The 72,089-nt window shown below is 44.4% G+C and overlaps 2 protein-coding genes across 2 annotated transcripts in view; both read right to left on the bottom strand.

Moving 5' to 3' along the window:
* Positions 1 to 12,567: 12,567 nt before the first annotated feature.
* On the bottom strand, positions 12,568 to 36,866 carry LOC143768684 (sialic acid-binding Ig-like lectin 9). The gene is made up of 8 exons (XM_077257330.1): positions 36,737 to 36,866; positions 33,290 to 33,380; positions 31,457 to 31,825; positions 29,558 to 29,857; positions 28,485 to 28,514; positions 24,875 to 24,997; positions 24,569 to 24,615; positions 12,568 to 13,429 (listed from the first exon to the last, which is right to left on the bottom strand). Exons 2-8 carry the CDS (start codon positions 33,348 to 33,350, stop codon positions 13,379 to 13,381), a joined length of 981 nt encoding a protein of 326 aa, XP_077113445.1. The 5' UTR covers positions 33,351 to 33,380; positions 36,737 to 36,866; the 3' UTR covers positions 12,568 to 13,378.
* A 25,530-nt stretch (positions 36,867 to 62,396) lies between these two features.
* The window catches only part of LOC143768683 (myelin-associated glycoprotein-like), a 15,583-nt gene continuing 5,890 nt past the window's right edge, over positions 62,397 to 72,089 (bottom strand). The window contains exons 5-10 of the mRNA XM_077257329.1: positions 70,153 to 70,422; positions 68,107 to 68,376; positions 66,200 to 66,293; positions 64,652 to 64,790; positions 63,551 to 63,586; positions 62,397 to 62,754 (exon numbers count right to left, since the gene is read on the bottom strand). Of these exons, the coding sequence (XP_077113444.1) occupies positions 62,653 to 62,754; positions 63,551 to 63,586; positions 64,652 to 64,790; positions 66,200 to 66,293; positions 68,107 to 68,376; positions 70,153 to 70,422 (911 nt within the window). The 3' untranslated portion in view covers positions 62,397 to 62,652. The remainder of the gene's footprint in view (positions 62,755 to 63,550; positions 63,587 to 64,651; positions 64,791 to 66,199; positions 66,294 to 68,106; positions 68,377 to 70,152; positions 70,423 to 72,089) is intronic.

Raw genomic sequence — 72,089 nt, 5'->3', positions numbered from 1 at the left:
CCTACATTATTCTTAGTTGTTTTCCTTCATGTAGAATTAACCTACAAGGAAAGAAAGGGTTTATTTTAATTCCGATATTTTCGTCCCATTGACTTGCATTGGGATCGGGTATCGGTATCGGATTGGATTCCGATACTGTGACGGTATCGGCCGATACTTTCCGATACCGATACTTTCCGATATCGGAAAGTATCGCTCAACACTAGTGTCCACCTTTAACTTTTCACAGATCATGTAAGGACTTAATTTTCTTATACTGCACAGTTAAAGCATTACAATAACATACTTGACAAACAAAGCACAGGAAATGTGAAATTTGATTAAAATCAGAGAAAAGACCAAACTTATACAGTGACAGACTAAAAAATAGTTCCCAACAGAATACAAAAATTCACAATGTGTTATGTCTCACCTGGTGAAGTAGATTCTGGAAGGCGTTGGTCCAGATAATCGGTTATTGTGTAGCACGGAAATATGATGTTGGTGCAGTAGACAGGAGGGATCAATGGATGCTAAATACACTAAACAGCAACCATAGGAAAAAGAGTAGTAGTCCAGTAGTAAGCCTATGACTCAACGAAGGAAGATTGATGAAACTGGCCAAGATAATGGCATGGCAGAGTAGACTTGGCAATCTAGTAGAGCAGAAAATATCAGCCCTAAGAAGCACTGAACAGCAATGTTTGAGATCTCATTGATGTAGTAGACCCAAATAGATCTGAAGATTCAGTGCAGTGGTGTAGTTGAGCTGGGTTGGTCGGGAAGCTCAATGCAAAGATGTGGCAGACTATTTGTATAGTAAAGCTGGATTTCTCAGGAAACTCAATGTATAACAGACAAGCAGAATGATCCAAAGTAGTGGCAAACATAAAAGACTGGAATAAAGATGGGTTAAAATTGTGCTACCATTGGAAAAATTAGGAGGAAACAGGAGTCCAAGATTGTTGAAAGATTGTTGTTTATTGGTTAACGGGTTTCAAAGTGTTAAGGTTCTTTATTAAAGCAAATAGCTGTGGTTTGAACTATGAATGGGGATCTGCCTCTGTTCCCAGAGACTCTACAGAAGAGCAACCAGGGAACCAAGGCACCAACTGGAGGAATACAGATCTGCTCCATTGACCATCACTGAACCCTCTAAGACATTTGTAAAATACAGGTTAGGACAATCAATGTGGTTTTTCGAAAGACAGCCAGGCAAGCAGACAAAAACACCAACTATCCCAATTGCGACCACACTGACCATGACAGAATTGAGATGATTTCACCTTCTAGGAACATGATGTCATTTTGAATGCACCGAGATACCGTGACGAGATCCTGAGTCCCATTGTTGTGCCATTCATCAATGACCATCACCTCCTGTTACATCATGATAATGCATGGCCCCATGTTGTGAGGATCTGTACTCAATTTCTGGAAGCTGAATGGTTATGGCAAATGGAGGTCACACCAGATACTTACTGGCTTTCTGACTCCCCCCCCCCTGTAAAACTACACATCCTAGAGTGACCATTTATTGTGGCTAGCCTAAGGCACACCTGTGAAATAATCATTCTGTCTTATAAGGGTCCTAATATACCACACCTATGAAGTGGATAGATTATATCTACAAAGGAGAAGATCTCACTAACACAGATTTAGACAAATAAGTGAACAATATTTGAGAGAAAATGGCCTTTGGTGTCCATACAAAAAGTCTTAGACCTTTCAGTTCAGCTGATGAAAAATGGGAGCAAAGCCAAGTGTTACCCTTATAATTTTGTTCAGTGTATTTCCTTGCTTCTGACACTATAACAATATTTTTTATTGTAATTGCTTTTGCACATTCTGTTAGGGCTAGCGGAACGCACCATATAATATAAAGGGAGATAAGAGGTGCTTTCGCACCGTGCAGAGATGGAACCTGCTGCTGAGTAATGGCGGATGGGCGCTTGCTCACACGTGGGTTTAGACCTCACCCAGTGTGAATGGAAGTGAACTCTGTTGCTTCACAGAGTCGCCATAAATACGCTGGGCCCTGTTAGCAGTCACAGGGTGCAGCTGAAAGACACTAGTGGGATCCTTATGAATCTCCCCCACTAAACTGGTGGTTGGACTCACTCTGACCCTCGGTGGCTTTTGAGCCCGCACCAGAGGACGCCTTGAGTCAGATGCTGAGTCCAAGCGGGAATTCCCACCCTACACTGACAGGCTGTCAGGACAGGACTAACAAAAACATTTACCTCACTGAGTGCATACAGCGCCGCTCTGGCGGACACCACTATCCACCCTAACTAGGGCCAGGAAAGTGCATTGATTGTGCATGGCGCCGCATTGGTGGTCGCTACTAATAGATGCTGTAGCTTGTGCCTAGTGCTGGATGGCACAGTCTGGCACTAGGTAGCTCAATTACCCAAGTACTTTCAACAACACTAGGGATGGAAATGATTAAGGAGCTTTCACCAGATTCAGTCATACATACACACACACACAATTTCAGTTTTATACTAGTGCATGGCTGTGTGGCCATGCAAACCTTTTATAGCTGTAGCCTTCCGGGACCCTCCTAGTGATCCAATCGGAGACACTACAGGACCTGAGCATGTGACCCCCGACCTCCAATGAGAGGTCATACTGTGGGCATGCTCAGTAGAAGAAAAGCAGGACTTAGTCCCTGGAATGTCTGCTCGCAGCTGATCAATTCTGGTTACAAAGGCTGAGCCTGGAAAGGCAGCAGTAACCAAATGCGCAGTATAGGCTTGAGCCAGATGCTGTGATCGACGTCTCTGCTGTGCAGGCTCCACTGTGGCTGGAGGAGAATGGGAGGCTGCACCAGACATGGTTCGAGATTCCCCCTGTTCAGCGGTGGGAACTCGACACTTAACACATTCATTTTTAAGCAATGTCACGATATGGTATGAAATATCATAAGTTAGTTTTCTTGCTAGCATGCGGGGGCTAAACCCCCCCCCCTCTCTCTGGTTCTCTTTCCTTTCCTGTGTTTCTATCTGTCTGTGTAGAAGAGCTTGCCTTGTGGGGGGAGTTTTATTGACGAAAGGTATTTACGACTAGCATAGCTGCAAGAGAAATTTGTGTTAGCAGGAACTGTTAGAGAAACTTCTAGAACGCATAGAAGGTCTTTGTTCTGTTTTTGGAAGATATTATGCAAACCGTTTAAGTTACGAACACCAAAATATATCGTCATAATCACACTCGGAGGATCTACGCATCACTCTAATCACAGGCTTGTAGCTCCATCTGGTACAGAGGTAGGGATTTCTCTGTCAGTGTGCGTGACAAATAGGACATATTTGATCTCATCGGAATGCCCACGATACTATGAGATGAACGATGGGTATGGTGCGATTATTTTATGTTCGGTGGCGAAGTTACGGGCATCAGATATATTTAATGCCCAGTTAGTGAAACCGAAGAGGTAGGAGGAGTTGGAAAACCAAGCCCTTTCTGTGAGGTCACAGACTGTAGGTTTTAAGTGCTGGCAGGCATCCAAGAGAGAGAGTTGGGAGTTTTTACCTGAAGCGACCAGACTGCGAGTGCCAATGCACTGGGATAGATGGAAAGCTCTCCTAGCCTAGCCTGCAATGCAATGATCTGAGAATATGTGAGTGTTACCGTTTCTTCCTTTAATCCTTTTATTTTCATAATTACCTTGTACATATTTGCAATTGTCTCATTTGTAACATCTTTGTAAAATATTTTATAAACACTGCCTAAAAATCATTTATGGGGTATCATAGTTATTACTAGTTCGTTCTCCATGCTCTAAAAACGTACCCTGTCTTTGAAGGGAATTTATGCTACTGTTTTGGGTTAGCAGCCAAACCCGTTTAATCAGCGCTGGTGGCAGCTTACCGTGTGCCGGCTTTTTGGGGGGGTCACTGTAGCGACTGCGGCTTGATAATTATTGTTCCTGCCTGAGTGGGAGTAGTTATCGCGTTGCTGCAGTGCGCCCAATAGCCAGTACATAGCAGGCAGCCTTTCTGGCGACTAATTACCCCAGGTGCAGTACCTAATCTGACCTGAGAGTAAGGGGGGCGCCAGAGAGCTGCAAGTGTTAAGTGGAACTGTAAGCGGGATAGACACAAATCCCTGCAGTTCATGGTATACTGAAGAGCAGTGGGATACCTAAAATAAGCCCCTGCTGTAAACTAAGAGGTCAATAGCCTCGTGGGTGTTTTTTCATCACATTGTGGCAGTGGAGGGATAACTAGGATAAGCCCCTGCACATGTGATAGCCGTCTGCTGGTCTAAAGTCACCCCAATCCGTGACATATTGTGGGCAGCGGCTAAGGGACCTTGACAATTGGTGACAGTCACGGTGTGAATCGTGACATATTGGTGGCAAGGCGGTGGGATATTAGAGCATTAGTGATTTGGTTTGAGCAATCATTCCTCTCACTAAAAACTTGCAGAAAGTTCTTGCGAGAACTCTGCGCAAATAAGTTTGGAGAACGAACTCAGTGTTTATTAGTTGTGAGACAATTGTGTACTGGTAATTATCCCTTCCCTTTCTCTTCGTTTTTCTATTCTATCTTTTATTTGGCAACCATGGCTGCGAAAGGAGAAGCCTGGTACACCCAGCAGAAGAAAGACACTCTTGCTGGGATATGCATGTACCATGGCCTGAAACCCCAGGACAAGTCCAAGGCTCAAATGGTCGCTGAACTGGTGCAATTTGAAGCAGACCAAGCCAGGCCACAGAGCCCAGAGGCCGCAGAAGCTGGCACAAGCGAGCATGGTGCTGCCGCAGAGGTCCAACCACTGAATACGGGCCCTACTGGCAACCAAGGGGGCGCAGACCTCCTCCTGCAGCTGGCTCTGCAACAATGCCCCGCAGATGATCTAGAGAGACGTCTGCAGCTGATTCAGCAATACCGGCAGGAGGCCGAGGCCCGAGCCGAGCGAGAGGCCCAGGCCCAGCGAGCCGAGCGAGAGGCCCAAGCGCAGCGGGAGTACCAGCTGCAGATGGCCCAACTGCAAATGCAGGGGTCGTCCCAGTCCAGCCGTGAGCCCAGCAGCGCTCAGACACCAAAACCCCGACCCGACCACTTTCCTGTTATGGAAAAGGATGGGGACTTGGACACTTTTCTGCGGGCCTTTGAGAAAGCCTGCAGACAGTACCAGCTGCCTACACAAGAATGGGCACGGTACCTGACACCAGGGCTGAGAGGAAAAGCTCTGGAGGCGTTTGCTGCACTCCCTCAAGAACAAGATGGTGACTATGAGGCCATCAAGCAGGCTCTGATAGCCAAGTACCAGCTTACACCCGAGGTGTACCGTAAAAAGTTTCGGACCCTCCAACGTGGCCCACACGACAGTTACAGTGATGTGGTGCATGGACTGGGGACCCACTTTGACCAGTGGACCCAAGGACTGTCAGTGACCACCTTTGTACAGCTGCGAGACCTGATGATCAAAGACCAGTTCTTCCGTCTTTGCCCAACTGAGGTGCGACAGTTTGTGATGGACAGAGAACCCAAAGACGTGACGAAAGCAGCGCAGATTGCCGATGCCTATGAGGCCAACCGTAGATCGGAAGTGCGGAAGCCAGTCACCACCAGCTGGAGAGGGGGTAAGCCTGCAGCCAACGCCAGTACCCCTGCCAGCCAACACACCAGAGGTCCTGTCCCCGTGGCCAACAGCACCAGACCTACCACCGAACTTCGCCAGTGTTACCACTGCAGGCAGACTGGACACCTCAGTCACCAATGTCCAGCCAGGCAGAAGAACCCCTCATCCCAGGCCCCAGGGCCTAATGCAGCCGTTCTTTTGGTGGGTGGTGTGGTTGGGAGGGGGTGTGATAACGTACAGCATGTCACTGTGGGAGGTCGTGTTGCTACAGGCCTCAAGGACACCGGGGCTGAACGAACCCTCATCCGACCCGAACTGGCGGCCCCTGAAGAAATCATTCCGGGGAAAACCCTAACTGTCACTGGGATTGGGGGCATCAGCTGTCCCTTACCGATGGCCCGGGTTTTTATTGATTGGGGTGCTGGGAGCGGGGTGAAGGAAGTGGGGCTGTCTGATTTGCCCACTGATGTTTTGTTGGGGACTGATTTGGGGAGGTTGGTTGCATACTTCGTGGATGACCCTCCTCCCCAATCTACTAATGAGGGTAAAGTTAACCCTGGGGATGATGATGATGATGATGATGATGGGAAATCGCATGTGTTACCTGACCATGCTTTATCTTGTAGTGATGCATCTGCTAACCATTTTTTCCCTAGGATTGATGGTGAAAATGTTGTACCTGTGCCAACTGTATCTGATAATGATGTTTCTGTAAAAGTTGATGTGTCCATAGGTACAGGAGTGCTCAGCCACGTTGCTCTGCGGAGTGAGACGGCTGAGGAACCCCTAGCAGGGGCAAGTGTCGGTGCTACAAGAAATGGGGAGATACATGGGAACCGTGAGACAGGTGACGCCATGAAATTGACCAGTGCCACCGAGGAAGGTAACTGGCCCATAAGTAGCAATGCTCCTGAGGTAACGGGGGTGGATGGGGAGGTAGAGCCCATAGCAGCGTCGGCTGTTGGGTCTGTAGAAATCCCCGGGGAGACAGCCTACGTAGCTGCTGTCACCCGCAGTCAGAGTGCCCGGAACACAGATACCTGTCTGCCTTCCGGACCCTCCTCAGTCATCAGTATGACTGAATCAGAGGTGGACCCAGTGCAGGTCCCAGAGGGCTCCCTGTTGTGAATTTACTTTTTGCTCCCTCTAGTGGTTACTAGTTTTTTGACTCTGGTTTTTCTGTCATTCCTTTTATCCGCACCTGGGTCGTTAGTTAAGGGTGTTGCTATTTAAGCTCCCTGGACCTTCAGTTCAATGCCTGGCAACGTAGTTATCAGAGCTAGTCTGCTGTGCTCTTGTCTACTGATCCTGGTTCCAGTTATATCAGCTAAGTCCGCTTTTTGCTTTTTGCTATTTTGTTTTGGTTTTGTATTTTTGTCCAGCTTGTTCCAAATATATATCCTGACCTTTGCTGGAAGCTCTAGGGGGCTGGTGTTCTCCCCCCGGACCGTTAGACGGTTCGGGGGTTCTTGAATTTCCAGTGTGGATTTTGATAGGGTTTTTGTTGACCATATAAGTTACCTTTCTTTATTCTGCTATCAGTAAGCGGGCCTCTCTGTGCTAAACCTGGTTCATTTCTGTGTTTGTCATTTCCTCTTACCTCACCGTTATTATTTGTGGGGGGCTTCTATCCAGCTTTGGGGTCCCCTTCTCTGGAGGCAAGAAAGGTCTTTTGTTTTCCTCTACTAGGGGTAGCTAGATTCTCCGGCTGGAGCGTGTCATCTAGAATCAACGTAGGAATGATCCCCGGCTACTGCTAGTGTTGGCGTTAGGAGTAGATATATGGTCAACCCAGCTACCACTGCCCTATGAGCTGGATTTTTGTATTCTGCAGACTTCCACGTTCCTCTGAGACCCTCGCCATTGGGGTCATAACAGCTCCCGTGGGGAAGGGACCCTGACGTCGCTTCTGGCTTCCCCTAGCCAGGAGTTTCAGGCCGCTCTGCACACAGATGCGAGCCTAGAGAGTTTGAGACAACTCGCCGAGACGCGCTTCTCCGAGACTGATAAGGAGAAGGTGTTCTGGGAAGGAGGAAGGTTGTACCGGGAGACAGTACCCGGAGAATCACAAAAGGAGTGGTTGAGGGAAAGACAGCTTGTCGTCCCGCAGCAATTCCGGGGTGAGTTGTTGCGGATTGCCCATGAGATCCCGCTAGCTGGACACTTGGGGATCAGCAAAACTAAGGCCCGGCTGTCTCAACACTTCTATTGGCCTAAGATGGGGACAGATGTGTCAAACTACTGCCGCTCTTGTGTCACCTGCCAAAGAGTGGGGAAGGCGGGGCCTGCTCTTAAGGCTCCCCTGATCCCTTTGCCAGTGATAGAGGAGCCTTTCCAGAGGATTGCGGTGGACATTGTGGGCCCGCTGGCCGTCACCAGCAGCTCTGGAAAGCAATATATTCTTACTGTGGTAGACTACGCTACCCGGTACCCAGAGGCAGTAGCTCTGTCGTCAATTAGGGCAGATAAGGTGGCGGATGCCCTGTTGGCCATCTTTTCACGTGTAGGATTTCCCAGGGAAATGCTTACTGATCGAGGGACCCAATTTATGTCTCACCTAATGGAGGCTCTCTGTAAGAAAATGCAGGTGAAGCACCTGGTATCGAGTGCGTATCACCCACAGACCAATGGCTTGTGTGAACGCTTCAATGGTACCCTCAAACAGATGCTACGCATGCTGGTTGAGACACAAGGGCGCGACTGGGAGCGGTACCTCCCACACCTGCTATTCGCTTACAGAGAGGTTCCGCAGGCCTCGACGGGGTTCTCACCCTTCGAGCTCCTGTACGGCAGGCGAGTCCGGGGACCCCTTGGGTTGGTAAGAGAATCCTGGGAAGAGGAGCCGAACCCTTCCGAAGTGTCCATAGTGGAGTATGTCATGCGCTTCCGTGACAAGATGCAGACCTTGACGCAGTTGGTGCATGACAACATGACGCAGGCTCAGGCTGATCAGAAGCACTGGTACGACCAGAACGCCCGGGAGCGGACCTACCACGTGGGTCAAAAGGTGTGGGTGCTGGTTCCGGTACCAACGGATAAGCTTCAGGCAGCCTGGGACGGCCCGTACGTTGTCCACCAACAGCTCAACCCGGTCACCTACGTGGTCACCCTTGACCACACTCGGGGTAGGCGAAAGGCCTTTCACGTCAACATGATGAAGGCTCATCACGAACGTGAACCTTTCGTCCTACCGGTCTGCAGCTTACCCGAAGACGGGGAGGAAGACACCCTCCTGGACATGCTGGCCCAAGCCAAGGCCCGTGGGTCCATTGAGGACGTGGAGGTAAGCGCCTCGCTAGATGAACCACAGCGGTTGCAGTTGCAAACCATGCTGGAACCCTTCCGGGTCGTGTTCTCCAACCGGCCTGGACGGACTGAGTTAGCCGTCCACGAGGTGGACACCGGGAATCACGCCCCACTACGGCGAACACCCTATCGAATCTCTGACCAGGTGCAGCAGATTATGCGCCAGGAGATCGATGAGATGTTACAGCTGGGGGTGATTCGACGGTCAAAGAGCGCGTGGGCCTCACCTGTAGTTCTCGTGCCAAAGAAGGATCTGCATGGACTACAGGGGGCTCAACGCCATTACAGCCTCTGACGCGCACCCAATGCCGCGCATCGAGGAACTGCTTGGGAAGTTAGCTGGCGCAGAATACCTGACAATAATGGATCTGAGTCGCGGATACTGGCAGATTCCCCTGAGCCCCGAGGCGCAGGAGAAGTCCGCCTTTATCACACCCTTTGGACTGTACGAGTCCACGGTCATGCCCTTCGGCATGAAGAATGCCCCTGCCACTTTCCAGCGGATGGTCAATCTCCTGCTTCAGGGACTGGAGAAGTACGCTGTGGCGTACTTAGATGACATTGCCATCTTCAGTCCCTCCTGGGATGAACACCTGCAGCATCTCGAAGAGGTGCTCGGGCGAATTCACCGAGCAGGACTGACTATCAAGCCGGGAAAGTGCCAGATGGGCATGAGGGAGGTTCACTACCTGGGGCACCGGGTAGGTGGAAACACCCTAAAGCCAGAGCCTGACAAAGTGGGCGTGATCGTGAACTGGCCCACTCCCAGGAACAAGAAACAGGTGATGTCCTTCCTGGGCACTGCAGGGTACTATAGGCGCTTCGTGCAGCACTATAGTAGCCTGGCAAAACCTTTGACGGACCTCACCAGGAAGAAGCTACCCCACATCGTCAACTGGACAGATGGCTGTGAGGGGGCCTTCCAGGCGTTGAAAACAGCACTGTGCAACGCCCCTGTGTTGAAAGCCGTCGACAGCAGTCGACCGTTCTTGGTACAGACCGACGCCAGTGAGTTTGGCCTTGGTGCTGTGCTCAGCCAGGTTGACTCGGAGGACCAAGAGCACCCCGTGCTGTACCTGAGCCGGAAACTTTTGCCGAGGGAAGTGGCCTACTCCACCATCGAGAAGGAGTGCCTGGCCATAGTCTGGGCCCTGCAGTGCTTGCAGCCCTACTTGTACGGTCGCACCTTCACCGTGGTGACCGACCACAACCCTCTGCGCTGGCTAAGCACCATGTGTGGAACCAATGGCAGGTTGCTACGCTGGAGCCTTGCCCTTCAGCAATTTGACTTCACCGTTAAACACAAAGTGGGCAAAGAGCATGGTAATGCAGATGGACTCTCCCGCCAGGGTGAACCCACGGAGGTGCGCATGGAGGCATACCGAGAGGTCCTGCCGCCGTAGCGCACGCCAAAAGGGGGAGGTGTCACGATATGGTATGAAATATCATAAGTTAGTTTTCTTGCTAGCATGCGGGGGCTAAACCCCCCCCCCTCTCTCTGGTTCTCTTTCCTTTCCTGTGTTTCTATCTGTCTGTGTAGAAGAGCTTGCCTTGTGGGGGGAGTTTTATTGACGAAAGGTATTTACGACTAGCATAGCTGCAAGAGAAATTTGTGTTAGCAGGAACTGTTAGAGAAACTTCTAGAACGCATAGAAGGTCTTTGTTCTGTTTTTGGAAGATATTATGCAAACCGTTTAAGTTACGAACACCAAAATATATCGTCATAATCACACTCGGAGGATCTACGCATCACTCTAATCACAGGCTTGTAGCTCCATCTGGTACAGAGGTAGGGATTTCTCTGTCAGTGTGCGTGACAAATAGGACATATTTGATCTCATCGGAATGCCCACGATACTATGAGATGAACGATGGGTATGGTGCGATTATTTTATGTTCGGTGGCGAAGTTACGGGCATCAGATATATTTAATGCCCAGTTAGTGAAACCGAAGAGGTAGGAGGAGTTGGAAAACCAAGCCCTTTCTGTGAGGTCACAGACTGTAGGTTTTAAGTGCTGGCAGGCATCCAAGAGAGAGAGTTGGGAGTTTTTACCTGAAGCGACCAGACTGCGAGTGCCAATGCACTGGGATAGATGGAAAGCTCTCCTAGCCTAGCCTGCAATGCAATGATCTGAGAATATGTGAGTGTTACCGTTTCTTCCTTTAATCCTTTTATTTTCATAATTACCTTGTACATATTTGCAATTGTCTCATTTGTAACATCTTTGTAAAATATTTTATAAACACTGCCTAAAAATCATTTATGGGGTATCATAGTTATTACTAGTTCGTTCTCCATGCTCTAAAAACGTACCCTGTCTTTGAAGGGAATTTACGCTACTGTTTTGGGTTAGCAGCCGAACCCGTTTAATCGGCGCTGGTGGCAGCTTACCGTGTGCCGGCTTTTTGGGGGGGTCACTGTAGCGACTGCGGCTTGATAATTATTGTTCCTGCCTGAGTGGGAGTAGTTATCGCGTTGCTGCAGTGCGCCCAATAGCCAGTACATAGCAGGCAGCCTTTCTGGCGACTAATTACCCCAGGTGCAGTACCTAATCTGACCTGAGAGTAAGGGGGGCGCCAGAGAGCTGCAAGTGTTAAGTGGAACTGTAAGCGGGATAGACACAAATCCCTGCAGTTCATGGTATACTGAAGAGCAGTGGGATACCTAAAATAAGCCCCTGCTGTAAACTAAGAGGTCAATAGCCTCGTGGGTGTTTTTTCATCACATTGTGGCAGTGGAGGGATAACTAGGATAAGCCCCTGCACATGTGATAGCCGTCTGCTGGTCTAAAGTCACCCCAATCCGTGACATATTGTGGGCAGCGGCTAAGGGACCTTGACAATTGGTGACAGTCACGGTGTGAATCGTGACAAGCAACCTAATGGAGAAACAAATCAGAATTTTACTTTCAGCTTTGTGTTTGTATACAAATAATGTATTAGTGTATAGAGGAAGGTCTGTACATTACAGAACATTATTTTAGTGAAGAAAAATGCTGTGAGGTTTTAAGGCAGAAAAAAATCTTTTGTACACACACAATACAGCATATGGATCACTGTTAGTGTTTCTGCCTTCCATACTAAAACTCATGAGATTGAGCCTTGTAAGGGGTTGTCTCACTCAGTTACTTGCAGAGGTAAACTCAGGAATGCTTCTTGTGGTAAAACACCTGTCGATATATTAAAGTACAGTATAAACCATAGCAGGGTTGGATAAAGTAAACGCGGCCTTTCTGGCTTAGTGGCAAAACAAAACAAAGATAAAGTCCAATAGAGTCCTTTTTCCTGCAGGATTCACCCGCAGGTAACACACAAGGTCCTCAGCTTCTCCAGGAGACATATTTGGAGTCTTTCCTCTCCAAACACACAACACTGAGAAAAAAACAGTGGCTGTACATTTAATGTCCCTGTCACACCCATGAGGTGGAGATATGGTGAGTAAGCATCCCGCCCATCTCTTACCTACTCACCTACAATCCAGTCCCATAACATGGCTCATTAACTTCTTCAGCACATAGCATGCTGAAGAGAAACTTATGGGTTTCTACATTATGGAAGAAAGCAATCTTCGTGACACATATCTTTCCTCATATACCATGCTAGTTACCATGCCAGAATAATCTTAAAAGTTTTCCGTTACATATTTAGCTTGTACATCATGGTGCAACCAAGATCTGCAGAAATTCATTGGAAGGTTCATGACAACATTTATTTTTTCCTTCAGTTATCTAAAAGTTTTCAACATAAAGGAATAAGCAGGGAAGTTCTTGAATGTGCCACAACATCAGCAGTGACATGTAACATCGGTACCTGGAAAATCCGTCATTGATCTCGAAGTGGAGGAAATATTTATTTATTTTACTCACTTGTATAGCACCATTAATTATATAGTATTTTACAGACTTCATCATAGCTGTCCCCATTGGGGCTTACAATCTGTATTCCCTATCAGTATGTCCATGGAGTGTGGGAGCAAACTGATACAAATACGGTAAGAAAGTATAAACTTCTTACAGATGTTGAGCCCAGGAACTCAGAACTACAAGGCTACAGTGCTAACCAATGAGCCTCCGATATGTGGAGTCTAAGGATGAGCGGACCCATGCAAGTTTGGGTTCTGGTACACAACCAAACATTAGTCCAAAGTACCCCAGCACACTAAAAGTTCCAGAGCTTCACACATTGTATAGTAGCCATGAAAGAGACTAAGCTTTCTGCCATGCATGGGAATGCTATAGGAGACCTTTTGCAGTAGCAAAAGCATGAAGCATGAAGCAAAAGAAAGCAATGGTGACTACTGCATTTTAGACTTGAATCCCACCTCTTACATATTGAATTTGATTGTTACCTGGGGCTGGTACATATATAGGACCATATAGGTAACATACAAAAAAACCCCATAAATAATGAATTTGATATCAAGAAAATAGTTGATCCTGAAATCACTGCCATTTCCAATCTTTGGTCTCTCTTCTACAATGTGGGGTCCTTCTGATGTCTTCAGTGCATCCTTAGGCTGTAGTAGACATCGTTCTCCTGCCCATTTAAGTTCTTCAGAAAGAAAGATAAGAAAAATAGACATAATTAGACTGGTGATATTCCACAGCTCACCTAGAAGTATGAGAGATACTCAAATGTAAACCTCCATCGAAGCTTACAGCAAATGGTTACCCTGTTGGTTAATTTCCAAATTAAAGTGGTCTTCAACTAATTGGATACCGAAAGTCGATTGGTGGGAAACAGACAACCGGAAACACCATCTATCAAATGTTTGCCGCACCAGAAATGCCTGGATGTAAACTATAGTGAACAATCTGAGGTACTGCAGCTCAGATCACATCCACGTTACTAGGAGCTAGGCTGTAGGACTCAAAAATGACCACTAAACAGTCTACAAATCGGTTCTGGCACAGATCCATATACAGTTTATATAGGTACTGGAAACAGCTGATTAATGGGGGTGTTCGATGCATGTTTCCCCCAATCTGATATTGATGACCCTTTCTCTAAATAGGAAAGCAATACCTTAATAGTGAACATTCCCTTTTAATAATTAAATTGTACCCAAAATGGTTGTCTGTTCTAGATCTCCTGTGCAAACAAAGGACCATTGGTTTTCTTGCGTATGACTGCTTGAAATTTTGCAACTTTTTGAATTTTTGCACCAACTTTGCCCAACTTCCAAAAATGTTTTGAAAGTTTTTACACAGATACCAAACATGTATAGCTTATTTTTTTATTTCAGTGGTGAAAAGAAAATATGAAATTTGTATGAAAAAGTTTTTGCATTTGTTGCCATATCTGAGATCCACAGCGTTCTTATTTTTCATAATCTGGGGCTGGGTAAGGTCTTATTTTTTGCAACCTGAGATGATGATTTGAGTGGTACAATTTTGGGATAGATAAAATGTTTTTATCGCCTGTTATTGCATTTTATTACAATGTTGCGGAAAGCATAACAACGTAATTCTGGCTTTTTGATTGCTTTTTTATGCCGTTTACAGATCAGATGAATTTACTTTATATGTTGATAGAGTGGACATTTATGAACTCAGCGATACCAAATATGTGTACTTTTTTATCACTAATTTATTTTTCATGGGGCAAAATGTTTGTTTTAGTATTTTTTTATATTTTTAAAAACTTTTTTGTTCACTTTTTACTTTAATAGTCCCTTTTGGAAATTTGAAGCAGCAATCAAATGATAATTTTTTCTGTACATAGCAGGGCTTCAGCTATGTAAAGCGAAATTCACGATCTCCTATGAATGTCGGCCACAAGCCGGCCTTCACAGAAGTATCGGAATGACAGGCACGAGGGTGTTTTGCAGACCTTAGACTGTCATGACAATCTATCGGTGCCCCATTTTTATTTTTATTTTTTAAATTGCAACAGCAGCATTATACAGGGCATATTTTAATATGGAGCATCTTATGGGGCCATCATTATCCTTTGAGCAGCATTATATGTGGCATATTTTAATATGGAGCATCTTATGGGGCTATCATTATCCTTTGTGCAGCATTATGGCTTCTGATCACATCACTCAACTGAAACTGCCCTTACTAAAGTGACCAACGACCTACTAACCACCAAGAGCAAGCAACACTACTCTGTCCTCCTCCTCCTGGACCTGTCTTCTGCCTTCGACACTGTGGACCACTCCCTCCTGTTACTGATTGTCTCATCTCTTAGCATCACAGACTTGGCCCTATCCTGGATCTCATCATATCTAACAGACCGGGCATTCAGTGTCTCCCTCTCCCATACCACCTCCTCATCTCTCCCTCTGTTTGTCGGTGTTCCCCAATGCTCAGTTCTAGGACCCCCTACTCTTCTCCATCTACACCTTCGGCCTGGGACAGCTCATAGAATCCCACGGTCTACAATATCATCTCTATGCTGATTACACGCAGATCTACCTATCTGGACCTGACCTCACTACCTTACTGACCAAAATCCCACAATGTCTGTCTGCTAGTTCATCTTTCTTTTCTGCTCGCTTTCTAAAACTGAACATGGACAAAACAGAATTCATCATCTTTCCCCACCCCACTCTACCCCTCCACCTGACCTATCCATTAATGTCAATGGCAGCTCACTTTCCCTAGTCCCGCACGCTCGCTGCCTCGGGGTGATCCTTGACTCTACCCTTTCTTTCAAGCCACATATCCAAGCCCTTGCCTCCTCTTGCCGATTCCAACTCAAAAACATTTCCCGGATCCGTGCATTCCTTGACCATGAAACCACAAAAACACTAGTACATGCCCTTATCATCTCCCGCCTCAACTACTGCAATCTCCTACTCTCTGGCCTCCCCCATTGCACTCTGGCACCACTCCAATCTATCCTTAACTCAGCTGCTCGACTAATCCACCTGTCTCCCCATTATTCCCCAGCCTCTCCTCTCTGCCAGGCCCTTCATTGGCTTCCTATTGCCCAGAGGCTACAGTTCAAAACACTAACAATGACATACAAAGCCATTCACAACCTGACTCCTCCATACATCTGTGACATGGTCTCCTGGTACCAACCTAAACGCCCCCCTGGAACTTTTCCACCTTTTCCCACATATCATGCTTCAAACATAAAGATACCAAATGTAAATTTTTGGTGAAGAATCAACAACAAGTGGAACACAATTGTGAAGTCGAATGAAATTTATTGGCTATTTTAAATTTTTGTGGAAATTCAAAAACTGAAAAGTGGGGCGTGCAATATTATTCGGCTCCTTTAGCTTAATACTTTGTTGCGCCACTTTGCTGTGATTTCAGCTGCAGTCGCTTGGGGTCTGTCTCTTTCAGTTTTGTACATCGAGAGACTGAAATTCTTGCCCATTCTTCCTTGGCAAACAGCTCGAGCTCAGTGAGGTTTGATGGAGATTGTTTGTGAACAGGAGTTTTCAGCTCTTTCCACAAATTCTTGATTGGATTGAGGTCTGGACTCTGACTTGGCCATTCTAACACCTGGATACGTTTATTTGGGAATCATTCCATTGTAGATTTTGCTTTATGTTTGGGATCATTGTCTTGTTGGAAGACAAATCTCCATCCCAGTCTCAGTCTTTAACAGGTTTCCTTCAAGAATGGTCCTGTATTTGGCTCCATCCATCTTCCCATCAATTTTAACCATCTTCCCTGTCCCTGCTGAAGAATAGCAGGCCCAAACCATGATGCTGCCACCACCATGTTTGACAGTGGGGATGTTGTGCTCAGGGCGATGAGCTGTGTTGCCTTTACGCCAAACATATCGTTTGGCATTGTTGCCAAAAAGTGCGATTTTGGTTTCATCTGACCAGAGCACCTTCTTCCACATGTTTGGTGTCTCCCAGGTGGCTTGATGCAAACTTTAAACAACACTTTTTATGGATATCTTTGAGAAATGGATTTCTTCTTGTCATTCTTCCATAAAGGCCAGATTTGTGCAGTGTACGACTGATTGTTGTCCTATGGACAGACTGTCCCACCTCAGCTGTAGATCTCTGCAGTTCATCCAGAGTAATCATGAGCCTCTTGGCTGCATCTTTGATCAGTCTTCTACTTGTTTGAGATGAAAGTTTAGAGGGACGGCCGGGTCTTGGTAGATAAGCAGTGGTATGATACTCCTTCCATTTCAAGGGATGTTTAAAGTTTTGGAAATCATTTTGTATCCAAATCCAGCTTTAAACTTCTCCACAACAGTATCACGGACCTGCCTGTTGTGTTCCTTGGTCTTCATGATGCTTTCTGTGCTTCAAACAGAACCCTGAGACTATCACAGAGCAGGTGCATTTATACGGAGACTTGATGACACACAGGTGGATTATATTTATCATAATTAGGCATTTAGGACAACATTGGATCATTCAGAGATCCATAATGAACTTCTGGAGTAAGTTTGCTGCACTGAAAGTAAAGGGGCCGAATAATATTGCATGCCCCACATTTCAGTTTTTGAATTTCCCCAAAAATTTGAAATAACCAATAAATTTCGTTCAACTTCACAATTGTGTTCCACTTGTGTTAGGAGTTGAGTTTCCTCTGCTGCACAGGGGGGATCTCGATCCGTGTCTGCTGGGGTCTCCCATTCTCCATCGGCCGCAGTGGAGCCTGCTCAGCGGAGATGTCGGTCCCAGCGTCTCACTGAGTCTGAATCTGTGCAAAGGGTTACTGCGGCCTCTCCAGGCTCTGCTATTGTACCCTGCACTGATCTGCGGCGAGCAGGCTTTTCTGGGACTAAAGGTACCTTCACACGAAACGACATCGCTAGCGATCCGTGACGTTGCAGCGTCCTCGCTAGCGATATCGTTTTGTTTGACACGCAGCAGCGATCAGGATCCTGCTGTGATGTCGCTGGTCGCTGAATAAAGTCCAGAACTTTATTTGGTCGTCCGATCGCCGTGTATCGTTGTGTTTGAAAGCAAAAGCAACGATACCAGCGATGTTTTACACTGGTAACCAGGGTAAACATCGGGTTACCAAGCGCAGGGCCGCGCTTAGTAACCCGATGTTTACCCTGGTTACCAGCGTAAAAGTAAAAAAAACAAACAGTACATACTCACCTGCGCGTCCCCCATCGTCTGCTTCCTGACACTGACTGAGCTCCGGCCCGAAAGTGAAAGCACAGCGGTGACGTCACCGCTGTGCTGTTAGGGCCGGAGCTCAGTCAGTGTCAGGAAGCAGAGGCTGGGGGACGCGCAGGTGAGCATGTACTGTTTGTTTTTTTTACTTTTACGCTGGTAACCAGGGTAAACATCGGGTTACTAAGCGCGGCCCTGCGCTTAGCAACCCGATGTTTACCCTGGTTACCCGGGGGCCTCGGCATCGTTGGTCGCTGGAGAGCGGTCTGTGTGACAGCTCTCCAGCGATCAAACAGCGACGCTGCAGCGATCGGCATCGTTGTCGCTATCGCTGCAGCGTCGCTTCGTGTGAAGGTACCTTAAGTCCTGCTTTGCACACACTGAGCATGCCCAGGGTAAGATCTCTCAGTGGAGATCAAGGGTCACATGCTCAGGTACTGCAGCCAAATCTATTGGTCCTTCTAGGAAAGTCTCTCATTCCCCTCTCCAGTCTATCCTTAATGCAGCAGCCAGGGTTGTCCATCTGGCTAATCGTTACTCGGACGTGTCTGCTCTTTGCCAGTCATTACACTGGCTGCCTATTCATCACAGGATACAATTCAAAGTACTTGTTCTCACCCACAAAGCTCTCCACATTGCGGCACCCCCTTACATCTCCTCCCTCATTTCTGTCTATCGGCCTAGACGACAGCTGCGCTCTGCAAACGACTTTCGACTAACCTCTGCACTAATCCGTACCTCCCACTCCCGACTCCAAGACTTCTCCCGTGCTGCGCCAATCCTCTGTAATGCTCTACCCCAAGAAATTAGGACCATCCACAACTTGCATAGTTTTAGGCGCTCCCTCAAAACTCATTTGTTCAGAGCGGCCTATCACGTTCCCTAATCAGTCATTTTGTGTTTGTGTGTGTGTAGCCCATTCACTATCTCCATCTACCCCCCACTCCCTGAAGATGGCTGGACCATCATTGTAAATACATCATTGTAAATACACACCTGTACTTTGCATCTCCCCCACCTCATTGTAGATTGTAAGCTCTCACGAGCAGGGTCGTCTTATTTTTGCTTTATTACTGTATTGTTAACGTTGTTACCTATGACTGTTGTGTTTGAAACTGTTAAACTGTAAAGCGCTGCGCCGGCAGGGCCGGCGTCAGCACCCGGCGCACCTGGGCAGGTGCCGGGGCCCTGGTGAGACGGGGGGGCCCACTCACGCTGTCTGGGATACAGCGCACACACACTGGTGTAAGGGGCGGTCAGAATTTTCACAAACCAGACGCTGTGTGTGCGGAGGGAGCAGGAGTCATTGTGACAGACAGCTGGGAGAGGCAGCCAGTGCTGAGCAACAGGAGGGCGGGACTTTCCAGCATCCAATCCCGGCTGAGCGCGGGCTTAGTGCAGTTCCAGTATTCTCCCGTCACACAGTACAGTCAGGAGTGAGTCATGGAGCAGCGCAGCCCCCAGCCCCCCTCCCCCGGTGAGTGATGTCTGAGCCTGTGTGGTTTAAGTTTATGGATGGTGTCCTGACAGGCTCTAGTCCAGTCCCTGCAGCCGACCATCCCTCAGTGAGTTTGTCTACTGTGCTCATTGACAGCATCAATCAGCACAGCAGCAGCTATGTCCTGAGTCTGACCTGTCTGTATCATGAAAATAGCAGAGCTGAGTGCCCCTTCCCTCTTCACCTCCCCCCTGACAGGACACAGCAGCCCCCTCTCAAGATTCAATGCATTTACATCTGAGAACTTCAGTCTTCAGAATGGAGCTGTGGTGTCCTGTCATAGGGCAGATGGGCACAGAAGCCTTATCCTTCTCTGTTCTCTGGTGGGGGCTCATCAGGAGTTATAGCTGCTGAACAGGCTCACCTTCTAGAGATCTTATGTAACATGACCACACACTGTGTGTGTATATATATATATATATATATATATATATATATATATATATATATATATATATATATATATATATATATATATATATATACACATACACTCACTGGCCACTTTATTAGGTACACCTGTCCAACTTCTTGTTAACACTTAATTTCTAATCAGCCAATCACATGGCGGCAACTCAGTGCATTTAGGCATGTAGACATGGTCAAGACAATCTCCTGCAGTTCAAACCGAGCATCAGTATGGGGAAGAAAGGTGATTTGAGTGCCTTTGAACGTGGCATGGTTGTTGGTGCCAGAAGGGCTGGTCTGAGTATTTCAGAAACTGCTGATCTACTGGGATTTTCACGCACAACCATCTCTAGGGTTTACAGAGAATGGTCCGAAAAAGAAAAAAAATCCAGTGAGCGGCAGTTCTGTGGGCGGAAATGCCTTGTTGATGCCAGAGGTCAGAGGAGAATGGGCAGACTGGTTCGAGCTGATAGAAAGGCAACAGTGACTCAAATCGCCACCCGTTACAACCAAGGTAGGCCTAAGAGCATCTCTGAACGCACAGTGCGTCGAACTTTGAGGCAGATGGGCTACAGCAGCAGAAGACCACACCGGGTACCACTCCTTTCAGCTAAGAACAGGAAACTGAGGCTACAATTTGTACAAGCTCATCGAAATTGGACAGTAGAAGATTGGAAAAACGTTGCTTGGTCTGATGAGTCTCGATTTCTGCTGCGACATTCGGATGGTAGGGTCAGAATTTGGCGTAAACAACATGAAAGCATGGATCCATCCTGCCTTGTATGGAGCATCTTTGGGATGTGCAGCCGACAAATCTGCGGCAACTGTGTGATGCCATCATGTCAATATGGACCAAAATCTCTGAGGAATGCTTCCAGCACCTTGTTGAATCTATGCCACGAAGAATTGAGGCAGTTCTGAAGGCAAAAGGGGGTCCAACCCGTTACTAGCATGGTGTACCTAATAAAGTGGCCGGTGAGTGTATATATATATATATATATATATATATATAATCAAACACAGTAAATGGTAAAAGTATGCAAAAAATTCCACAGTACTACAGAAAAGTAATTGAGGCCAGACTTAGCATGAGAAGCTAATGAGAGAAGATCTGCGGGGGGAATAAAGGGTCTTAGTCCTCGCTCACACGAGCATATAACCCATCCGAGTGTTATGTGATGTTTATCGGATAACGCTCGGCATAATGTTATACTATAGGGCAGAGCAGATCTGTGATTTTTTTCTACAGACCAAATTAATCTGTGGAAAAATTATCTGCAACACACTGCGAGTGGCTCTGGAATTTGGATTACACGGACCCATTGAAATCTATGGATGCATGCGAAATGTCATGCTGCACTCAGCTGCCATCTGAGTGCAGTCCGACAAACATGGCCTCAGACAGTGGAGAAGATGGAGAAATTAAGTGTCCTTGTCTTCTCAATATGCTCCGATTATCTCATGCAAGAGAATCAGATGATTCCGGCTGTAGCAGAGCTTTGTTTGAAGCATTAATACACACCATGTGGGCATGCGCAATCATGGTCCTGGGTAGCGCTGACCACTTCCGGTCATGCGCTCTATGGAAGGCGCGGCTATATGCGCTCCAGCTGGAACGTACGCCAGTAAATACATACCATCGGGCATGCGCAATCACGGTCCTGGGCAGCGCTGACCATTTCCGGTCATGCGCCCTAATGAAGGCGCGGTCATATGCGCTCCAGCTGAGACGCACGCCAAGCACAGCGAGGCCCAACTGGCGCACAAGAGATAACAGGAATCGGTATGGAGTACATTGTATGTATATACCAGAGGGGCCACAACAACATGGCGGCTAGTATATGCACAACATATACCTTTTAATAGACTCCCGTGTTACAAAAGGTTCGATACAGCAGACATGTTAAAGATAGGGGTAGTCATGCCTCTAGTAGCTACTATTATCTATTAACTTCAGAATCTATATAAGTATGAGTGAGCTGGTTATTCCATGACACATCCATACATCAAAGCCTCCTGATGATCCGTAAGGTGAAACGCGTAGAGGCGCACCATGACATCTTCTGAACTACGATGAGTACCCTTTCTAGTCTACTGCTCCATTGCACTGTTATTCATATATATGTGCCAAAATAATCTTGATAAGAACTATAAATGAGGCAGATAGTCCCATATAAGAGTGTTATATGATTGGTCTCTTGGGATAACAGCCTCTTTGAGAGAACTGCCTCTCTAAAATAATTCATATGGAATTATATATATGAGTGTTATGATATCTTTGATTTGGTTATACACTCTATAGGTGCATTGTCAGCCTGTGGCATGTGGTACTGATTTTTTAATCAGTGTGTTCATCTATTTCTGCCTTTCCTGATATAAATTTATCAAATATACTGATATTAGTCTGTGGTACTGCTTCGAGCTACCCATAGGGTATCCAAGGGACAGCCGTCGCAGAGTGGGGGCGCCAATTCCGCTGTACAGTAGGGTGCCAACCTCCACAGCAAGGCAGGTACTGAGGCTAGGGAGCAGTTTAGCTAGGAATATTTGTTCACTTTTTCAGCACTTTATTCTGCACTAATTTTGCACTTTGTATGTCTGTGTCTCTCACCCTATCAAAAAAACATATATATTTTTTGCCCTACTTACCAGTGGGTAATTCTGATTATTGATATCTAGTTACCCTAATCTTATTTCCTGTTGGATATTTGGTTGCCCGGCTGTTACACATCTATATATAGGGCAGCAATAGGAGATTTAGGGTAAGTCATCGTTGAGTGGGGGCGCCAATCTCGTTTACATGTAGGGTGCCAACCTCCACTGCTAGGCAGTAGGCATCCAGTGTCCCCAGGATAGGATATTAGCTAGAGAGCACGGTTGTTAGTGTTGGTATGTCTGTGGTTGTGTTTTATGGTTTTAATTAATAAAGTATTGTTTTATATAGCTTATTGAGAGTTATAGGTTATTTGGTTATACTAAGAGAATCAGATGACACTAGGATGAGAGTTTGAGCCGAGTGTAAGTGGCATAATTGAGCCGATTCTCTCACATGAGAGAATCATCACTCGTGGGACCCCACTTACACTTTTTTCAGCTGGACAATTCTTTTATATATCTTAATTATTCCTAATATTCCCGAAAACTTTATTAGTATCCTTTTTCCCAAACCCACTGACCTAAGCAGGGCCGCCATCGGGGCATTACTGCCCTTACAGGATAGGGACCGATGAGTAGAGGGGGCCCGCAGTAGCTCTGCTCAGCGGGCCCCAGCTAAAGACTTCGGCCAGCTCAGCAACTGATCGTGTGTCCTCAGACGCACAGGCAGTTAAAATTTGTTCCTGTGTGGGAGATTGCTACCCCACAGCAACAGTTAACATCCGCCAGCCAATCACAGGCCGGCAGCTGACATCAGCGTGCACTTGTCCGGCATATGACATCACTGTCATACGCTGGAACGAAGGTCCGGGCCTCAGATGCATCGAGTGGAGGGCACTGTTGGATCTCAGCCAGGTAAAGAGAAACTTTCTTTCTAAAGCCGCAGTATGGGGCATATTATACACTATGGGGGTGCATTATACCACTATGGAGCAGAATTATACTACTATATATAGTAGTATATATACTTGCGAGAACCTCGCATCACTTCACCCTGCACAGCTGCCCGTTCTTTGGACAGGAGTGTGTAGCTGCAGAGAAATACAGACGTTTCGGGTGAGGCAATGCCAGGCTAGCGCATCGCTCTCGCATAATTGGCATATAAGGGGATGACTTATATAAAGCCCCTCTGCTGTGTGGTATTGTAGAATTTACAATAGCTATCGCTCATGTAAGAAGTGAAATCTGCGATTGTACTATACCTATATTTCGCTGCTGTATCTGTGCATCATGAATCGTGGTACGTGTTAAATAAAGGGGGGCCCACTGAGACTCTTTCGCCCGGGGCCCTCAAAAACCTGGAGCCGGCCCTGCGCTGCGGAATATGTTGGCGCTATATAAATAAAGATTATTATTATTATTTTTTTGGTAGGTCCTGTACGTGCTGCAGCTATTTAAGGCTCGCATGGCCGCACGGCCATGTGCTAGTATCTTCTAAAGTTACATGCTTTGCGCCACTGTGGTCATGTGTTTGAATGTGTTCAGGGACCCGGCTGAAATAAGCCCCTAGAATGCTGGCACCTCCGGCGAGGAGATTGTGTATGAGGGTATTCAGGGACCCGGCTGAAATAAGCCTCTAGAATGCTGGCACCTCCGGCGAGGAGATTGTGTATGAGAGTATTCAGGGACCCGGCTGAAATAAGCCCCTAGAATGCTGGCACCTCCGGCGAGGAGTGTTGTGTGCATGCATGACCACTGACTGCTCTCTTCTGGGTAGTTAGCCTGTGTCTCTGCGAGAGTTAACAGGGCACAGAGCTTTGCTTTCTCGGCCGCTCTGTGAAGCTAACAGAGCTGGTTCATACCGCCATATTGTGCCGCCATTCACTTAGCAGCAGGTTCTTTCCTGCACGGTGGATCCCGGGTTGCGAAAGCACCAATCACATCAATAAATATATTCGGTGCATTCCGCAAACCCTAACAACTTGTTGTTGATTCTTCACCAAAAATTTACATTTGGTATCTTTATGTTTGAAGCATGATGTGTGGGAAAAGGTTGAAAAGTTCCAGGGGGCCGAATACTTTCTCAAGGCACTGTATGTAATGTCTTCTACTACAATTACCTCAACCATACCTGGTAATTGCTTTCTCTTCGTTGTGTTTGACTTTGAGACTCCTTTCCTAGAGAACATAATATATAAAATATCAACTTAGCTGTATACTCTAATAAAAAAAAACTCTGGGGCCATTGTGGCTAGTACTTTTTGGGGAAATTGTGACTAGCACTGTGGCAGATACTCAAAGTGACAGCACCATTGGTGCCACTTATTGGCATTATAAAGAGGGACTGAAAGTGGTCTAGTCTCCCATGAAATGTTGGTCATCAACCCCTTACCACCAGTAATGGTATTTTCAAGATGGCTGGAGAATGTGTAATTACCTAATGATCGTTTCGCCATGTTTCTCTTCAAAAAGTAGTAGGTGCCAACAAAAATCAAAATCAGGATCACAACGTTACCAACGGCCATTGCAGCAATTATGCCAGAATCTATAGACCTACAAACTGAAGGGAAACTTGTGAGTTACAGCAGCAGTAGATCTATAGGTTACAAAGAAAATATTACTTCTACTCCTAGATCAACTTATTACAGTTCCGTGTAAAAGTAAGTAAAATCTCGACAATTTTTGTACAAGTGAAAACTTCACAGTTAGTTTTGATACAATATCCTGAGCTACTTGTACAGTGATATTGTATATGGATCTGTCTCCAGGTCAAAAATGGTCAGGTTTTGCTCTTATATTAATCTTTCTGCTCCCTTGAATTTTCTGGTTTTTTTTTGGACCTTTTAAAGCCACCATACAGTTCCAGAGATATGGGCGTCTTTATTTAGTGCTATTTTTTATGTTCTTTATCAATGGGCGGAGCTCACAGGGTAAAAATGTAGACCATGTACCCCAAGAAAATATTTACTGACAACTCAATAAATAATTTTTGATCAAATTCATTTTATTTATATTAAGGACATTACACAACAATTGTCAATATTTATTTATAAAAAGTTTTTACCGTTAAAATAACTAAAAATATATAAAAGTATATAAAAATTTAATTATTAAGACTGTATGTGGGGGGCTGTGGTACACAGAAACTGACTGGCAAAGTCAATAACAATAAATGAAATAAAGTGCTAATGCAATCAAATCAAAGTTAGTCTATACATTGAATATACAAAACACAGTCATGAACCGGCCATAATGTGCAAAATATGCAAAAGAATTGGAGGAAAAGTTTTTATATATATGTGCCAGATACAAATATGAGAACCTATCTGATATACAATTGGAAAAATCAAATAAATATATGAATATATATAAATATAAAATAAAAAATAAAATATAAAAAAATATATTTTATATAAAAAGAGATAAGTGGTATATATTGACCCAAATAATTTATACTGGATATATATAAAAAAATATATATAAATTTAATATATTAAAGTGAATACTGTGCAATGAAACAATATCTATATATGTGTATATACTAATAATTAAATCGTGAAAATTGCAAATAACACACAATTTACAAAATAATATGTGAAAAAACTACAAAATAAATAAATATCTCTAAATCTTATATGAATGAACACATCAAAAAAAAAAATATATATATATATAATACCAGTGTATGTGAATAAAAAATATATATAATATATATAATATATACCCATGTGCCAAAATGTGAACATGTAGTAATAATGTAGTAGATTACACTCTAGTCAATTGTACATCATAAATGCTACCATAGTATGTTGCTGACCCTCCAAATCCTAAAGTGCAATGATAATATGATTTGTTAGAATACAATCTTCAATCTTCCCTGACGAAGCAGGTGCGAAACGTGCGTTGGAGTGGTGTGTGTGGGGCTGCGGTGCACTTCTCTGGTTGGTAAGGTCCGGCTTCCATCTATGTATGCTTATGCATACTATGTGCATATTTTGAAGATTGTATTCTAACAAATCATATTATCATTGCACTTTAGGATTTGGAGGGTCAGCAACATACTATGGTAGCATTTATGATGTACAATTGACTAGAGTGTAATCTACTACATTATTACTACATGTTCACATTTTGGCACATGGGTATATATTATATATATTATATATATTTTTTATTCACATACACTGGTATTATATATATATATATTTTTTTTTTTTTGATGTGTTCATTCATATAAGATTTAGAGATATTTATTTATTTTGTAGTTTTTTCACATATTATTTTGTAAATTGTGTGTTATTTGCAATTTTCACGATTTAATTATTAGTATATACACATATATAGATATTGTTTCATTGCACAGTATTCACTTTAATATATTAAATTTATATATATTTTTTTATATATATCCAGTATAAATTATTTGGGTCAATATATACCACTTATCTCTTTTTATATAAAATATATTTTTTTATATTTTATTTTTTATTTTATATTTATATATATTCATATATTTATTTGATTTTTCCAATTGTATATCAGATAGGTTCTCATATTTGTATCTGGCACATATATATAAAAACTTTTCCTCCAATTCTTTTGCATATTTTGCACATTATGGCCGGTTCATGACTGTGTTTTGTATATTCAATGTATAGACTAACTTTGATTTGATTGCATTAGCACTTTATTTCATTTATTGTTATTGACTTTGCCAGTCAGTTTCTGTGTACCACAGCCCCCCACATACAGTCTTAATAATTAAATTTTTATATACTTTTATATATTTTTAGTTATTTTAACGGTAAAAACTTTTTATAAATAAATATTGACAATTGTTGTGTAATGTCCTTAATATAAATAAAATGAATTTGATCAAAAATTATTTATTGAGTTGTCAGTAAATATTTTCTTGGGGTACATGTTTGCTTTGCAATATTTACTGGATAGATTATATTTTGAAAATTATTTGGTATTTCTTTTCTATATAGGATTTTTTTTTTTTTTTAAATGTAGACCAGCCTAAAGACACGCCCCAGAGGATCCTTTGAGACATGCCCCCTTTTAAAGACTTGAAAAATTAGCACTAAAGTAAAAGACCCATATCTCGGGAACCTTATAGAGGATTTAAAAAAACCCCCATAAAACAGCGATACTCAGGGGAGCAGTGAAAATAAAATATGAGTACACACTATACACCTTTGACCTGGTGACAAGTTAAAGGACTATAATTATCATGTTTTTCCTCCATTGCTTACAGGGTTCACATTGCTTTACATAATTTGGGGATTCTGTCATTTCCTTTAACGTCCTCAAATCATGGAGTATTTATTAATGCATGGAATAATGATATCATGTCAAAAGGGCAATAAAACCCCCACAAAACTGTTATGTGATTACTATTAGTACTATTACTGCTACTACTGCTTCTACTAGACTACTACTAATATACTACTATTACTATTTATATTAGGTTATTACTACTTCTACTATTACCACTACTATTACATTTTGTCATGATTCCACCTCTCAGTGTGTCTTAGATACACTGACTGACAGCTCAGTTGTCCAATCTTCTGCAGGGGCATGCCGAGCTGTCAGTATTTTGAATGACAGCTCAGCTGTCCAATCTTTGACTTGGGAGGTTCTGAGCTTCCTTCAGGTGTTCCCTGTTCCAAATAATTACCCAACTACTTAACCAAGCTGTCTGTCTCAGATAGCTGCCAGTCGTAGCTCTCATATCTGTGTGGCTTGTTCTCTTTGCCTTGTGTTGTGAATTCTGACATTCTGATCTTTGGTTGCCGGACCCTGGATTTGCCTATTAACTACCCGTTTGTATTACCTCTTTTGTTTTGACTTTTGGACTGTGACCTGACTACTCCTTTTGCCTTACCCCTTTGTATATGATGAACTCTGTAGGTTTTTTTTACCCCAGACCTCTTGACTACTCAACCCCACGGCTTGTCCGTGAGTAGTGACTAGCATCATACAATTCTTATTTATGACAATAAAATTAGTGCATCAACCACTGTTAGCTGTAAACTCACCAGGCATAGGAATATCCTTCTGGAGAGCACCTGTGGAACAAACACACATTAATTATTATCTAAATAGAACTAAGATATGAAAATGACTACACTATTACTACATTATTACCACTACTAGATTATTAGTAAAGATTATGGTGTCTGCAGACATTTGATTTTGCCAGTTCTTCACATTTTGCCAGGAAATTATGCCATCAAATTCACATTATTATGCTCTCTAGACCACATAGCATGATTTATTCAATGTGAAAAAAAATACTCACTCCACCTCACCTCTCTTGCCGCCTCAGGACCGGTCCTCCTTGCAGCTCTCTCCAGGCTTTTCTTTGCTTCTTCACATCATGCAACATCCTCTTCCTGCATCTCTGCTCTGTGTCTCTGGCCACTCAAGTCATGATATTAGTGGCCTTGGAGCTGACTAGACGACGCAATGAGATGGCGGCAGCTGAAAGCCCTGGTGCAAAGTGCAGATGAAGAAAGAGGATGCTGCACACTGTAATAAAAAAAGATAAGGCTGGAGGCAGCCGCTGCAGCAGGATAGGTGAGTGGTAAAGAATTTTGTTTGTTTTTCATCCTTTTTCCAGCCCATTGCAATTCAACATCTGGTATATTACAATAAATTCAGATCCCGGAGAATCCAAATTTTAAAGTTCAAGGCAAATTTAATTCACCTTGAACCAATTCACTCACCTAACTATTACAGTTTAGCACTATAGCTACTTATTTTATTATTCTAACTCTCAAGAAGTGCTGAGTCTTTTAACAGAAGAAGGTATCACTCAAGTGCCGCCTATACATAATGTCACAGTAAGTCAATTTCCAATTTAAAAAAAGGAGCAAAAAATGAAAGAAATCATCCAAGCTAGAGACTTAGCTCTTTACAGGAGGGGTCTTACAGGTCATGCTTTTTTGGGGAATGTTTTCTAATTTGTTCTCCTTCATAAAACAATTTTCTGTACACAGCTCCTGTGTACACCAATATTTTCATCAATCAGGGTATGTAGATACCCCCTAGTTTCAGAAGGAAATGCTGTACTTCAAAAGAAGCATCATTCTTCTCCAGGAAAACTCACCTTCTACGTTCAGAGAGATGCTTCTACTTGTGGCCACATTATTTTCGAAGGTGACTTTACAGATGAGGGAAAGTTGATCGTCTTCAGCCGATGGAACAAAGGTAATATTAGAACGATGTATGATGGTGCCATCTTCATTATTTATTGCATAGATTTTCTCTCTTTTCATTTTAACTTTTCCTTCCCATGTGATGGATGGAGAATTTCCAGAACATATTCCAGGACTTGTACAACTGAGGGTTATCTCCTGGCCAACAATAATCCCTCCTGCCGGAGATATCTCTGGTTTATCTGATAATTCTACCAAATGAGAGAAAGATGGTACATGGATTTAGTAGTCTGTTCTAGGATGTGAATTTAAATAGGAGTCTGGTCTGGATGTCAGAGTTAATTGAAGGGTCTGGTCTGCTGTCTAAAATAATTGAGAAGTTTATGCTAAAGTTTGAATTCATTGAAGGGTCTAGTCTGTCATCTAAAATCATTGAGTGGTCTGAGATTGAGTCTGAATTTATTTATAAGTCTGGTTTGGGCACTGAGCTAATAGGGTGGTCTGTGGTCTGAATTTATTCTTGGGTGTAGTCTGACTTCATTGAGCGGTCTGGTCTAGAGTCTTATTTGATTGAGTAGTTTGGTCTTGGGCCTGAATATATTTATGGGTATGGGCTCGAATTTGAGTTGATTGAGTGGTCTAGTTTGGTGTCTGAGTTGATTCAGTGGTCTGGAGTCCAAGTTGATTAAGTCGTCTGGAGTCTGAGTTGACTGAATGGTCTTGTATGGGGTCTCAGTTGATTGAGTGGTCTGTTCTGGGGTTTGATTTAATTGAGTGGTTATGTCTGAAGATGTAGTTGATTCAGTGGTGTGGTCTGGTGTCTGAATTCATTGAGTGGTTATTTCTGGGGATGGCGTTGATTGACCGTTCTGGTCTGGGGTCTGTATAAATTGAGAATGTCTGCTCTGGGGTATAAATTACAGTAGGGGTTTAGACTTGGGTCTGAATCAAATTTTTTGAGGTCAGGTGTCTGGATATATATTTAGTGCTGAGTTTTGTAGTCTAAATTTAATGATATTGCTATGTAGGCTTGACATGGCCATGAAAGTAAAGGGCAACAAAATTGTGGTCATCAAGAAAAACCAATCTGATAGTGTTGGTCAAATTGAGAAGAAAGGGAATTTCTCCAATCATATAAGACTTCACATGGGAGTTACTTGACATATACAGAAGAAGTCGATTATCCTGATTTCTGTTTTAGTAATTATTTGTTTTTCACATAAAATGAGCAAAAAGGCTTAGTCCAGACTTAATCGACAACTCTTCCAACCATTGGTGGAAGCAGACAGATGAGGGCCCTTGTGCAAGAACAATATGGGCCCTTTGGAGTCAAATACCTTATCACATGGCATGACCCAACCTACTTTGGCCATAGAAGCAGACAGATGAGGGCCCTTGTGCAAGAACAACATGGGCCCTTTGGAGTCCAATACCTTACCACATGGCATGACCCAACCTACTTTGGCCATAGAAGCAGACAGATGAGGGCCCTTGTGCAAGAAAAATATGGGCCCTTTGGAGTCCAATGCCTTATCACATTGCATTACCCAACCTACTTTGGTCATAGAAGGGATCCCCTTTACTCGTTGGGTGCTTGTGCATCTGCATAGGATTACACCAATGGTATGTCTTCCCTTCCTACCACCATAGATTGATCATGAACCTCAGTTTGTCCAACATCCCATCACCCTGTTTGGTTCCTCTGTGAACATCTGGTTCCAATCTTGTTGGTAGTGCTAAAATTTTCCAAGCATTAACCAAGTGATGTAATAAGTAACTTCAGTAAGAGCAGTGGCTTGTGTGTCCTGACTAGTGAAAACTATGAAAGGATTGGATAATCTATTACTTACCTATCACTCTCAGTAAGGTTCTGAAGTCATGGAAAGGAAAAACACTGCTTCCATCCTCAATTCTAAAACTGTAATAATCCGCGTCTTGCTCCCTTACATCGTTGATCATCAGAGAACAATCCCCTCTCCAGACATCTCCGGTAAGAAAGAACCTGTCTCTTTTATTTGGAAGTTCCAAACTACTTTTAACAGCCACAGTTTGCGAGGACACGAAATTTCCTCTGAACCAGATTCCTCGGGCGTTCCTGGAGAAGGTGCTGATTGCTGGAAATTTAAACGAGCATGGAATATGCACACAGAGTCCTGTCTGGACGACGACGTTTCTTGGAGCCGTTATGCCAAATCCTTGAAAAATCTGTGATCCTACATCTAAGTCAAGATAAGAGCATAAACAAAAATTTCAAGATGTGATCCATAAAATACTCAACATTTTCACTTTTTCAGCCATAAAGATGACCATGAGATTTTATGCTGATAATTTTTAAGTCAATGAACAAAAATGTCTCATATAGTGTTTTCCCTTAAAATAGAAGTTCTAGACAGCGAAATATTTCGATTTTACTAGCCACTCCATTGCATGCCAACTGTGCAAATGTTAACTTCCCACATTGATTACATTGTGGTCATAGTTATTTTTGCAAGAAACATAACTAAGTTCAAACAGATTTTTCTTAGAGTAAACTTTATATTTTATTCAACTTTCCGAACTTTTGGGAAGACTTCAGAGATTGTCTCTGGGCCTTACTTTGTAACCAACTCACTGCTTAACATTACAGGGTAAAATCAACTTAGAAAAGCAACTTTCCAATATTCAGTATTTCTTATTAAGATTAGATACTGCCCCCCTGATAATAACTATTGTAGCTACTATTTTTTATAGTTGAGCAAAAAAAATTTTTCTTGACCATAACTGTGAAATCAGAGCTCTGCAAACTTCCTTGCCTCCTACCCGATTGGCCCCTATTCCGATTAGTAGACCATTGTTGTTGTGTAATTCATGCTTGAGGTTGCATTGGGGATATTAATCAGAAGCGGAGTCTGCATAAGAGTAGGTTTGCATTTTATGAGGAGGTTCTCAAGATCTCAGGTCTGGTGGCAAAGGTCTACCAACGTGGCCGCTGAACCAGGGTCCCGCAAATTTTTCCGATTAGCTCTATTTTGTAATCTTCAAACTTTTTTTAAGAGGAAAAATCAGTGTATCTACTGTATATTTTATTTTGTAAGCTACTCAACTTTCCTATGTAAAGTTTCAGTCATTACTATGAAACCGACTAAGATGGTATCTTTAGATCTTGTTTCTAAAATTCTCCTTGTATTGTAAGGTAAGCTTCAAAAACTAAGAACTTGACTAAGAAAGTTTTTCTAGGCTTCCTCTCCCAAATTACTGATCATTTTACTGTACAGTACCACAAAGATGACTAAAGGGCATTTACACTTCACGATATTCGTGAAAAACAATTGTCTTGCCATGCAAACGGACTGCGGATCGCCCGTTGAGCAAAAAAAGCACTTGTTCATTTGGTGAAATGATCTTTTACACAACATAAAAAAGTAATCACTCTCGGCGGACAATAGCAGCATATGCACACTGAGCAAACTAGTATAGAAATGCTCAGTGGGCATCATTTTCTTTGGTCTGCCTGTATAAAAAGGCATTCGTCCAACCGCTGATAGGTAAATGTTTACCAATCGCAATCAGCGGTATTATCCTGCCATTGGTCAGTCAGTCTAAATGAACCATAAGAGTGGCTCCAGAGACAATTCATTGACTACATGGATCACAGCATTACAGAATGGACCATGTACAACAAGTAGAAGAAACGTTATACTCACCTTTCCATAATAGAAGACTAATCAATATTATTGCATGGAAATGTAGACTCCAGTCCGTCATTGGTCCCAAGTTGTGCAAAGGAAATATTCCCTAAAATTAATTATACAGGAAAGAAATATTTCTTGGTACCGTGTTAGCCAGTAGATAGAAAAATATTTAGAATTGAGAGTCCTCAGTGGTTGATACCTTTTAGCAGTTAGCCATTAAAAGGTATCAACCACTGGGGACTCTCAATTCTAAATATTTTTCTAAAATTAATGAGCAGTAGTGTAAGTGACGGCTATATACATTCTGCACTGGTCTTGGTTATGGATTAAACAGATCTTTATGGTTTTTCCTTTAGATTTGCAACAAAAGTACCTGGAAGATAGTTAAGGCTTGTGTCTTTACTTTTCATGTTGCCAACAATGGTGAACATGAACAGTGATGTAGAAGTCGAAGACTTAAACTATCCACCTACCAGAGTCATGCACTGACAATGCCGGAATATCAAACCTCAGATCTTCTAAGAAATGGGGCAACTTGAAAAATGTAGTGGATAGATATGTATGTACCAAAGGAGTTCCTGATCTTCTAAGCCTACCTGGAGTGGATTTCTACATTAAAACTTGCTATGGGAAGCCTAATGCTGAGGCCATCCTGTACTTGATCAACAAATTTGAGATACATTGACAATACACAGTCACTAACATTAGATTCCAATTAGAATGACAAATTTGGAAATGCCACATTTGGCTCCATTCACCGTTCGAGTCTGAGACTTTTCAAACACAAATTATTTTTCTCTTTGTTTGCAGACCATTGGACACATGGCTGATTTAGATCCAATTGGAGGACCAATGTGGCAGAATTCAATGAATGGGGTATTAAATTACACATGGATATCATACAGTTGCATACATGTGCTGTCTGTTTTTCATAGAATAATGCTTGAAAAAGCTTGAGAAGCCTCCGTCAGTTGCTTTTTTTGGCGTGTGAGAAAAAAAGGATGCCACATGGATGATAAAAATGGACACATGGACTAATAATGGAAGAAAATCGGATCCTGTACACCGATGAAAAATTAGTCCATTTTTAGCGTGCAAGTAAAAGAACTGTCACATAGATTTGGAGTAAGTGGTTTTGCCATCAATTCTTCCGTAGTCATTCTGGTCAATAGAGATGATAGGTTTCCATGATTTTCCATCTTAAGGCCATTTTTCACATATTTATTCTATCCATGTGTTTCACACGTACCCTTTATAGTTCCCAGGAATATGCAGCCATCATAGTCCCCATTTATATGTACTGATTATAATCCCAGTTTATCTTTGGGCATGTTTTATCGGGGGTGCAGACAAATAAAAACATGTCCATTAGTGATGAGTGACCATGCTCGAATAAGGTGTCATCCGAGCATACTCATGTTCTAACTGAGTGTCTTTTTGGTGTGCTCAAAAATATGTTCCGGTCTCCGCCGGTGTTAAACAGCCAAAACACATGCATGGGTTACCTGTTTGATAGGCAATCACTGCAAGTGTTGTGGCCTTTGAACAGCCGCGAGACAAGCACCTGCGGGGGACTCGACCATATTTTCCGAGCACGCGAAAGACACTTGGTCAGCAGACGAGCATCATTGGATAATTCGAGCGCATTCAATCATCACTAATGTCCATTTTTTAAGATTTGCAGATAAAATTCAATTAATCAAGTCAACCAAAAATGGATGAAAATAGAACCCAATGCACAGACTGGTGATGGACACTTACAGAACAAACAACTCCTGATAGAGTATCGAATTTAAAAAAATTTTTTTTTTAGCTGGACAGAAATGCTGGGCTTTGCTTTGAAGTCCCTCGTTACTATTGCTTGTTTATTTTGGTTGTTATGTCTTTCTTGTGTGTCACTGTCTCTCCAAACCAAAATCTGGAAATGATTCAGAATTAAATTACCAAAAATATTGCATGACTTCCTCACTTTCTTCCTTTTTATACTGTATAAGTTCCGGTATTTCACATTGCTTTACATTGTTGCAAAAATTCACTGACATCTTCACATTATCAATAAATTGAATTTGAGAAAAAAATCTAAATATCCAAAGTTTATTACAAAATTGAGTTCAATAACTAAAGTTTACTACAGTCTACTACATCTGAGTGTCCACCTCCAGTAAGCGTACACTCCGACAAATGATGAACGACAGTGCGCACGTTCGCTCTGCCAGCACTAGCAGCCTCATGTTCTCTGATTTGCTTATAGATAGGGCTGTTTGCACACCTGGGGATACCTGTCTTTTAATCATCCTTTTTGCACCTTACATCTTTTGAACTTTTGTATTTATTATATTATGTACTATGTCTTGTGTACTCAAATAAAATATTATCTTTTTAACCCAATTTACTCCTTTTTCTCTTTGTTTTACTCTCAAATATGGAGTGGGTTGCCTTTGTTTCAGGCTTTGGGTCTCTCCTCACTATTTAGTGTTGACAGCCCCTCGCTTTCAAATATGTGTTCTGGTTCTGTTATGTTCAAGTTTACTGTCTGAGAATGTTAGCCAGAATGTTTTCATATCAGTTATGTATTAAAGGGATTGACCATTACTTTTATATTAACGACCTATGATTTACAACACAAAGTCTATGGAAATTTGTAGAACTTTTCCTTTATACAAAATAATCAATTGAGATTTTAAAAATAAGTTTCTAATGACTTTGAACAAGACTTAACCATATGGAGTTAGTTTGTCCCACTATACAATTCTTTTTACCCTTGACCTTGTTTCTTATCCTCCCGATGAGCTCATTTCTTACTCTCGCGATAAGCCTGTTATTACCCTCCCGATAAGCCCATTATTACCCTCCCGATGAGCCTGTTATTACCCTCCCGATAAGCCTGTTATTACCCTCCCGATGAGCCTGTTACCCTCCCGATAAGCCTGTTTCTTATCCTCCCGATGAGCTCATTTCTTACTCTCCCAATAAGTCTGTTATTACCCTCCTGATGAGCCAGTTATTACCCTCCTGATGAGCCCGTTTCTTACCCTCCCGATGAGCCCATTTCTTACCCTCCTGATGAGCCCATATTACTTTCCTGATGAGCCTGTTATTACCCTCCCGATGAGTCCGTTATTACCATCCTGATAAGCCTGTTCCTTACCCTCCTGATGAGTCCGTTTCTTACTCTCCCGATAAGCCCGTTATTACCCTCCCGATGAGCCCGTTATTCCCCTCTTGATGAGCCCAATATTACCATCCCAATGAACCCACTTCTTACCCTCCCAATGAGCCCATTTCTCACCCTCCCGATGAGCCCGTTATTACCCTCCCGATGAGCCTATTATTACCCTCCTGATAAGCCTGTTCCTTACCCTCCCGATGAGTCCATTCCTTACTCTCCCGATAAGCCCGTTACTACCCTCCCGATGAGCCTGTTTCTTACTCTCCTGAGTCCTGTAGGAAATTTCTTACCTGTATGTCTTGCAGAAAATAAAGCTACAAGTCTTGGCTTTGATCTTGGGTGAAGAATATCTTCAGCTTTACAGCTTTTACAGCTCACTCTCGGTCCAACACTCTCCTGACTTCTCCTGTTATAACTGCACGCTCTGGGAAAGCAGAAGTGGTCGAGTCCCCAGCACTATCTATGATTGCAACACGAGTGATTTAGTCATAAGGAATGATTAATGCATGAGGCAAGTGTACCAATATTGATATTCTTTGTAAAACAGGATGGAAAACGTCATGAGTAGTGGTTATTATAGGAGACACCATGTAGATGTCATGTACATTGTTTATTATAGGAGACACCATGTGTAGTATTTTTTATAAAAGACACAATACATAGCAGTCATTATTGGAGCCACCATGTGTAGAGGTCAATGTAAAAGATGGCACATATAGTGATCATTATAGGAGACTAGAGCTGACCAGATCAGACAAAATTCCAACTTTCCTGGGTCATGCAGTTTTTTTCTGGGAAATTTTAAATTATTCTCCACAAATTTAATGTCTATTGTTAAACTCTGAGGTTTCTTCAGACCCCAGAGCATAATATTAGTAAGATGTAAAAAAATAAGAAAAACCCTTATCCTTACAGCTCACCTCTCCAACCCCTCCGCTCCTCACCGTCATCCATTTGGTTCTCCCTTCATCTTCAGATTGCCTTTGCGAACACCGAGATCAGCGGGCATGCGGAGAAGACATTACTCTGCAACCTTTTGTACAGGACCCTTCATCAAAGCCTGAAGTTTTACTCCAACATGAGAGGTCACAGGATTTCAGCATTAGCTGTAATTATCTGAAGATGCTGCTAGGATTGGACGGGTGATGATGAGGAGCAGTGAGGCCGTAGAGGCGAGTGGTAATTTCAGCATAATGTTTTGTTGGATTCTTTTTGTATACATTTTGATACATTTTTATGGTTTAGAAAAATGGCGGCAACAGCAGATGCAGAATCGAATAAGAAAAAAAATCACATTTTAAAAAAGGCGGAATTTTTCTAAACTTGAGTATAATTAAATTCTACTGAAATGTTTTTGCTTATCTCTACAGGAGACATGATATATAGTGGTTGACATAGGAAATGTGGAAATGTCATGTGCAATGGCCATTAAAGGATATGTAGTCACACCTAACATGGACAGTGGTAATTAAAGGATATCATATCACGTGTAGTGTTGAGCGATACCTTCCGATATCAAGAGTATCGGTATCGGATCGGATCGGTCGATATACAAAAAATATCGGATATCGCCGATACCAATACCCAATACCAATGCAAGTCAATGGGACACAAATATCGGAATGTAAATAAGCCCTTTCTGTCCTTCTACATCCTGTTCCGGAGGGGGGAAGAGTGTGGGCGGTGCATGGGCGGACACTGTGCGTGTCTGTATGTGTGGGCGGGGTCTGTGCGGGCCTGCCGGGGCTCTATCTGTGCCTGCAGAGCTCTGTGCGTGCCTGCCGGGGCTCTGTGCGTGCCTGCTGGGGCTCTGTGCATGCCTGCCGGGGCTCTGTGTGGCCTGCCGGGGCTCTGTGCATGCCTGGTGGGGCTCTGTGCATGCCTGCCGGGGCTCTGTGCATCCCTGCCGGGGTTCTGTGCATGCCTGCCAGGGCTCTGTGCGGCCTGCTGGGGCTCCTTGCGTGCCTGCCGGGCTTGCCGGGGCTCTGTGTGGGCTGCCGGGGCTCTGTCTGGCCTGCCGGGGCTCTGTGCGGGCTTGCAGGGGCTCTGTGTGGGCTTGCCGGGGCTCTGTGCCGGCTTGCCGGTGCTCGGTGCGGCCTGCCGGGGGTCTGTGCAGGCATCGTCCAATGGGATTACAAGTCCCATCGGACAATGCCTGCAACAGTGACAGTCATTGACACATTAGCCAACGATGGGACAGTAGTAGTCCCATCTTCCGGCTAATGTGTTGAATGTAAAAAACAAACAAACATACATACAACATACATACTACATACATTACATTCATACAATACATACATACAGACATACAGTACATATAACATAGATTACATACTCACCATTACTTGTCATTTTGATTCCCGAAGCCAGTGTCATCTGTAAAAAAGATTAAAATAACAAACAACCAATATACTCCCTGTCCACAGAAATCCATGAGTGTCCCATGACGATCTCCCACGGAGAACGGCAGCATCAGCTGATGCGACCGCTCTCCAGGGGCTTCAGGAACACAATGAAGGGAGGAAGGTATCCTTCCACACTGTATTCCTCCACCGCTGTAAAAAAAAATAGTCCCTAGTCTCACTTTTGGCATTGCTGTGTGAGAACTTTTCCCACGCAGCAATTGCCATAAAATGAGACTTTGAACTCAGGTAACCTCAGTGATGCACTGCAGAAGCCATTGTCTCCTGTCAGTGTGTCACTGAGGGTCCTATAGAGCAGTGACATCACCCGATGTCACTGTTCTATAGGGGAGATCGTCGTGGCACACTCGTTATTAATTGGACTACGGCAGACAGGTAGTATACGGTTTATTATTTTACGTTTTTTGCAGGCGCTGAAGTATGGTAAATATGGTGAAATGAAGAATATTAAAATACTTTTTTCCTAATGTGTGTGTGTTTTATTAACCCTTTATTACTATTGGATTAATAATGGATAGGCATCTTATTGACGCCTCTCCGTTATTAACCCAGCTTAATGTCACCTTACAAATACCAGTCCACAGCCACCCAAGAAATTGCGCATCTGTAAGATGCGCCAATTCCGGCACTTAGCCCCTCTCTTCCCACTCCGATGTAGCAGTGGGATATGGGGTAATAAGGGGTTAATGTCACCTTGCTATTGTGACATTAAGCCGGGTTAATAACGGAGAGGCGTCAATAAGACGCCTATCCATTATTAATCCAATAGTAGGAAAGGGTTAATAAAACACGCACACATTAGGAAGAAAGTATTTTAATATTCTTCATTTCACCATACTTACCATACTTCAGCGCCTGCAAAAAATGTAAAATAATAAACCGAATACTACCTGTCCGCTGTAATCCAATTAATAACGAGTATCCCACGACGATCTCCCTTATAGAACAGTGACATTGGGTGATGTCACTGCTCTATAGGACCCTCAGTGACACACTGACAGGAGACAATGGCTCCTGCAGTGCATCACTGAGAGGTTACCTTAGGACAAAGTCTCACTTTATGGCAATTGCTGCGTGGGAAAATTTCTCACACAGCAATGCCAAAAGTGAGACTAGAGACTATTTTTTTTACAGCGGTGGAGGAATACAGTGCGGAAGGATACCTTCCTCCCATCATTGTATTCCTGGAGCCCCTAGAGAGCAGTCGCATCAGCTGATGCTGTCTGTTGTGAATTTGGTTTTTGGGCTCCCCCGGTGGTCACTGGTGGTACTGGACTTGTGTGCTTCACTTTCCCTGTTCACCTGTTTCCATCAGGATATGGGAGTATCCTATTTAGCCTTGCTGCTCAGTTATTCTAGTGCCGGCCATCAATGTAACCAGAGCCTTTCTGTTGCATGTTCCTGCTTCTAGACTACTATCAGCTAAGTTGGACTCTTAGTCCTAAGTTTGTTTGCATTTTTGTTCCAGTTCACAGTTATGTTATGTTTCTGTAGCTGGAAGCTCTTGTGGGCCGAAATTACCACTCCGGTGTCATGAGTTGACACATGAGTCTTAAAGTAATTTCGGGATGGTATTTTAATAGGGTTTTCAGCTGACCGTGAAGTTCCCTATTGTATCTTCTTACTATCTAGTAAGCGGACCTCGCTTTGCTGAACCTACCTTCATACTGCGTATGTCTTTTCCTCTGAACTCACCGTCAATATATGTGGGGGGCTTCTGTCTCCTTTTTGGGGGAATTTCCCTAGAGGTAAGCCAGGTCTGTTTTTTCCTCTATTAGGGTTAGTTAGTTCTCCGGCTGGCGCTGGGCGTCTAGGGATAAAACGTAGGTACGTCACCCGGCCACTGTTAGTTGTGTGGTAGGTTTAGCTCACGGTCAGCTCGAGATTCCATCACCCAAGAGCTAGTCTGTTATTTAAGTTCTCTGACTTTCCCTTGCCATTGGGAACCATGACAGCTGTCGTTCTCCAAGGGAGATCGTCGTGGGTCACTCGTGGATTTCTGCGGACAGGGAGTATATTGGTTGTTTGTTATTTTAATCTTTTTTACAGATGACACTGGCTCCAGGGATCAAAATGACCGGTAATGGTGAGTATGTACTCTATGTTATATGTACTGTATGTCTGTATGTATGTATTGTATTCAATGTATGAATGTATTGTATGTTGTATGTATGTAGTACGTATGTATGTAGTATGTATGTTGTATGTATGTATGTATGTGGAGCGGCCCCCAGACACAGGACAGCGGGGTACTCAGATCCGGGTCTCTCGGTTCTGAGGATGTCATGGTGGCCCGAACCGGTCCGTGATCCTGCTAAGGGGCGCCCAATAAAAGGTGTAGGTGGTGGTGTAAGTCGCAGTAAATAACAAGGACACAGGGTTGCAGTCTCTTTACCTCTTTACTGAAGGCTTCAGCATCCGCAATCCAGAGCACTGTTAACAGGGCTGGCTGAGACCGGCCGGTCCGAAGGCACATCCAGAGTTCCCTTTGCAGGTGGAAATCAGTGCCTACCTACTAGCACCTGGGTGTTGTAGTACTTCCCTGCTGAGCACCACGGGATAGTCCTCACAACTGTCGTGTATGTTTCTGTTCTTTCTCTCCGTCCCCCAGATGATATGGATAGGACGCACCCGTATGACGGGGTAGGCCTGGAGTTATTTTATAAGGACCCTAGAGATGCCCCTCTCCCACAATTGCCTCCGTTGTCTTCATTAGGTGATTTAGGTGAGGCAGCCAACCTATAATTAACTGCCCTGCCGTTGGTTTGAAGTAATGCGTAGAGCCCAATACTTCCTCGGCGTTCCGGCCACCGGCTACGCGCCTCAGTAGAATGTTGCCGATCTCGGGCCACGACTCCTACTGGTTCTATTGCCTTTGTGCTGTGATCTCGTTTCTCACTTCTCCACAATAAACCTCGCTTCTTATCCTTTCTTGAGATGCTGCCGCAATGAAGTGCAGGCGCGGCTCCGTAATGATCTATCCTTTTTGCTAGGCCTCTGTTAGGATCCCACCCCTGACAGGGACCCCCCTGAATCTTCCCAAGCAACCTCTTCTCTCACTAGGTGTTGCCTGGGCAAAACCCAGTCAGCTTCTCTCTAACTTCCTATCCAACCCCCAGTTTTACCAAAATGTGAGGAGTGGCCTAATACATAGAACCCTTTGCTCCCCCTGGTGGCCAGAGTGTGAAGTGTAATGTGTGACTGTGGTACCTGGTCAGGTGAACTCCTTAAGTGCCATCAGACGTACCATCACTCCCCTTAGTGGCGGAGCGACAGTACTGCAACGACCAGGACTCTGGGGCGCTGCACTCCCCCCCGGTTAAATCCAGTACTCCCGGACTGGGAAAGAAGAACAACAATACATGTTAGCAAAAGACATACAAAATTTTGAAATGCAATAAACAAGTAAATTTAACAGTGCTTCCCTTTATGGGAGATGAGAACACTTGAACATTACAAACAATAACATATTTACATAGTGCTTCAGATTTTAAATAACATTTATTAAATAACTGACTATAAATAACCATTATTACCCAGCCGGGCATTCTATCTATTAAGTGCAAATTCTGAACAATAATTTAACTCTTCATTTAAGGGCGTAAGGCAGGTACCCACTAAAGGCATACTACAAGACTAAAAGTGCAAATCAACATTTTCCTGAGCTCTCTTTCTCCTATGCAGGACTCTCTCGTCTACCCCCACGGGCTTATGCATCTTTCCTTGGCTCTCTATCATTAGTTCCGATAATCACTTCAACTTCAATTTTATTCACATGTCATCATCAACATTTCTATTCTTTATCACTATCTCTCTGGCTACATACTACTATGTAAAACATTATTACTAATCAACTTTCTTAAAGCAACATTATAGATTAAGCTAAGTGTAACTACTAGACATTCCCTTTAAGAGGGAAACCAAGTCTCTTTGAGGTAGTGCTACTCTCAAGTTGCAAGTCCGTTTAAAGCAAGAACTTCTGCGCTGTTTTCAGGAACAGTCTCTTCAAAAGCTCTTTTCCTTTGTAAAACCAGGAGGGGTCACCTTTAAGAAGGTGCAACTACATACAGCAACAGTTTGTGAATCATTCACCGTCCATGATTCGGCAGTCTTTGATAAACGTAGACAACTTGTGCAAAAACAAACATAAAACAATAGGGATCCCGGGTAAATGAAGGGATCCCTTTGAGAACTAACCCTGGTCGGGTTTAACCCCTTCATGACCTTGCCGTTTTTTGCAATTCTGACCAGTGTCCCTTTATGAGGTAATAACTCAGGAACGCTTCAACGGATCCTAGCGATTCTGAGATTGTTTTTTCGTGACATATTGGGCTTCATGTTAGTGGTAAATTTAGGTCGATAATTTCTGAGTTTATTTGTGAAAAAAACGGAAATTTGGCAAAAATTTTGAAAATTTCGCAATTTTCACATTTTGAATTTTTATTCTGTTAAACCAGAGAGTTATGTGACACAAAATAGTTAATAAATAACATTTCCCACATGTCTACTTTACATCAGCACAATTTTGGAAACAAATTTTTTTTTTGCTAGGAAGTTATAAGGGTTAAAATTTGACCAGTGATTTCTCATTTTTACAACAAAATTTACAAAACCATTTTTTTTAGGGACCACCTCACATTTGAAGTCAGTTTGAGGGTTCTATATGGCTGAAAATACCCAAAAGTGACACCATTCTAAAAACTGCACCCCTCAAGGTGCTCAAAACCACATTCAAGAAGTTTATTAACCCTTCAGGTGTTTCACAGCAGCAGAAGCAACATGGAAGTAAAAAATGAACATTTAACTTTTTAGTCACAAAAATGATATTTTAGCGAAAAATTTTTTATTTTCCCAAGGGTAAAAGGAGAAACTGGACCACGGACGTTGTTGTCCAATTTGTCCTGAGTACGCTGATACCTCATATGTGGGGGTAAACCACTGTTTGGGCGCACGGCAGGGCTCGGAAGGGAAGGAGCGCCATTTGACTTTTTCAATGAAAAATTGGCTCCAATCTTTAGCGGACACCATGTCGCGTTTGGAGAGCCCCCGTGTGCCTAAACATTGGAGCTCCCCCACAAGTGACCCCATTTTGGAAACTAGACCCCCCAAGGAACTTATCTAGAAGCATAGTGAGCATTTTAAACCCCCAGGTGCTTCACAAATTGATCCGTAAAAATGAAAAAGTACTTTTTTTTCACAAAACAATTATTTTAGCCTCAATTTTTTCATTTTCACATGGGCAACAGGATAAAATGGATCGTAAATTTTGTTGGGCAATTTCTCCTGAGTACACCAATACCTCACATGTGGGGGTAAACCACTGTTTGGGCACATGGTAAGGCTCGGAAGGGAAGGAGCGCCATTTGACTTTTTGAATGAAAAATTATCTCCATCGTTAGCGGACACCATGTCGCGTTTGGAAAGCCCCTGTGTGCCTAAACATTGGAGCTACTCCACAAGTGACCCCATTTTGGAAACTAGACCCCCCAAGGAACTCATCTAGAGGTATAGTGAGCACTTTAAACCCCCAGGTGCTTCACAAATTGATCCGCAAAAATGAAAAAGTACTTTTTTTTCACACAAAATTTCTTTTAGCCTCAATTCTTTCATTTTCACATAGGCAACAGGATAAAATGGATCCTAAAATTTGTTGGGCAATTTCTCCTGAGTATGCCGATACCTCATATGTGGGGGTAAACCACTGTTTGGGTGCACGGCAAGGCTCGGAAGGGGAGGCGTGCCATTTGACTTTTTGAATGGAAAATTAGCTCCAATCGTTAGCGGACACCATGTTGCGTTTGGAGAGCCCCTGTGTGCCTAAACATTGGAGCTCCCCTACAAGTGACCCCATTTTGGAAACTAGACCCCCCAAGGAACTTATCTAGATGCATAGTGAGCACTTATAACCCCCAGGTGCTTCACAGAAGTTTATAACGCAGAGCCGTGAAAATAAAAAAATAATTTTTCTTTCCTCAAAAATGATTTTTAGCCCAGAATTTTTTATTTTCCCAAGGGTAATAGGAGAAATTGGACCCCAAATGTTGTTGTCCAGTTTGTCCTGAGTACGATGATACCCCATATGTGGGGGTAAACCACTGTTTGGGCGCACGGCAGGGCTCGGAAGGGAAGGCACGCCATTTGGCTTTTTGAATGGAAAATTAGCTCCAATCATTAGCGGACACCATGTCGCGTTTGGAGAGCCCCTGTGTGCCTAAACATTGGAGCTCCCGCACAAGTGACCCCATTTTGGAAACTAGACCTCCCAAGGAACTAATCTAGATGTGTGGTGAGCACTTTGAACCCCCAAGTGCTTCACAGAAGTTTATAACGCAGAGCCATGAAAATAAAAAATAATTTTTCTTTTCTCAAAAATGATTTTTTAGCCCACAATTTTTTATTTTCCCAAGGGTAATAGGAGAAATTGGACCCCAAAAGTTGTTTTCCAGTTTCTCCTGAGTACGATGATACCCCATATGTGGGGGTAAACCACTGTTTTGGCACACGTCGGGGTTCGGAAGGGAAGTAGTGACGTTTTGAAATGCAGACTTTGATGGAATGCTCTGCGGGCGTCAGGTTGCGTTTGCAGAGCCCCTGATGTGCCTAAACAGTAGGAACTCCCCACAATTGACTCCATTTTGGAAACTAGACCCCCAAGGGAACTTATCTAGATGTGTAGTGAGCACTTTGAACTCCAAGTGCTTCACAGAAGTTTATAACGCAGAGCCGTGAAAATAAAAAATGTGTTTCCTTTCCTCAAAAATATTTTTTTAGCCCAGAATTTTTTTATTTTTGCAAGAGTAACAGGAGAAATTGGACCCCAAAAGTTGTTGTCCAGTTTCTCCTGAGTACGCTGATACCCCATATGTGGGGGTAAACCACTGTTTTGGCACACGTCGGGGTTCGGAAGGGAAGTAGTGACGTTTTGAAATGCAGACTTTGATGGAATGCTCTGCGGGCATCAGGTTGCGTTTGCAGAGCCCCTGATGTGCCTAAACAGTAGGAACTCCCCACAAGTGACTCCATTTTGGAAACTAGACCCCCAAGGGAACTTATCTAGATGTGTGGTGAGCACTTTGAACCCCCAAGTGCTTCACAGAAGTTTATAACGCAGAGCCGTGAAAATAATAAATGTGTTTCCTTTCCTCAAAAATATTTTTTTAGCCCAGAATTTTTTATTTTTGCAAGAGTAACAGGAGAAATTGGACCCCAAAAGTTGTTGTCCAGTTTCTCCTGAGTACGCTGATACCCCATATGTGGGGGTAAACCACTGTTTGGGTACATGCCGGGGCTCGGAAGGGAAGTAGTGACGTTTTGGAATGCAGACTTTGACGGAATGGTCTGCGGGCATCATGTTACGTTTGCAGAGCCCCTGATATGCCTAAACAGTAGAAACCCCCCACAAGTGACCCCATTTTGGAAACTAGACCCCCCAAGGAACTTATCTAGATGTGTGGTGAGCACGTTCAACCCCCAAGTGCTTCACAGAAGTTTACAACGCAGAGCCGTGAAAATAAAAAATCATTTTTCTTTCCTCAAAAAAGATGTTTTAGCAAGCAATTTTTTATTTTCACAAGGGTAACAGGAGAATTTGGACCCCAATATTTGTTGCCCAGTTTGTTGTGAGTACGCTGATACCCCATATGTGGGGGTAAACCACTGTTTGGGCACACGTCAGGGCTCGGAAGGGAAGTAGTGACATTTGAAATGCAGACTTTGATGGAATGGTCTGCGGGCGTCACATTGCATTTGCAGAGCCCCTGATGTGCCTAAACAGTAGAAACACCCCACAAGTGACCCCATTTTGGAAACTAGACCCCCGAAGGAACTTATCTAGATGTGTGGTGAGCACTTTCAACCCCCAAGTGCTTCACAGAAGTTTATAACGCAGAGCCGTGAAAATAAAAAATAATTGTTCTTTCCTCAAAAATTATGTTTTAGCAAGTAATTTTTTATTTTTGCAAGGGTAACAGGAGAAATTGGACCCCAACAGTTGTTGCCCAGTTTGTCCTGAGTACGCTGGTACCCCAAATGTGGGGGTAAACCACTGTTTGGGCGCACGTCGGGGCTTGGAAGGGCGGGAGCACCATTTGACTTTTTGAACGCAAGATTGGCTGGAATCAATGGTGGCGCCATGTTGCGTTTGGAGACCCCTGATGTGCCTAAACAGTGGAAACCCCTCAATTCTAACTTCAACACTAACCCCAACACACCCCTAATCCTAATCCCAACTGTAGCCATAACCCTAATCACAACCCTAACCCCAACACACCCCTAACCACAACCCTAACCGCAACACAACCGTAACCCTAATTCCAACCCTAATCCTAACCCTAATCCCAACAGTAACCCTAATCCCAACCCTAACCACAACTGTAACCCCAACACACCCCTAACCCTATCCGTAACCCTAACCACAAGCCTATTCTTAACCCTATTTCCAACCCTAGCCCTAATTCCAACCCTAACCCTAAGGGTATGTGCCCACGTTGCGGATTCGTGTGAGATTTTTCCGCACGATTTTTGAAAAATCTGCAGGTAAAAGGCACTGCGTTTTGCCTGCGGATTTACAGCAGATTTCCAGTGTTTTTTTGTGCGGATTTCACCTGCGGATTCCTATTGAGGAACAGGTGTAAAACGCTGCGGAATCCGCACAAAGAATTGACATGCTGTGGAAAATACAATGCAGCGTTTCTGCACGGAATTTTCCGCACCATGGGCACAGCAGATTTGGTTTTCCTTAGGTGTACATGGTACTGTAAACCTGATGGAAAACTGCTTCGAATTCGCAGCGGCCAATCCGCTGCGGATCCGCGGCCAATCCGCTGCCAATCCGCTGTGTATCCGCGGCCAATCCGCTGCAGATCCGCGGCCAATCCGCTGCGGATCCGCTGCGGATCCGCAGCCGATCCGCTGCAGATCCGCGGCCAATCCGCTGCCGATCCGCTGCCGATCCGCGGCCGATCCGCGGCCAATCCGCTGCAGATCCGCGGCCAATCCGCTGCGGATCCGCGGCCGATCCGCTGCGGATCCGCGGCCGATCCGCTGCGGATCCGCGGCCGATCCGCTGCCGATCCGCTGCCGATCCGCTGCGGATCCGCGGCCGATCCGTGGCCGATCCGCTGCCGATCCGCTGCGGATCCGCGGCCGATCCGCTCTGTGTGCACATGCCATAACCCTACCCCTAACCCTAACCCTACCCGTAACCCTAACCCTACCCCTAACCCTACCCCTAGTTCTAACCCTAACCCTAGTGGAAAAAGAAAAAAAAATATTTTCTTTATTTTATTATTGTCCCTACCTATGGGGGTGATAAAGGGGGGGGTTTATTTATTATTTTTTTATTTTGATCGCTGTGGTAGAACCTACCACAGCGATCAAAATGTACCTGTAACGAATCTGCCAGCCTGCAGATTCGGCGGGCGTACTGAGCATGCGCCCGCCATCTTGGAAGATGGCGGCGCCCAGGGAGAAGACGGACCGACTTCGGGAGGATCGGTAAGTATGAGGGGGTGGTGGGGGAGCGGACAGGAGCACGGGGGAGCGGGCAGGAGGACGGGGGAGCGAACAGGAGGATGGAGAGGACCGGGCCACATAACGGACGACTGGGGAGGAGATCGGGGGCGGTGGGGGGGGCCAGTACATGATTTCCAGCCATGGCAGATGCTATTGCAGCATCGGCCATGGCTGGATTGCAATATTTCACCATTTTCATAGGTGAAATATTGCAAATTGCTCTGATTGGCTGTTGCACTTTCAACAGCCAATCAGAGCGATCGTAGCCACGTGGGGGCAAAGCCACCCCCCCTAGGCTGAAGTACAACTCCCCCTCTCCCTGCAGATCGGGTAAAATAGGAATTAACCCTTTCACCCGATCTGCAGGGATGCGATCATTCCATGACGCCGCATAGGCGTCATGGGTCGGGAAGGGGTTAAAGCAGCAAAACAGCAGGAAAACAAACAGTTAACTATTTACAGTTTCAGGTTTCCGAGGTTTAATTGGACTGCTTCCAGGGCTGCACCTGGCACTTAACCCTTCTTGGCCTGGGAAGGGTGAGGTCCAGGGTTACACCCAGTGCTGGATAAACGCCGTTAATCCGTCTTTCATGTACGGTTAAGTCATGCGCAGCGATGGAGGTCTGCGTAGCTTGAGTATGGGCATTTGCTGCAGCAGAGGTAGCGGCTGCTACAAGATCAGTCACTGGAACGGAGTCGGCAGCTGTGGCCCTAGCAGTCGCTGGAGTGGTGTTGGTCATCAGGGCAGGGTGGTTCTTCATACCTGCTTCAGATGCGGTCCCTCCGGTGCCGGTCTGCTCTGTCTCAGCTGGGGTCTGGGATGCTGGTTGCGGGGCCTTGTGCTGCGATGCTACCATCTCTGTTTGCAGCATCTCACTTTCCGGCAGGGCCTTGCTTTCCGGCTTTGGAGCGCTGGAACTTCTTTCCTGCTCCGGACCAGACGAGGCTGCTGACAGGCGTCTAGTGAGGCTCCCGATGAAGATCTTCTTCCACCCGGCCTCAGTGCTCAGCTGCGTCCGCAGGAGTTGGTTGCTGATCTCCTCCACGCCGGCCTGCAGGAAATCAGCAGTGGAGGCCTGGTTACGGTGCCCCTCCGGGTAGCTGGGGGAGTCCTCTGCTCTGACCCCACGCTCCAGCTCTGGGTGGCTGGCCATGGCGTCCTCCACGTGGCTGACTTCTTCTTTGTCCTTTTCCTGCTCTCTCCTTGGTGGGCGGTTTCAATTTCGTTGTCTCCGCCCACCATTGAGGATCAGGAGGCGGATCTCGACTGCTGATGGACACGTCCTCAAGGTAAAGAAATATTTAGACTGGGCGGCCATTGTTCTTCACGCTCTTCAGTTTGTCCACGCCCACAAATCCACGCCCTTCTTCTCCTGCGCCCCTCGTGGCGCTGTGATGGCGGCTGTTTTGGCGGGAACTTTTGGCGACAAACAGCAATACACAGTCTTTGCAATAAATCACAATTCAAGCACAATTCAGTCACAGTTCCAAGGCACACATGACCTGATTCTTCAGGCTTAAGTAGATCCTGCTCGTGACGCCAAGTTGGAGCGGCTCCCAGACACAGGACAGCGGGGTACTCGGATCCGGGTCTCTCGGTTCTGAGGATGTCACGGTGGCCCGACCCGGTCCGTGGTCCTGCTAAGGGGCGCCCAATAAAAGGAGTAGGTGGTGTAAGTCGCAATAAATAACAAGGACACAGGGTTGCAGTCTCTACTTCTTTACTGAAGGCTTCAGCATCCGCAATCCAGAGCACTGTTAACAGGGCTGGCTGAGACCGGCCGGTCCGAAGGCACATCCAGAGTTCCCTTTGCAGGTGGAAATCAGTGCCTACCTACTAGCGCCTGGGTGTTGTAGTACTTCCCTGCAGAGTGATAGTCCTCACAACTGTCGTGTATGTTTCTGTTCTTTCTCTCCATCCCCCAGATGATATGGATAGGACGCACCCGTATGACGGGGTAGGCCTGGAGTTATTTTATAGGGACCCTAGAGATGCCCCTCTCCCACAATTGCCTCCGTTGTCTTCATTAGGTGATTTAGGTGAGGCAGCCAACCTATAATTAACTGCCCTGCCGTTGGTTTGAAGTAATGCGTAGAGCCCAATACTTCCTCGGCGTTCTGGCCACCGGCTACGCACCTCAGTAGAATGTTGCCGAACTCGGGCCACGACTCCTACTGGTTCTATCGCCTTTGTGCTGTGATCTTGTTTCTCACTTCTCCACAATAAACCTCGCTTCTTATCCTTTCTTGAGATGCCGCCGCAATGAAGTGCAGGCGCGGCTCCGTAACGATCTGTCCTTTTTGCTAGGCCTCTGTCAGGATCCCACCCCTGACATGGACCCCCCTGAATCTTCCCAAGCAACCTCTTCTCTCACTAGGTGTTGCCTGGGCAAAACCCAGTTAGCTTCTCTCTAACTTCCTATCCAACCCCCAGTTTACCAAAGTGTGAGGAGTGGCCTAATACATAGAACCCTTTGCTCCCCCTGGTGGCCAGAGTGTGAAGTGTAATGTGTGACTGTGATACCTGGTCAGGTGAACTCCTTAAGTACCATCAGACGTACCATCACTCCCCTTAGTGGCGGAGCGACAGTACTGCAACGACCAGGACTCTGGGGCACTGCATATGTAAGTATGTAGTATGTATGTAGTATGTAGTATGTATGTATGTAGTACATAAGTAGTATGTATGTAGTATGTATGTAGTATGTATTGTGATGCAGTGACGCCTGTGGCAGCTAGGGGGCGCTGTGTGTGCTCCTTGGGATGTGCATGGAGGCATATCTGTTGTTATAATGGTGGTGAAACAGTGACTGGCAGAATTGTGAGTGGCCGATATGTGTCGCAGAGGGAGTCTGCGTGGTAAGTCTGATGCAATGTTGTTGTTCTGGGACCTGTAGTCCCTCAAGAGTAGAGATGAGCGGTGTTCAAGTCGAACTGTTCTCCAATTTCAAATTCGAGCTGTTTTGGGCGGTGTTCGAGTCGTTCGACGAACCCGAACAATTTGCTTAAAATTTGGCTGTTCGAATTTCTGTTCGATAACTGTTCGTTCACCAAAAGCCTAGCTTGATTGGCACATTAAAGCTGTTTATCATTGTTAATGGACTGTTTCAGTGTATAGTGGGGGGGGGGCGGGGGATAGATCTGTGCTGAAATAACGCCGATCTCCATTTTTTTTTTCTTTCCTTCATTTACAGAGGGGCGGTGCAGACAAGCAAGGGCATGTGTCATTGGCTGTGTATGTCACATGTCACTCCTTGACCAATTGACCAATGAGAACCAGCCATTTGCCCCGTCGTCACCATTTCCTCACTGCTGCAGCTTAGTGTTAGACGGCACCGCTGCTGCTGTGGGCGCTATACAGTCAAAGAGTCTTTTTTTGCCAGCGAATTTTTCTGAGAGATAGGTTTTGGGAGTCGGGAGTTGGGACTAGTTGTAATATCAGCCCTTTTCAGGGTAGGTTACAGCAGTTCATAGCACTGTTTGCCAGGCAGGTCTGAGCCAGTGCTGTGCAAGTGTTAGTCACAGCATTTGGTGTAATCTAGCTCAGCCAATCCTTTTGGGCTAGTAGCATTGTCTGATAGTCATCTGAGTAGCCCGCCTGTGAAGCTAGCTACACCGCCTGTGTATCTCAATTTTTACGGCATCTAACCCAGTAAATCGTTTTGGGGTTTTGGGCTAAGTAGCAGTGTCTGCACGTCAGCAGAGTAGCCCGCCTTTGAAACAAACTATACCGCCTGTGTATCTCTATTTTCACTGCATCTAATCCAGTTGATAGTTTTGGGCCTAGTAGCATTGTCTGCACGTCAGCAGAGTAGCCCGTCTGTGAAGCTAGCTACACCGCCTGTGTATCTCAATTTTTACGGCATCTAACCCAGTAAATCGTTTTGGGGTTTTGGGCTTAGTAGCATTGTCTGCACGTCAGCAGAGTAGCCCTCCTGTGAAGCTAGCTACACCGCCTGTGTATCTCTATTTTCACTGCATCTAATCCTTATGATAGTTTGGGGCCTAGTAGCATTGTCTGCACATCAGCAGAGTAGCCCACCTGTGAAGCTAGCTACACCGCCTGTGTATCTCAATTTTTATGGCATCTAACCCAATAAATCATTTTGGGGTTTTGGGCTTAGTAGCATTGTCTGCACGTCAGCAGAGTAGCCCTCCTGTGAAGCTAGCTACACCGCCTGTGTATCTCTATTTTCACTGCATCTAATCCTTATGATAGTTTGGGGCCTAGTAGCATTGTCTGCACATCAGCAGAGTAGCCCACCTGTGAAGCTAGCTACACCGCCTGTGTATCTCAATTTTTACGGCATCTAACCCAGTAAATCGTTTTGGGTTTTGGGCTTAGTAGCAGTGTCTGCATGTCAGCAGAGTAGCCCACCAAACTACATCGCCAGAGGGGGGGCTGTAATGGGCGCAGCTTGATGGAAGCCCCCACATGACTGCGTTGCCGAGAGGAGGGGTTCGCAGTTTGAATAAAAACAGGGATCATCACGGAATTGGTGGGAATTTTGAATGGGGGGGGGGGCGTTTTTGGTGGCACAAGGAGGCAGGGGCTGGGAAAGTGCGGGAAGAATTCATTAGTGCGGTGACTGAGGAGGAGAGAAGACCACCCTCCCTCCCTTTTTTCGTATTAGTTTGAGTTGAACAGCTTTTCAGTTAGGGGTAGTCTGGGGGAAGGTTTTGTTTTTTCTTTTTAGTCAGGTTAATTTTGGGGGGAATTTTTTGTTAACATTGTCACAGTGGCAGGTTGGCGGGGGGTGGGGTTCTTGGAGTTGGTGATGACGTTTTATGGGGTTGATCTGGCTTTTGTTTACGGGCTCTGGACGGGGAGTTTACCTTGGGAGCTTTGGGGTTTGGTTTGCCCGAAATGGGTTACATGGTGCCCTCAAGCTGGTGGTCACGGCTGAGGGTAAAGAAGTGTTTGGTTTTAAATTTTGGTGGTGGCTTTCTGCCTATTTTTGAGCCAGATTTATTAGCTCCAAGAACCCTCCCCTCAAGGTTTTACATATGCAATGGTATACATGTTGTTATTCATGTTATTGTTTGTTTAATAAAATGGCCGCTGTGGCCAACTTATCCAAAGAAACTTATGTGTTTTATTTTAATTTTAATAGTTGGCAGGCGGAGTTGGGAATGATGCAGGGTATGGGGTTAGGAAGATTGGGTACAGAGACGACCCAGTCTTGGCGATACGCGGTCATGTGTATCTCTATTTTCACTGCATCTAATCCAGTTGATAGTTTTGGGCCTAGTAGCATTGTCTGCACGTCAGCAGAGTAGCCCGCCTGTGAAGCTAGCTACACCGCCTGTGTATCTCAATTTTTACGGCATCCCCCCCAGTAAATCGTTTTGGGGTTTTGGGCTTAGTAGCAGTGTCTGCACGTCAGCAGAGTAGCCCGCCTGTGAAACAAACTATACCGCCTGTGTATCTCTAATTTCACTGCATCTAATCCAGTTGATAGTTTTGGGCCTAGTAGCATTGTCTGCATGTCAGCAGAGTAGCCCGCCTGTGAAACAAACTATACCGCCTGTGTATCTCAATTTTTACGGCATCCCCCCCAGTAAATCGTTTTGGGGTTTTAGGCTTAGTAGCAGTGTCTGCACGTCAGCAGAGTAGCCCGCCTGTGAAACAAACTATACCGCCTGTGTATCTCTAATTTCACTGCATCTAATCCAGTTGATAGTTTTGGACCTAGTAGCATTGTCTGCACGTGAAGCTAGCTACACCGCCTGTGTATCTCAATTTTTACGGCATCTAACCCAGTAAATCGTTTTGGGTTTTGGGCTTAGTAGCGGTGTCTGCACGTCAGCAGAGTAGCCCGCCTGTGAAACAAACTATACCGCCTGTGTATCTCTATTTTCACTGCATCTAATCCAGTTGATAGTTTTGGGCCTAGTAGCATTGTCTGCATGTCAGCAGAGTAGCCCGCCTGTGAAGCTAGCTACACCGCCTGTGTATCTCTATTTTCACTGCATCTAATCCAGTTGATAGTTTTGGGCCTAGTACCACAGTTTGGCCACTCAGTTCTGCTCGGTTTTCATCCATCGGTTGTTGTGCCAACAACTTCAGATACAGAGTTGCCAATTAAGCACTAAAATGAGTGGCAAATGGCCTCCTGCTGGTGGAAAGGGGAGTAGGCGTGTTGGAAAGGGAAAAATAAGGTTGTGTCCATGGGGTAGGTGGTAAAGCAACAGTAACATCTGCAGAAGAAAGACCATCTTCCAGCCAAAGTAAGATGTCTACTTCTTTTCGTGGACAATCTGATATGATCCCTTTCTTATGACCATCGCTACAAGCATCGCCAAAAATTCCAGATGAGGCACAAAAACAGCAGGTGCTTGAATGGATATCAAGTGCTCGTTCAAGTGGGCTCTCCTCCATGTCAACTTCAACATCACAACTACTCCAGTCCTCAGAGTTGTCACCCCAATCGCACTTGCTTCCTCACAGCTCCCAAGTCTCCAGCTGCCCGTCTGAGCATGGGGTAGCACACATGGTTGAGTCTGTAGAGCTGTTTACGCATACTATAGCCTGGGAATCAGAGGTCTGCTCCAGAGCTTCTGTGAATCCAGACGAGGAAATGATCTGCACTGATGTCCAGAATCTTTGTGAGTCGGATCCAGGCCCAGATGAAGAAGGTTCTGAGCATAATGTAGACCCTTGTTCCCAAACTGTAACTCCTGTTGGTGGAGAAAATGAGGAAGATGATGATGAGACTGAGATACCTGATTGGAATGAAAACTTGACTTTTCGGTCAGGGCAGGAAGAGGTTGGCTCTGAGGACGACGGGTGTGAGAACACACAGGATGATGATGACGAGGTTGTAGACCCCACTTACTGTCAACCCCCAGTCCGCCAGTCCATGAGGTCAGCAGAGGAGGTGGAGGAGGATGCTAGTGATGAGTCTGACGACGAGGTAACAGTGCGCCTTCCTGGACAGAGGAAGCACGTCAACAACTGCATCCTCAACCCGAATTGTGCCTCAGACCAGAAGTCGTGGTGGCTCTTCAGGTCGCACGGGCTCTAAGCCTTGCATAGCCTGGGCATTTTTTGACATCGCAAAGGATGACCCAACTCATGTTGTCTGTAAGATTTGTCAACAAAATCTCAGTAGAGGCCAAAAAATCACTAGCTTGAGTACTTCATGCATGAACCGTCACATGGATATGAGGCATAAGTTGCAGTGGGAAGCTCACTGTGCTACAATGCGGCCTAGTGGGCCGGGTCAACCATCGTCTGCCACATCAAGTGCATCCGCGTCCTCTTCATCCTCTGTGACTGTGGAGACAGCAGTCGCACATGGTTTTGGAAGCAGACCTTCCACCTCTTTACCCGCAACAGCCAGTGTGATTGGCAGGTCGTCAGGACATTTGCAAGTGGAAACATCTTCTGGTGTTGAGCGCTCTCCGACATCGACACCACATTTTGATCAAGGCAACATAACATCTCCGCCTGCACCTTCCTCACAGACCAGCAGTTTGCCGGGGACACCCTACTCAACTCCGTCTAAGCACAGCAGCCAGCCCTCAGTCCCTCAGATGTGGACAAGTAAAAGACCATTTCCTCCTAGCCATGACAAAGCTAAGAGGTTGAATTTCTCCATCTGCAAGCTGTTGGCTACAGAAATGCTGCCTTTCCACCTGGTGGACACAGAGGATTTTTGAGACCTTATGTCCGTCGCAGTTCCCCAGTACCAGATGCCCAGTCGCCACTACTTCTCAAAGAAAGCTGTGCCTGCGCTACACCAGCATGTCGCACACAACATCACCGCTTCCTTGAGAAACTGTGTGTGACAGGGTGCATTTCACCACAGACTCTTGGACGAGTAGACATGGACAGGGGCGTTACATGTCGGTGACTGGGCACTGGGTAACTACGGCGACATCAGGAGAAGGGGCTGCTGTCCAAGTATTGCTGTCCCCACGAGTTGCTCGTCGATCCTCTGTATCTAGAAGTTCCTCCACTGCTTCTGCCTCCTCAACCACCTCTCGGTCCTCCACCTGCACCCAAAGCCTGTCTGGTAATGCCACCCGCGTTGTAACTGCGCAGAAGGAATCCTGCACACCTCCTCACTATGCTGTCACCAGAGCTCAATGGCATCAGGCAGTGTTTACATTGAAATGTCTGGGCAATGTGAGTCACACAGCTGAGGAGTTGTGGTCAGCTCTGGAGACCGAGTTCCATCAATGGTTGTCTCCACTCAACCTGCAGCTAGGGAAGGCCGTGTGCGACAATGCTGCAAACCTGGGTGCGGCCCTTCGCCGGGGCAATGTCAAACACGTGCCTTGAATGGCTCACATTTTGAACCTGGTTGTCCAGCAATTTTTATCCCACTATCCCGGACTAGATGGGCTTCTGCAGAGGGCACGGTCTCTGTGTGCTCACTTCTGCCATTCGCATCCCGCAGCTCAATGACTTGCATCTCTACAGAAGTCGTTGGGCCAGCCAGTTCACCGGCTGAAATGCGATGTGCCCACACAGTGGAATTCAACTCTGCACATGTTGCAGCGATTGTGGCATCACCGACGAGCCCTGGTGCAATACGTTATGACGTATAGCCTGGGCCAACGAGATCAAGAGGTGGGGCAAATCACGCTGCAGGAGTGGTCTCAGATCAGGGACCTATGCACCCTTCTGCACAGTTTTAAAATATCAATGAAGATGTTTAGTGCTGACGATGCCATTATCAGCATGACCATTCCGGTGATTTACATGCTGGAGCACACCTTACACAGTGTTCGGAGTCAGGTGGTGGAAGAAGAGGAGGAGGAACAGGAGTAGTCATATGCAGAAGGGATCATATCTCCAAGGTCAAGTAGGTTGGCAGCACCAAGGCGGCTGGCATTGGAGGCTGGGGGAGAGGGATTACCGAGGGTGCATGGTAGCAGCCAAACTGTTGAGGAAGGTGCAGGAGGCGAGGAAGAAGTAGAGGACGAACTGGCACTGGGCATGGAAGACTCATCAGATGAGGGAGACCTTGATCAAATTTCAGACGATGGAAGCATGATTCTCACCTCGCCACCACCAAGACAACAAGGATTGGTCCTCCTGGATGCGCAAGACACATGAGTGCCTTCTTGCTGCACTACCTGCAACATGACCCTCGGATTGTCAGAATCCGAAGTAATGCCGACTACTGGGTTGCCAAACTCTTAGATCCCCGGTACAAAAGCAAATTTGGCGAAATATTTCCTGCCATAGAAAGGGATTCACGCATGCAGGAGTATCAGCAGAGACTGTTACAGAATCTAACATCTGCTTTTCCACAAAACACCAGTGGTGCACGTGGTGAATCTCTGAGTTCTAACTTGCCAACCATGGGACTATCGAGTCATCACTCAACCCGTAACAGTAACATCGTATCTGGTGGTAACAGCAATTTTTTCCAATCATTTCAAGATTTTTTTAGACCATCCTTTGCAAGGCCACAGGAGACAAGAAGTCTGACGCACAGCCAAAGCCTAGAGAGGATGGTACAAGAGTATCTCCAAGTTAACATCGATGCCATGACTGTGGAACTGGACCCTTGCTCATTTTGGGCTTCCAATCTTGAAAAATGGCCTGAGCTCGCCACTCACGCCTTGGAAATCTCGTCGTGCCCCGCAGCCAGCGTTCTCTCTGAACGTGTGTTCAGCGCTGCTGGTGGTGTGCTGACAGATAAGCACACGTGGCTGTCCAGTGACAATGTAGACTAACCTTCATCAAGATGAGCAAATCCTGGATCTGCAAGGACTTTTCTACCCCTGTGTCATCTTGGGGAGACTAAAAGCTTGATGATTTTTGAAAATCACCTCACCAACCGTTTTAAAAAACTCTGGCGAAATTGATGCCACTTAAGTGGTATCTGTGGCCGAATTTTTGGAAAAAAAGGAGACTCTTTGATTTAGTCTCCTTGCTGAGTTTTACATGACGTTGCCATCGTCAAATCCAGGTGGGTGGGGTCATCTGCAGAGTTGTTTACTCATACTATGGCCTGGGATTCAGAGGTCTGCTCCAAAGCTTCAGTGTCTGCTAGTCAGAAGAGTAGCCCAGCCACCCACCGCCTGTTTACCTAAGTACTATTTTTAACAGCATCTGGCCCAGGAAATCCTTTGGGGCCTAGTAGAATTTGGTGCTACTCAGCAGCGTACTTCACCCATGAAGCAAGCTATACCGCCTGTTTACCTAACTACTATTTTGTAACGGCATCTAGCCCAGGAAATCCTTTTGGACCTAGTAGAATTTGGTGCAACTCAGCAGCGAACCCCATCCATGAAGCAAGCTACACCACCTGTTTACCTACCTACTATTTTGTAATGGCATCTAGCCCAGGAAATCCTTTTGGGCCTAGTAGAATTTAGTGCTACTCAGCAGCATACCCCACCCATGAAGCAAGCTACATCGCCTGTTGATCTAATTACTAATTTTTAACTGATCTAGCCCAGGAAATCGTTTTGCACCTAATAGCATTTTGTGCTACTCAACAGAGTACCCCACCTATGAAGCAAGCTACACCGCCTGTTTACCTACCTACTATTTTTTAATGGCATTTGGCCAAGGAAATCCTTTTTGGGCCTAGTAGCATGTTCTGCTACTCAGCAGAGTACCCCACCCATGAAGCAAGCTACACTGCCTTCTTTCTTTCTCAATCTAACCCCTCGGCTTTGGGGTGTCCACTCTCCCTCCAGCTCTCTCCTTCTCACAGGTGGACTACACTGTGGCGAATCTTATGGGCCCAGGCATAAGAAGTCGCCGAGGTAAAGGATAATATGTGCCGCCTTACAAACGTCCATGACGACACATTCGAGGAAGCAACTAAACGCCTCAAATAGTGAGCAGGATATGGAGCACCCCATGGGCAAACAGCGATCTATGTAGTATGCTCCTTCACAGAAGCAGCCCAATAGGGGGACACTATTCGGAGGCACAGGTAGTAACCGGAACGCCCCCTCAATGTCTGTTTTGGCCATTAGGGTGCTCCTTCCCAACTTCTTGACCCACCTGATTGCCTCATCAAAGGAGGTACAGTACATAGTACTGTACTTGGTTCCACGTCGATGTTGTCGTTTACTGACCTGCCCCTTGGATATGACAAATGGTGGATTAGTCTGAATGTATTGGGTTCATTTTTTGGCACAACTCCCAATAGGGGTACCACTACATCTTCTAAGGAAAGTGTTCTGAATGGACCCGCCGCCATTCTACCTAAATATACTTTTTTTTTTTTGTCAAGACGTCTGGGTGTTGGTAGAGTGAGTTTAGATTTTTACTCCAGCCTTTCTTAACTTTAGAAGGGCATGACATGCCTATATCTGTGTCTCCTCCTCCTTTTACTCCTCCACCTCTTTTCTTTTCGCATGACTATGTGTAGTTGTGACTTTTCCATGTGTTTGTTGTGTCTTCTGAGCAGTTTGTCAGCTTTTGGACACCTTTTAATGTGTTTTCTATGTGTTTTCCATGTGTTTGTATGTGTTTGTGTGTTTGCCTGCCATTGGTTTCAATGTGGTTCGACGGTGTTCGTCGAACAGTTTGACGAACAGTTTGGCAAACATCTCCCTGTTTGACGAACCGAACCGAACCCGAACACTAGGGAGGTGGCTCATCTCTACTCAAGAGTTGGTGTAAGTTGTAAGGGAGACTTACTAGGCTAGTTATGTGAGATGGGCGGGACAAACTAGCCACACATCCACACTCCCACCCAGGGGAGTGGTTAAGGGTATTTAATGTGACCAGGGTGTCGGTCACATGTTCCTGTGTGGTTCCAGTGTTTGGATCTGGATGGTGCCAGGTCCTGGAAGCCTGTGTTGGATTTCCTGGGAGTAGGAGTCCTGGAGAGCACATGGTCGGGCTTCAGACCTGGTGGCCTTGGGTGTTGGACTAACGTCCTGAATAGCACCTGGACAGGTCACATGCCTGGGGTGTTGGACAAAGTCCTGAATAGCTCCTGGACAGGTCACATGTGTGGTTCCTGTGTTGGAAGACCTGGGAGTAGGCTTCCTGAAGAGCACAATATGTGTTGGATTTCTTGGGAGTAGGAGTCCTGAAGAGCACATGCTGGTGTGTTGGGAGGTCCTGGGAGTAGGACCAAATCCTTGAATAGCGCACAGTAAGACTATGGCTCTGGATGGTCTGTATTGGGGAAGCTACCATCCTTCGGTGGGTCTGGACTGACTAAAGTATGCCGCCAGGCAAGTTGGTGATCCCTGTGAGGCAGCTTTCCCGGAAGAGTGGACTGACAAGGAGTCAGCAGGTGGAGCAAGAGCTCCCGTCAGGTACCTATACAGACTGTTAGTGCTTGTGATGTTCTATGAACTGTGTGGTCTCCCACGGTGACTGAACGGAGTGAGGTTCGGCGTGTTTAGAGACCACGACCCAGTGTCATGTGCGCTGTATGTGACTTGGGACATTGGTGAACTGTACGGCGTACGGACACCCATGGGAACTGGACGAAGTGAGAGGTCCGGCATGTTTAGTGTCTGTGAGACAAAGCCGTATGTGAAGTGTTAAAGATAAAGCTGCAAATTAATATCACCAGTTGGTGCCTGTTGTGTTTTATGAAATGTATAATATGTACTGTGCACAACCCGGTTTATGACACTTTAATAAACCGTATGGACCGTTTTGTGTGAAAAAATCGTGCCTGACTGCATTAATCCCATGTCAAGCGAGTGTCCCCCAATACACTCAGTAGGAGCAATCTTACAGTATGTAGTATGTATGTAGTATGTATGTATGTATGTATGTAGTATGTATGTAGTATGTATGTATGTAGTATGTAAGTAGTATGCATGTAGTAATGAAGTAGTATGCATGTAGTATGTATGTAGCATGTATGTAATATGTAGTATGTAAGTAGTATGTATGTAGCATGTATGTAGTATGTATGTGTGTAGTATGTATGTAGTATGTATGGAGTATTTTTTTTTTACATGCAACACATTAGCCGGATGATCGGACTACTACTGTCCCATCATTGGCTAATGTGTCAATCACTGTCAGTGTTGCAGGCATCGTCCGATGGGACTTGTAGTCCCATCGGACGATGCCTGCACAGACCCCCGGCAGGCCGCACAGAGCCCCGGCAGGCATGCACAGAGCCCCAGCAGGCATGCACAGAGCCCCGGCAGGCACGCACAGAGCCCCGGCAGGCCGCACAGAGCCCCAGCAGGCCGCACAGAGCCCCAGCAGGCACGCACAAAGCCCCCACGGTCACGCACACACACACGCACTCCATTATAGTGCATCACTGCACTATGGAAACTTCCGATTCCGGTATCCGATATCGCAAAAATATCGGAACTCAGTATCGGAATTCCGATACAGCGAATATCGGCCGATACCCGATATTTGCAGTATCGGAATGCTCAGAGTCAACACTAATCACATGTAGTGGCCATTTCAGGAGACACCATCTGTACTGGTTACTATAAGAGATGTCATATGAAGAGATGAGGGAACCCGAGCTTAAACGTTTGGGGTTTGTACCGGACAGTTAGTGTCTGATGCTAAGTGCCGAAAATGGACTTCTCCCAAAAGAGAGAGAGTTTTCTGACTCAAAAGTCCTGGTCCCTATTGTTTTCAATGGGATTTGGGTTCTGGTTCAGGTTCCGGTACCCGAACCGAACCTTGGAATAAAGGTCGAGTTGGGTACCAAAACTGAAACTAGAATGGATCAGTTTATCCCTAGTCATATGTAGTGGTCATTATAGAAGCTGTCTTATGTTGTGGACATTGTAAGAGACATGGGTACTGTTCATGATGTAGCTTCCTCAGGAGTAAATGCCTACCCGATATGTCTGCTTTTATGCTGTACAATGCAGAAAATGATGTCTTCGGTAGTGGTGTTTGTAGGGACAAGGGAATAAACATGCGTGGCACCACTCCCGATTTAAACTCCATAAATAGTAACAAACATCCAAAAGTAGAAGAAAACAGATAAAGTGGGATGAATATAATACATGTCATAAATTTGTCTGGCACAGTTTATACAAATCCAAATTTTATTAATCTGTACAAAAAATAGTTAAAAGCGAAAAGTAAAACAATAGCAAAAACATGGGCAATAAATACCATGATTAAAGTTATCACCAAAAAACATTCCTCGAAAAAAGAACCACAATTTGTAAACGTAGAGATGAAGAAGAACAAATCCCATAATCCCATATACAGTCATCATGCATCCGGACTAACTAGATCAACCAATGTGAACTTGTTCCAAAAGCAAAGATGAAAAATGAATGAGATTCCAAACTTTTCACCACCAAGGAAGGATTCTTCAGGGGTTCAGCTATTAATAAGATAAACAGTTGATATAAATGTCTTCTTCTACTGCTCTGTTCTCTTTCTTCCCTTTGTCTTCATCACCATTGACAGAAATGTCTTCTTTAACATTCTGCTAAGTACAGAAATTAACATTGAAAAATTCCAAATTAACGTCATGGTATCTAAAATATCATTTTATTTGCCTCTTACAATGGCTTCTGTTTAACCTGGCCAAGCAAGGACAACTTGTGTAAAGACCCCCCATACATATACGACTAACATCATCCAAATCTACCGATGTCATCAGGATCGTTTGCTATAAATGAGGGACTCTGGACTCTGACGGATAATGTCAGGGGAAGTATAGGATCTGGAATACCATACAATATTTTCAACAGCCGATCCTTTCGTTCTCCACAAAATAAGTCACTGCCAGAGGAGTCTGGCAGAGGCTTTCTCAGGGATCACCGAAGAGTTCTGCCAAGCTGAGTGTACCTATGTGTAATGGACTCATGGAATATAGCTGTAGGCCGAAGAATCATTAAGCCAAGAGCTATATGTTGTTAATGGGGCGAGCAGAGATAGCTGTCAGCCAAACAAGTGGTCAACTGGATGCTATCTGATTGATATGGTCACCTTGGGTCTACTGTTAAATTTACACAAGGGAAGGTAAAATAATTGCCAAAAATATCCTCCCCTTTATGAGTTCAGCTAAGCTGTTAGAATGTCTTGTCCACAAACTTGTTGACCGTTTTCAGTAACAATCAACAGAATTATGATTACAGCTCTGGATATTGTCTGTGAAATAGGTACTTTGAGTGTCTGAAGAGAAAACTGTTCACAAATTTACTTATGGAGAAAAAAAATGTGCATCTGAAAAATTTATTCCACATATATATTGGTGGAAAATGATAGTAATACATTACCTGGGAAATAGAATTCATATAGATATTTCCTGAGTTCTGTAAAGTGGGGAAACAATGATAGAAGATTAGAAATACACTGTGCAAAGATGAAAAAAAGAGATTTATTCAATTTTCTAAAGGAGAAAACAACTAAGTGATTTACTCTTTTTTACTAGTGGAAAAAAAAAACCCACAATCTGCCTCATGCTAAAATACGTGACTTTTTTCAGTGTTATTTTTTTCACCCACCACATTAAAGTGGGTATCCTAAAAAATCTGCCAGAGTTTACTCCAATGTGTTATGAATTAAAACCGGTCATGGGCCATGGTTTTCCAGGAACCAATGCAAGATATGAACTCGAAGCGGTGATTACGGCAAATAGACATCATAGATGTTTTCCCAATCAGGACTTCCCCGCTATGAGTCCGATCACAGAGCCACTAAACAAGAGTTCCTACTTTTTTAGACTTTTTCATTTGAATGATTGACATGTAATTTTACATTTTCCCAATGTTTACCTGTGCAGGCTTAAAAGTAGATCTGGAAAGAGGCTATGCACCAGAAGAAGCCAACAGGGTGAAACTCATTGGGCCACACTGGTACTTGCCATTCAGATCAATTTGATAAACACTTCCTTTTTTATGCCCTATTCACATCTGATTCCGATCCCACGAGAACTATAAACATTCATAAGTCTTCTCTCACTACTCAAACTGCATTATGTCAAGACAAGATGGTGGAGGGAAAACTATAGACTGTAATATAACCCAATTTGTTTTATAGGGGACAAATGTGCTACCAAAATATTCCATGGGATGTCACAGTGTAGAAGGATCATCATTATTCTCATTTGCACATGGAAACACGAGAAGCAATGGAATGAAACTGAAAGGGAGAAAATACCGATTAGATATTAGAAAAAACTTTTTGACAGTGAGGGAGATCAGTGAGTGAAACATGCAGCCACAAGAGGTGGTGAGTTCGCCTCCAATGGAAGTCGTCAAACAGAGGCTGGACAGACATCTGTCTGAGATGGTTTAGTTAATCTTGCATTGAGAATTGGACATGACGACCTCGGAGGTCCCTTCCAACTCTAACATTCTATGATTCTATGATTATACCTCATATATAAGACAAGTGTCATTGTCATCGACATCTCTCCTTGAATGAGGCCTCTTCTTCCCATCCTTGGTACTGACATCACTGTTAAATTTTGTGTCTTCCATTATATAACTATTTGGTTCCACAATTTTATTTTTCCTTGATGCAAAAAGAAGGTAGAAATAAGGAATTGGCAGGTATAATTAATAATTACATAAATTATCATTAAAATGTATCCCAAAAACAGTGCTGGTGTGCCTAGATAAAGAGTGTCAGCATGCCCCCATAAACAGTGTCGGAGTATAAAGCCAAACATTATCAGAGATCATTATTTATGGTAGACGCTGCAGGCCATGGCAGCATAATTAGGTCAGATTGGCTTCTTACGGTGGCTCAAGCCAACATGCGGTCTGGTGTCGTGGTATTGAAAATCGGCTTTTGGGACATTTTGGAGAAATGGCGGTATCTCTGGTTTCATGACCAAATCAATGAAACGTTGAGATGTTAGAGTACCTGGCATGAATAATAGAGGGGTCCGAACACTGAACATTTTGCCACCCCAAACTATAATCCTAGGAGTGGGACTGGTGTGGTGTTTCTGAGAAGGCCTATTTATGTGGTTGCCCACGTGGTCTCCAGACTAATGTCCAGCTATCATTGCATCCAAGACAAAAGCGAGACTCATCACCAAAGAGGACAGACCTCCATTCCATCCTCCAATGCCATCTGCACCATGATGAGACAAAGGAAAACGGTCTTTGGAGACACAGACCAGAGATGGGGTTAAACCACAACCCGTTTTGACGGAGGATCCGTCTTCATCAGGTGGATGTTCCATGACGATGAAAATGGATGCTCCGTCGAAACGCGTCGTGGTTTAACCCCATCTCTGGTCTGTGTCTCTTTCCTGCGTTCCTAAGACCATTTTCCTTTGTCTCATTGCTTCCATCCTCCATTGGAGGTTTTCGGCTGGTGATGCAGTAGATACCTGACATTCTGTCCACTCCTGGGCTGCTTCCTAAGCGCTCCGCATGACCACCCATCACTGACTCTCATCTGCACCATGATAGCCTTCTCAAGCAGTGGCGTGAGTTTAGTGTAACACCTGGAGCTGGACAGTTGATCCGTAGCCCAAACGCCTTCTTATGTTTTACATGGACACTTTTTGATACTGTAAGTTAGTCTTTGTATGTCATGTCCAGTTACACTTATTGTGAAGAGTGGATCAATCATCATGGCCATTTCTTGAAAATATCCCAATAGCCGATTTGCAACGCAATGGCACCAGGCCACATCGCATATTGGCTCATGCCGCTGTGAGCAGCCAATGTGGCTTCAACATGTTGCCATGGCCTGGAGAAAATTTTTAACATAACACCGGCTGGTGCTAATGTGAGTGGCCTAAATGTGCCACTATGGCCTGGGAGGTCTCTATATAATACATGACTGCTCTTTATATTCCTGCACTTTACTAAACATACTTATTTGTATATATATGATACATGAACCTTCAATTTTTTTCCCCATTAAAACAATATTTGCACTGTATATACTTGTTCATTACATACCTGCATTTTCTCATTGCACAGACTGCACCAGAAACGCACATTACGAGGAAAGCGAGAGTCCCTCCACCAATCAGGATAGGCACTGTCCAATCCACTAACAAACAGAAAGTGATTAACTATTCTAATAGATGATACAAGGTTAAGTTTTAAAAATCTCCTCTACACGTAGCAAACATTTTCTGCACATAAATTATCCATTGTGTGCAATTTATTGTGGTTTTCAGTTTTGCAATGAATAAGATTCCTGCACACATGTGGATTTGATGTGGATTTTTCCCACTGCGCATTTGCAGCATTTCTGCATCATTTAAACTGCATTTCTGAATCAAAATCATATACATTGCAATATGGCAGTGAATTTTACTCAAAGAATTGTCATGATCGCCCTCCTGGTGGTCAGTAGAGGTATTACATTTACATTCATATGACTCCCCCTGCTGGCCATAGTGATAAAATTAACACATTTAACTCTTGAAATCCGTTAAATTACAATTATCAATGAGTGCAGTCAATCAGTTCTGATTTTCAGAAGGGGTCTTATAATGGGAGGCTGCTCCTACTGACCAACTGGAACTCAAACAGAGCATAATAAAGGGAGAAGAGGTGGATATGGCAATTTAGCTTACAACCTAATGAGAAGACCACTTAAACAAAGAAAATAAACAGAAAGAAGCAATCAGCTCCCAATGCCAGGTGCACAGCAAAATATCCCAGTAATAGCAAAAGTCCAAACATTAGCCGGCAATCACATCTTCTTAAAAGAATTGGTTGAATACAATAACATAAAAATTAAAAAGGCAGAAAAAAAAGGTTTGCTGCGCTCCCAAGCAACATGTCTGCATAGTCTTTTGTGAAGTCTTTTGTCACGCTGCAGCACTGCCAGTAAATGCAAAACTCCACTAGATGGCAGCAGAGTGGAGAGAGGGCTGAAATCCTGCTCAGAACAGACCAGCAGAACTGCAGTGAGGCTACCACCAGGTGGCAGCAGAGTAGTCAGACAAGCCGGGTCGAAAACAGAGAATAGCGTAGTACCAAAGGGAATGCCAAACACAGAGTCAGAAGAGCGCTAAAAGGTCAGTACCGGTCCATAGCAGAAGTACCAGAAGGAAGAGACAGGATCAGGTCAGAGCCAAAGTAGAGTCGAGTATTGGGGAATCCAAACACACAGGGACACACAGAGTTGGGGCAGGAAGAGAGGAATGAACAGACACGGGCTAAGACAGCTAAACGCAGCAGGACAAATCAGGGTTTCACCAGAGTCAGCTACGCGCCATAGGCAGGAAATATAATTGGCACTGCCTGCAGGATGCAGTGCAGAGAAATAGCAGACCCGACATCGGAACGAGGTAGTGAAAGTTAACCCCTGACATAACCAGACCGGGAAAGGAGAGACAGGACCCAAAACCCGGTCTGGATCATGACACCTTTCTTGGGAAAGGTCCATGCAGGTCTGAAACATGTTGCCTGGGAGCCCAGCAGATATTTCTTTGCTGCCCTTTTAATTTTTGTGCTATTGTATTCAACCATTTTTGTGTGTTTTATACTACTTTTTGCACCTTTTATACATCAACAAATAGCAGCTACGAAGAGTGCCTCCAGTCTGCAGGACCCAGTGCATCCATCCATTTTGAGGATGTCCCATTGACATAAATGGGAGCAGTGTAATGCTTACTGCAAGTTATATAATGGCGAGCTATAGTGTTATTCCTCATGTTGTCATGCAACAGTTTATTCTGAAGTACTACATGTAATATTGTAACAGAGATGGGTTTATCATTTCCCAGAGGTTGTACACTTTCTGTAATTTTACATGGGACTGCAAGAAATTTGGCTGCACTTAATCGGGCCCCCACTTGGCGCACAAAGTGACATTTTGCCACATTTTTATATCAGTAGCTATGATTTACCATAAATAGATAGTTTCTGGGACACGGAGCCTTCCCTATTGCTGGCTGTACAGTGCAGACCTCCTGGGGGTATCACCACACTTTCCAGCCTGGTCACCATCTTCGGACCACGTGAGGATGAAATTACGGAGAATCTGGAGATGTCAGTGACGGTGCCATCTGTGCTGCTCCAGGTAATTATTGCTGGAGGATTAGCGATCACCACACAGTCACAGTCTATTGCACCCATCTTCTTATTGCATTGAGATTCCTGGAGGATCTGCGGCTTTTCTAAAATTGTAAAATATTAAATACTGTGTCAGTAAGTGGAAAAAAGAGACCCCCTCCAAAAAATAAATAAATAAATCTGTAAAGAATCCCAAAAGACTCAAAGTAATCTATGGGCAATGAAGCTAAATCATTCTTTGTCACAACTGGATAAAGTTGTACAGTTTCTTAAGTAATATAAATCACAAAGTATCGCACTATTGAGAAGCTTTGCATATCAGACACATTCAGTTCAACTTGATTGACAACTGATTAATGCTCTATCAAATAAACTCAGCTTTGCTACATCGGATAGACTCAGGTCTGCTTTCTAGGACAAAGTCAGCTCTGCTGCATCAAACAAACTTAGCTCTGCTGTATTGGACTGTGAAGTATGACACCAGAGAGATCATGAAGAATCCCATCACTGCCACCACATGTGATGAACCCGCACCTCGCCACCCCGCTTGACGTCACTATTATGTCAGCGAGGTCACATGTTGTGGTCTTCTCACTTGCATCAACGTGACTTTCCACACCGCGTGGGGACACATAAAGTCAACGTGGTGCAGTTTTACACACAGACACCCTGTCCACATGGAGAGTGAGAGGATGTGGCCCACTAAAGTGGCACCACACTCGCCCACAACCCTGACAGACTGAGAGGCCCCTTTTACTAGCACCAGTGTGAAACAGCACCTGGTCAGCTTGGTAGGACTGCCACTCATTCCTCATTCGATATAAGCCTGGTTCGTTACCCAGATTATATTAGGCCAGAAACCAGCCCCGGTAGAATGGCAAGTTTAACTGAGAAACGGAAGTGTGGATTTGTGGATCTAGATAAAAGAGCAGCCCAAGGTTGAATTATATATTTAATCGCCTTAAGGGCACACTAGACAATACACTATATACCCGATGGTTACACATATTTAGTGGTCAGATATGCCAATTCGACAGTGGTAGGACATAAGATATACTGTAAGCAAAATATTTGTCATTTACCAGGTGATGTTAGATCAAGGGTTCACAGGGCCGCAAGGTGGCATGGGCTAGGTCCCTCACAGCACGTCACTCAATGCAGCCTCCACTGTTGACGTGGACCACATGTATGACAGAGAAAGCGACTACATGGAGTTTCACTAGCCTTACCCCCTTTGGGTCACCTATCTCCTGCCCTTTTGGGCTGAACCTAAATCTTATCCCATTGCCTCTGCAGCTAAAAAACTACAAAACCTATGAAAGATCATACATAACTCTTTTCTGGCACATCTGATCCAGCTGAGCCGCTGGTACACATGGGGACCAAACAATACTTCACTATCTGGCTTCTATTTGATGTTACATGTATTTCATACTCCTGGGAGTTACAAAGGGTCGAGAACCAGATGAGTATTCACCATGTTCAGGGGATCTCAAAATTATACATGATGTATGGCTAGGACGTATAGTACCTCCATAAATCCTTATGGAATCATGGTTTTAGAATGTTATTTGGCAGATTCAGCAAGAGTCTATATTGCAAGCCAACCTTTCTCCTGCTCTGAGCTGCGTAAGGTGTGAGATCTGTCACTCCCAACGTTTGAGGCCTAGCTCTCCTGCTGCTGCTAGCTGTATACTGAAGAGGGTCTAGGTGTTCTCTTACAGCTGCACACTAAAGCAACTCGGACCTGAGTTTATTGAGTTCATCCTATGACTTAACGTGTTGATCCAGAAGAAGGCAAGGCCCCATATTAGGTGAAGGACTCCTCCCTGATTCCACATACGGTAGTGTGCCCCGTCATATTACACCATCATCATTACCATAAATTGGTAGGATGTGGGTCACGGAGCCTTGTGTATTGCTGGCTGTACACCATAGATCTCCTGGTGTCATCATCATTCCTTCCAGACTGGACACCATGTTGGAGCCATTTGATGATGAATTTATGGAGAATCCACTTGTCTGTGTGACATTGATCCCTGTGTGGTGCCAGGTAATATTCGCCGGAGGATTTGACACTGCTGCACATTCACAGATTATTGCACTCAGGTTCTTTTTGCAGTGAGATTTCTGGAGGATTTCTGGTTTATCTAAAATCATACAAATAATCATATTACAATGTGTTCTCTTCAATGAAATATGGGCCATCATAGAAATTCTCTTTAATATTTGCAGCAAATTTTCGCTTTTTATGTTTGCATTTTTTTTTTGTTTAAACATTTTTTTTTTTTCCACTGACAATTATTTTTTGTTTTGATGACATTCATTATATGGTAAAAAGGACCAGGTCAGTATGATTATGGCAATACCAAACTTTCATATTTTTTTTTCATAAGTCGTGAAAAAAATAAAATTTGCAAAAAAAATTAAAATGGAATTGTGTTGCCATTTTTTTCTAAATAAGTTACTTTTTATTTTTCTATTTATATATCGACCGTTTCATGGATTTTTTTGTGTGTTGAGCTGATGGATTTGATGATAACAATTTGGTGAACATATGATACTTTGACTTTTTGTGCATGTTTTAAGGAGTTGTCGTGAAGTATAAAGCTCAATGTTTCTCTTTACAGCATCTAAGATATGGGTTGATTAATTTTATATTTTGATAAAAATAATTTATAACTTTTTTTAAAGCAAGAATGATTGAAATTTTTATTTTTATATATTTTTTATTTTATTTTTTTTTTATAAACTTTTATTCCGCTTGGGGACTTAAACCTGTGTGACCCCTTGTGCCATGGTAATCCATTAGTGGCAAATGATGGCACAGTGAAGGGTCAGTGGGAGCTGATGGCAACCATCTCATATGACCAAAAAAAGTTTATTTAAACAGTTGTCAGCAGCAATTGAAGCTCAGCTCCAGTCGCTGCTGTTAGGCACAGTTTTACTGCTTTTGAAAAATTGGTATGATCAGCTCACCTAACCATGAGTGTACAGGATCCCAAATCCAAGGGAAGGCAGTCCATGAAGAGAAAGAAGGTGGTTGATCAAGCACTTTGAATAAAATCCCATATTTAATGTCCTGGTTGATGCGTTTCGAAGTGATAATTCTTATTTATAACCGAGGTTACGAATAAAAAGTACCACTTCGAAACACGTCAACCAGGACATTACATTTCTCTTGCGACTTTCCCCTTGGACAATATATTCATCCATTTGTAAGTCTTTTTATAACACCTAGATTTCCTCAAGAAAACATACAGGTGACTTGTACTTGACAAACAACACTATATCTGACCATTTGTTGACTTATTCTGTTTTATTTTTACCAGTTTTTTCCTCTTTTGACCTTATTTCTAATTTTCACTTATCTCTGAGCTGGTGGGTAGAGACAAGAGGCTAAGCTATCTCCCATACCCAGCACACACAGACACAAGTTATTCCAGCTCTTCCATGTTTCTGCATCACACTCTCAAAAGTTGAAGCATGGAGGTCATTATACCGGAGTACTGAACACTGAACAGTGTAGCTGTGCATCCAGCACTAAGATTATAGAAAACACTGAAAGAAACAGCTCTGTTACTGTGCCAATGTCTCCCTCTCTGCTGCTTCTTCATCCATTCTTTATTGAATTTGGTAGGGAGGAACCTGGCAGTCTTCTTAGTGTTTGGCAATAATTATTTTAATAGTTTTTGTAGGGTCAATAATAAATTCAGGAGGTGGGGGAGAAGTGGCTTTTTATGGTCTTTACCAAAAGGGCAGAGTAATAATGCATAAAATAATAGGAAAATTTGTTAATGTTCGACTTGGTGACAAG

The sequence above is a fragment of the Ranitomeya variabilis genome, chromosome 4 (genome assembly GCF_051348905.1).
Source record: "Ranitomeya variabilis isolate aRanVar5 chromosome 4, aRanVar5.hap1, whole genome shotgun sequence".
In the NCBI taxonomy this organism is placed as follows: domain Eukaryota; kingdom Metazoa; phylum Chordata; class Amphibia; order Anura; family Dendrobatidae; genus Ranitomeya; species Ranitomeya variabilis.
The sequence above is the reverse complement of the archived record's forward strand: the minus strand, read 5'-3'. Positions and strand labels throughout refer to the sequence as shown.

Coding starts and splice junctions, on each gene's coding strand:
- LOC143768684 (XM_077257330.1), bottom strand. CDS start 33,350: ATGACGGACTGGAGTCTACATTTCCATGCAATAATATTGATTAGTCTT. Junction 31,826..33,289: donor TAGTCTTCTATTATGGAAAG/GTGAGTATAACG, acceptor ATCTTGACTTAG/ATGTAGGATCACAGATTTTT. Junction 24,998..28,484: donor GAAGGATATTCCTATGCCTG/GTGAGTTTACAG, acceptor GTTTCCCTTCAG/TTTGTAGGTCTATAGATTCT.